This window comes from Pleurodeles waltl, chromosome 6 (assembly GCF_031143425.1).
Source record: "Pleurodeles waltl isolate 20211129_DDA chromosome 6, aPleWal1.hap1.20221129, whole genome shotgun sequence".
Lineage (NCBI taxonomy): Eukaryota > Metazoa > Chordata > Amphibia > Caudata > Salamandridae > Pleurodeles > Pleurodeles waltl.
In genome coordinates, this window is record NC_090445.1 from 1,394,424,513 (window position 1) to 1,394,496,601 (window position 72,089).

Consider the following 72,089-nt stretch of genomic DNA (forward strand, 5'->3'; position numbering starts at 1 on the left):
CTTTACACCACTTTTGATAACTCGCAGGGGTTATTTATCTTATACCTAGTATGAGAGTATCTCAATTCTATAATCTTTTGTATCTTTTTATATGGCTGTTTAATCTTGGAATGCACCACTTATATTTCCACTTACGAAAATCATATGTTTTGTCTATGTACACCGTTTGTGTTTTGTGTGAATCATCCAATATTTATATGCCATTTGGTGTTTGTAAAGAAATATCATTTTTTCCTTGTTACAGCCTTGAAAAAGTTTGGTTGGCCGAAACACGTGTTGGCTGTCTCTCAAAATTGATGTGCTTACTTGGCTGTCTCTGAAAATTGATGTGCTTACTTTTTTCAACCACAAGGAATTAAAACCTTTTGGATTCTTGCATATTCTGGACTCATCATTTGGAGTGCCCTGGTTCTTTCTGTTTTCATTTGTGTATACAGCACGACACAGAGGAGACCTTTCCCGTTCCCTCTTGGTCTGTGCACCATAATACCCTTGGTGGTTGGGTATTTACCAGGCTTGGCACCCTTCCCATGACTTTGTATTTTCCACCCGGACATTTCTGTTTTTTGTTTCAGATGTGCGATTTGCAAGCATCAACCACCTTTTCAATTACTTTTATCAAGATACAAATTGGGTTGAACAGAAGCTGAGACAGAGTAAAGACAAAATAGAAGACACTAGATTAAATCCAGCCATTTCAAATGAGAAAAATGAGCAGTCACAAAAATACAAAGAACCTAAAATAAAAAAAGATTAAAGGGGAACCTGAAATAAAAGCTGGACCAAAAACAGATTCTGAAACAGATTTGGGAGGTGAAAGTTCGGAAGGATTGTTAGCTGGGCACCCATCACCATATGTGGGATATGTGGGATGTGAAACAAGTGCTCATTCAACAGTAAATAATAATGTAATAGTAGCTACTGCTCATGTTAATCTAAATGCATATCAGATTGTTCCCCAAATTCATTAGCTCAAGGAGGTGTTGGAGGTGCACCAGTGAAAAGATATGTTCCAATTTCAAAAACTTCTCAGATTGTAGTGTGGGTGACTTTTCCCCCATAGTTTGAAGAAGCTGCAGGAATTGTAAGACAGTTGAAGATGCAGAAATACCAAATTTTAGTTCAGGTTCAAGTACTAGTTTGGGTACAGAAACAGACAGGCCACTCAAAGTTCCAAGTTTTAAAATAGAATTAAAATAAATAATTTAAGGATGTCTGGATGTTTATCATGTCAATCATTGCCAAGAACAAAAATTGATATCTTGAACCAACAGTTATGGGCTTGGTTTGAGACCTGAGATTAACCAGTATATACAGCAGAATGTAGCAGACAAAGGGCTTGTGGTGGTGGTCGACCCGCTGCAGCTTTACCGGTCCGACTGCCTAATTATGACTTTGATAGTTGAACCTTCAAAGGACAGTCGTCCCCCGCCATATAGTTCCCAATGCCATGACAGTGGTCAGGCTTGTAATCAGCCATGGCGGTGCAGATTACAACCAATCTTTTCACCAGCCTTTTCATGGTGGGGGCCCACTATGAAAAGGCTAGCGGAAACGTAGTGTAGGAGGCCACGTGCTATGTAGAAAGTGCGCATTCAGAGGATGCTGGTCGTCCCCCTCTGTACTATGAGATAGCACTCGGCTCCTTTAAGGGAGCCGAGTGCTATCTCTTAGCACTGTTCCCATTGGTCTGACAGCGGGAATGCTCTATTACAATGTGCCGGCCGGTCAGACTGGTGGGAACAAAGTAATAGGGTGGAGAGGATTCCACCGCCATGGTGGTGGCGTCCTCCCCATGAGTTTGGCTTTCCTGTGGTGGAACCGCCAAACACATAATGACCCTGCAAGTCTTGACATGTGGTACTAAAACATGGGAAATATTGCCATGATGAGCAGGAAATGAAAAAGAGGAATCTTAAAGAGAAGTTCATAGTAGCACAGATGAAGCTGGCACAGAGAGGTTTTAGAATCAGTCATGTTCAAGATGGTATACAAGCACTGGATTTCAAGCAGGAATGCAAATAGTTCAAGGAGGGATGCTTGTCATGCAAGGTAGAGGAGTTCCTATTGATCTAAATGCAGGTGTTCATGTTGTTACGGTAAAGAAAATGATTCCTTGTCATCTTTGTAACAGCGTGGGTCATTGGAAACATGAATGTAGGCTCAATCCAGATAGAATAAATGATAAATAAGTACACAAAGGAGACCAAGTGCAGATGGAAAATGTACATGTACAATAGGTGCAAATGCCAATGAAGAATCCGGTTCAAATGGTGCCAGTCCTTCAAGCCTCTGTAGTTCAACAGAATGTGGGTAACACTAGACTTAATCAAAATCAATTGTCCCGAGTAAATCGAAATGCAATGCAGTTAAAAACCCAAAATGAAATTCAGCAGTTTCCTATACTTAATGATGGACTCAGACATGTTACAACGATGGTGCCTGTGAGTGGAGGCAGATTGCGCGCTTGGTGCAGTCTTAGATGTAGACCAAAGTAGACCATTTGTAGAAGGGGAAGTAAATGGCCACCAAGTGTCCTTTCTGATTGATACTGGAGCTACCGGTTCCACTGTTAGAACAGTGGAAGTCCCAGACATACACCTCTCTGGTAAGGGGAATAAAGTTGCACGTGTTATAAATAAATAAAAAAATATAAAAATTGGTTAGCTAGACCTGGCACCCTTGACGTGGTTTCCCCTGATGTTTTTGCCTGCTGACCTCCTATAGGCTGATTTTGTTTCTGCTGGCATTAGGACTCTGGACACTTTACGAATGCTCACCAGTGCTGAAGTGCATGTGTTCTTTCCCTAAAATGTTTTACTTTTGGCTTATGCACAATTTGCATATTTCATGTACTTATAAGTCCCTAGTAAAGTGTACTACCTTTGCCCAGGGCCTGTAAATTGAATGCTACTAGTGGGCCTGCAGCACTGACTGTGTCGGCAATTTAAGTACCCCTTTAAACATGTCTCAGGCCTGCCATTGCAGAGCCTTTGTCTACAGTTTTAAACTGCCATTTCAACCTGGCAAGTTTTCCCTCTTGCCAAGCCCAAACCTTACTTTTTAAGACATATAAGTCACCCCTAAAGTAGGCCCTGGACAGCCCAAGGGGCAGAGTGTGATGTATTTAAAAGATTGGACATGTACTTTTAAGTTTTACATGTCCAGGTAGCGAAAAACTCATGCATTTGTTTTTTACTACTGCAAGGGCAATCTCGCCCATAGGTTAACATTGGGAATGCCATTTTGTAAGTGCAATTTCGAATTAGGAGGAAATGGGAACCCCAAGTGTGGTGTCTCTGGAATCATAATTTAAAATCACAGCTTATGATGAAGTTGGATTTTAAATTGTAATTCTGAAAATACTGCTTCTGCAAATTTGGCATTTCCTTACTTTAAATGATGTAGTGCCTTCTTCCTGTCTCTGAGTACATATCTGGGTGGGTGACAGCTGGGCTCTAATCCATTCGCTCCAGACAGTCACACCCTAATGGAGAGTAGGTGTGACTGTGTGGGCATGTGTATGTCAATGGCTCACACTGGGCAGGATGGGAGGGAGGAGATCACACTTATACCTGAATGGGTTGGGTCCTGAGTCCTCACAAAAAGGCTGCATAACCTCCTGTAGTGTGTCTGGAGTCATATCAGGAAGAGCAAGGACTTTGCGCACTTCAAAGTCCTCTCTCTGAAGCCTCCCCCACTTTAAAGTCACCACTAGGTATAAGAACTCAACTTCTGACCCTACCAAATTTGTGCTCTTCTGGGCCTGAGGACATTCTGCCAGAAAGAAGGACTGCTGTGTTCCTAAAGGGTGGCTACTCTGCTGGAACTCTGTTGGACTTTGCTGAACCTGCTATGCTTCCCTCCTTGCCTGGGAGTGAGAAGGACTGCTGGACCTATATCTCTAAATGTCCAGTACCAAAGTGACGCCAGGGGCTTGCTGGCTTGCTTCCTGTTCTGAAGCCTCAGGAACATTAAATACTTCACTCACCTCTCCTACAGATGCTTGACTCTGCCAACAATGAGTCCTGCCATGCCTGAGGTACCAATTCAGTCTTGGGTCTTTGGGAGTGGAATCTGCAGCGGCTCTGTACAGAAATCCATGCATCATTGTCACTGAGCCAATCCGAACAGCTGTATGGTCTTCACACCATCCCCCTCTCTTTGCATTCGATCCTCAACATCAATGTGACCCTCCACACAAGGTACTTCTTTCAGCAGGACAAGGATGGTCTGTGTAGCTAGACTGTGATTTACCTTGGTCCAGCGTGACCAGATATCCCTGGTTGGCGCTTTAAGCTTATAAACACTACAATTGCAGATATTCTCTAAAAATTCATATCCCAAATTGGATTTTTGTTGTTTTGGTTATGTTTTGTTCTTTAAATTAAGCATGATTCTTCTAATCTGGTGTGTATTATTTTTATGTGGTATTTTCACTGTTTTTCTGTTTTAGGTATTGTATAAATACTTTGGACATTACCTCCTATGTTAAACCTGCCTGCGCTCTGCCAAACTACCAGAGGGTGAGCACAGGTTACCCTGACTAGGATTGTGGTTCCTACTTGGATGGGGTGCATACCTCTGCCAACCAGAAACCCAATTTCTAACATTTGTGGCAGCTGTGGGGTTGGGTGTATTTTTGTGCAATGCCTTACAGTCATTTTGTGTACACTGCCATCCACATATTAGAGAAATCTGAATCAATTGTCTCTGATCCTAATTGGATTTTTCCCTTCTCTGTTTGATTTGTATGCTTAATTGTTCTATTCTCTCTGAGTGCCATTTTTGTTTTTCTCTAAAGTCATATCGCTGACTGTAGGTCCTACATCTGCACGTGCAAAAATGGACTGTGAGCTGGCCCAGCTGGAGAATTACAGTGTAGCCTAAATCAAGGATTTTTGAAAGGGGTTTGGGCTACCTACCCAGGGCTTCACTAGAAAGGTAGAGCTGCAAAAGGCACGCAGGGTCTGGTTAACAGCCCGGGATTCACAGGGGACCCCAGAAAAGGAGGATGACATAATAGAGAATGGTGTGGAGGTTGATCAGGATTCCCTGGAACTGCCTGTGGAGCAGAGAGCCAATGGAGTGGAGGTTCCCCCAGGGCAGAGAGCAGCATCTCATCTAGAGGCCTGTCCACATAGGAGCTGGAGGACAGGAGGGAGGAGAGGAAATTAAAATTGGAGCTGGCCACATTCAAACTGGAGAAAGAGAATGCAGAGAGAGCCTTGGAGGAGCAAATGTTGACTATGGAGGAGAGGAAAATGACGCTGGCTCAGGAGCTCAGTCTGAAAGAGCTGGACCTCTAGGCCAGGAGGCAGAGTCCAGCCAAGGTGATTGCAGCATTTCTTCAGTGCCCACTGACAGGAGGGTCCACATACCCAAGGGTCCCTTTCTCACTTTGTGTTGGTAAACGATATAGAAAGATGGTTTAAAGCCTATGAGATTGCTTTACAGGTGCACAAGGTCCCTGAGGAGGACTGGGGAGCTAGTCTTTCAAGGCACAATCCAGTGAGGGAAGGGATACTCTACTGGCCCTAGAAGGGAGAGACAGGTTGAGCTATCTCCACATGAAGGAGGCCCTAATCAGGAAGTCAGGAAGTTTGGTCTGTCCCCAGAGAAATAGAGCCAAAAGTTCAGGGACAGTCAGAAAATATCCCAAAAGACCTGGGTGGATTGTGTAAATTCCATTTGCAAGGCACTGAATGGCTGGGTGAAGGGCAGTGAGGTAAAGGATTACCAGGGGCTGTATAACTTGATTGAAAAAGATCACAGTTTTCCAGACCTGCACTAACACCTTGTTGACAGAAAGCTCTCTGACCCCAGTGAGCTTCCTACAGAGGTGGACTGCTGGGTCAGCACTAGGGTCCACAAGAAGGTATGTGGTGGATCACAACAAGAGTGGCAGGGTGTAGGAGGCTGGACTGGCTTGTAGTGAGTACCAAGGGGTACTTGCACCTTGCACCAGGCCCAGTTATCCCTTATTAGTGTATAGGGTGTCTAGCAGCTTAGGCTGATAGATAATGGTAGCTTAGCAGAGCAGCTTAGGCTGAACTAGGAGACGTGTGAAGCTACTACAGTACCACCTAGTGTCATATGCACAATATCATAAGAAAACACAATACACAGTTATACTAAAAATAAAGGTACTTTATTTTTATGACAATATGCCAAAGTATCTTAGAGTGTACCCTCAGTGAGAGGATAGGAAATATACACAAGATATATATACACAATAGCAAAAATATGCAGTATAGTCTTAGAAAACAGTGCAAACAATGTATAGTTACAATAGGATGCAATGGGGAAACATAGGGAAAGGGGCAACACAAACCATATACTCCAGAAGTGGAATGCGAACCACGAATGGACCCCAAACCTATGTGACCTTGTAGAGGGTCGCTGGGACTATTAGAAAATAGTGAGAGTTAGCAAAATAACCCACCCCAAGACCCTGAAAAGTGAGTGCAAAGTGCACCAAAGTTCCCCTAAGGACAAAATAGTCGTGTTAGAGGGAGAATGCAAGGAAAACACAAATCAGCAATGCAACAACGATGGATTCCTGACTGAGGGTACCTGTGGAACAAGGGGACCAAGTCCAAAAGTCACAAGCAGCTCGGAGATGGGCAGATGCCCAAGAAATGCCAGCGGTTGGTGCAAAGAAGCTCTTACTAGGCTGAAGAACTGTGAATACTGCAGGAACGACAAGGGCTAGAGACTTCCCCTTTGGAGGATGGATCTCCCACGCCTTGGAGAGTCGTGCAGAAGTGTTTTCCTGCCGGATGGACGCCAACAAGCCTTGCTACACGCAAATCGTGCGTTTGGCGTTTTTGGACGCTGCTGGGGCCCAGAAGGGACCAGGAGGTCGCAAATTGGACCTGCAGAGAGAGGGGACGTCGAGCAAGACAAAGAGCCCTCACTGAAGCAGGTAGCACCCGGAGAAGTGCCAGAAACAGGCACTACGAGGATGCGTGAAACGGTGCTCGCCGAAGTTGCACAAAGGAGTCCCACGTCGCCGGAGACCAACTTAGAAAGTCGTGCAATGCAGGTTAGAGTGCCGTGGACCCAGGCTTGGATGTGCACACAGGATTTCCACCGGAAGTGCACAGGGGCCGGAGAAGCTTGCAAAGTCGCGGCTCCCAGCAATGCAGCCCAGCGAGGTGAGGCAAGGACTTACCTCCACCAAACTTGGGCTGAAGAGTCACTGGACTGTGGGGGTCACTTGGACGGTGTCGCTGGATTCGAGGGACCTCGCTCGTCGTGCTGAGAGGAGACCCAAGGGACCGGAGATGCAGCTTTTTGGTGCCTGCGGTTGCAGGGGGAAGATTCCGTCGACCCACGGGAGATTTCTTCGGGGCTTCTGGTGCAGAGAGGAGGCAGACTACCCCCACAGCATGCACAAGCAGGAAAACAGTCGAGAAGGCGGCAGGATCAGCGTTACAGAGTTGCAGTAGTCGTCTTTGCTACTATGTTGCAGGTTTGCAGGCTTCCAGCGCGGTCAGCGGTCGATTCCTTATCAGAAGGTGAAGAGGGAGATGCAGAGGAACTCGGCTGAGCTCATGCATTCGTTATCTGAAGTTTCCCCAGAGACAGAGACCCTAAATAGCCAGAAAAGAGGGTTTGGCTACCTAGGAGAGAGGAAAGGCTACTAACACCTGAAGGAGCCTATCACAAGGAGTCTCTGACGTCACCTGGTGGCACTGGCCACTCAGAGCAGTCCAGTGTGCCAGCAGCACCTCTGTTTCCAAGATGGCAGAGGTCTGGAGCACACTGGAGGAGCTCTGGACACCTCCCAGGGGAGGTGCAGGTCAGGGGAGTGGTCACTCCCCTTTCCTTTGTCCAGTTTCGCGCCAGAGCAGGGGCTAAGGGGTCCCTGAACCGGTGTAGACTGGCTTATGCAGAATTGGGCACATCTGTGCCCAACAAAGCATTTCCAGAGGCTGGGGGAGGCTACTCCTCCCCTGCCTTCACACCATTTTCCAAAGGGAGAGGGTGTCACACCCTCTCTCAGAGGAAGTTCTTTGTTCTGCCATCCTGGGCCAGGCCTGGCTGGACCCCAGGAGGGCAGATGCCTGTCTGAGGGGTTGGCAGCAGCAGCAGCTGCAGAGAAACCCCGGGAAGGGCAGTCTGGCAGTACCAGGGTCTGTGCTACAGACCACTGGGATCATGGAATTGTACCAACAATGCCAGGATGGCATAGAGGGGGCAATTCCATGATCATAGACATGTTACATGGCCATATTCGGAGTTACCATGGTGAAGCTACATATAGGTAGTGACCTATATGTAGTGCACGCGTGGAATGGTGTCCCCGCACTCACAAAGTTCAGTGAATTGGCTCTGAACAATGTGGGGGCACCTTGGCTAGTGCCAGGGTGCCCTCACACTAAGTAACTTTGCACCTAACCTTTACCAGGTAAAGGTTAGACATATAGGTGACTTATAAGTTACTTAAGTGCAGTGTAAAATGGCTGTGAAATAACGTGGACGTTATTTCACTCAGGCTGCAGTGGCAGGCCTGTGTAAGATTTGTCAGAGCTCCCTATGGGTGGCAAAAGAAATGCTGCAGCCCATAGGGATCTCCTGGAACCCCAATACCCTGGGTACCTCAGTACCATATACTAGGGAATTATAAGGGTGTTCCAGTAAGCCAATGTAAATTGGTAAAAATGGTCACTAGCCTGTCAGTGACAATTTGGAAAGAAATGAGAGAGCATAACCACTGAGGTTCTGATTAGCAGAGCCTCAGTGAGACAGTTAGGCACCACACAGGGAACATATACATGCACACCTATGAGCACTGGGGCCCTGTGTGACAGGGTCCCAGTGACACATACCTATAGGCCACAAACCTATGAGCACTGGGGTCCTGACTAGCAGGATCCCAGTGACACATAACAACCATACTGAAAACATGGTGTTTTCACTATGAGCACTGAGGCCTGGCCATCAGGATCCCAGTGAGACAGTGAAAACAGTGACAAACACCCTGACATACATTCACAAACAGGCCAAAAGTGGGGGTAACAAGGCTAGAAAGAGGCTACCTTCTCACACAACCCCCCCCCCAAACGAAGGACAATAAGGCTAACCTTGGCCAGTTGAGACTTTATTGTCTAAGTGGTGATAAGTAGAGAGTAGCTCTGCAATAGACTGGTTACTCCCTTTATCATCCACTATATGGTTACTTCCCTGTGGGGATGTAAACCACCCTGTTTGAAGTTTTTTAGCTAAGCAACAATGTGAAGATGTATTTTCAGAGTTTCTATCAGTAAGTTTTAGTTTAGAGCAGTGGGAATTGTCCACTGAACCTATTTGTAGTGATGGAAATGCCAGACAGGGATGCTGTCTCAGAAAAGCCATAGCTGGGCAAAAACTTTGTCCATATGGCTGGAAGAGAGAACAGGGATGCTGTTTCTCTTGGGTTGGAGCAGGGCAGGGATGCTGTCCCATCAGCTCCACACTAGGGCAGGGATGCTGTCCTAAGTGTTGTGAGGCAGTGCAGAGTTTCTGCACTAAAGTTTCTCTGGGAGGGTTGGAGGGATGCTCCATGTTAACTAAAATGGTGCTCTTTTTCTCACCAATGTTAGTTATCCCACAGAGAGGTACTTCCACCTCAGGGAGTCCAGCTTTGCCAGCTGATGATTCCCTTGGAACAGGTGCCACCCCAGGAGAGGTTTCTCCCACCACAGGAATAGTATCCTGAATGGTAGGGTGGTTAGGGGATACTGTGATACCCTTTTTACCTGTTGATGGAGAGGGATCCTGAGTTTTCAGGCCTTCTCTCCTTTGCTTTTTCATTTCACTTGAAATGAGAGGGAACAATTCCTCAGGGATGCCCAGCATGGCTGCATGGGCATAAAACTCTACATCAGCCCAACCTGAGGCCTCTAGGTCATTACCTAAGAGACAGTCTACAGGCAAGCTAGGTGATACCACCACCTGCTTAGGGCCAGTAACTCCACCCCAACTAAACTGAATTATAGCTAAGGGAAGAAACTTAGTGGAGTTATGGACATCAATAATCTTATACTGTTGTCCAATGATGTGTTGTTCAGGAGGCACTAGGTTTTCAGTCACCAAAGTGAAACTGGCACCTGTGTCCCTGTAGGCCACGGCCTCAACACCATTTATTGAAACTGTCTGCCTGTACTTATCCATTGTAAGGGGACAAGCAGCCAGTGTGGCAAGGCCAATGCCACCAGGTGTGACAGAAACTGTCTTGGGACTGATTACATCAGTTTCCACTATGGACCCATAAGTGAACCCAACTACACCCTTTGCTTGACTGTTGCCAGCAGTCCCACCACTAGTACCACTACTGCTAGGGGCACTAGAGCTTGATGTATTAGTGGTGGTAGGCTCAGGGGGTTTACCTGGACAGGACTTATCCCCTGGCCTATGGCCTCTGTTTTTACACACAAAGCACCAAGGCTTTTTAATGTGTGCAGGTTGGGAAGAAGAGGAAGAATTTGTTTTATCCCCACCCTCTGAAGAGTGTTTAAGATTTGAAGTGGGATCTTTGGTTTTACCCTTATCCCCATGCTTATCTTGAGATTTTTCACCATCTTTCTTCTTATTGCCATCTTTGTCACCCCCTGTATGAACTTTTCTGTTCACCCTTGTTCTGACCCATTTGTCTGCCTTCTTTCCCAATTCTTGGGGAGAGGTCAGATCAGAGTCTACCAGGTACTGGTGCAACAAATCAGACACACAATTATTAAGTATATGCTCTCTCAGGATTGTGTTATACAGGCTTTCATAATCAGTAACTTTACTGCCATGTAACCACCCCTCCAAGGCCTTCACTGAATGGTCAATGAAATCAACCCAGTCTTGTGAAGACTCCTTTTTGGTCTCTCTGAACTTTATCCTGTACTGTTCAGTGGTTAAGCCATAACCATCCAGGAGTGCATTCTTAAGAACTGTAAAATTATTGGCATCATTTTCTTTCACAGTAAGGAGCCTATCCCTACCTTTTCCACTAAATGATAGCCATAGGATAGCAGCCCACTGCCTTTGAGGGACATCCTGTACAACACAGGCCCTCTCAAGTGCAGCAAACCACTTGTTAATGTCATCCCCCTCCTTATAAGGGGGAACTATCTTGTGCAGATTCCTGGAATCATGCTCTTTTGCAGGATGACTATGGGGAATACTGCTGCTGCCACCATGGGTATCTAAACCCATTTTCTGTCTTTCCCTCTCTATTTCTAAAGACTGTCTATCCAAATCCAGCTGTTGCTTCTTGAGCTTCAGTCTGGTTTGCTCCACTCTCAATCTATTGAGCTCCCTTTCCAACAATCTGTCATCAGGGTGGGTGGGAGGGACATTTCTAGATACAGAGGTATGATGGGAATGAACAGAAGGAGACCTGTCCCTTACAGAGGGCACCCTAACAGCTTGGCTACCAGTATAATGTGAGAGCACATCCTCAGTATGATGTGATTCAACCTCTGTACCAACTATGCTAGACTGTCTAGTAATGGGCAGGCTGAGAAGTTTCTTTCCTGAACCTTTCCCTGGGGGAGTCCCTGGATCAGATTGAGAACCATTAGCTACTTTTTCTACAGATTGGGCACTTATGGCCTTATCCTGTACTCTAAGCATATTAATTAACAGTTCTAAGGAAGGATTCTTCCCTACACTCAAACCTCTCTCTATGCAGAGACTCCTTGCTCCTTTCCAGCTAAGGTGATCATATGCAAGTTTGGACAGTTCAACTTTTTGGCCTGTGCCAGACATTTTTAGAGAGAGTTAAAGTGATAGACAAAAGAGAAAAAAAGTTTTCAGAACTTTTTTGGAAAGACAGAAAAAAACTTTTTAAACTTTTAAGAACTTTTTGAAAGTTTTTAGAAGTACTTTTCAGCACTTAGAAAAGAGTGAAAAGAGGAAATGCAAAACTTTTTGTCTATGTGTATATACACTGACCTTGTTTTGTATATTTTTCTCTTATGAAAAGTACAATGACAAGAGTGGTAAGTAGTCTCAAAGCACTTATCCCACCACTGCACAACCAATGTAGGAGGCTGGACTGGCTTGTAGTGAGTACCAAGGGGTACTTGCACCTTGCACCAGGCCCAGTTATCCCTTATTAGTGTATAGGGTGTCTAGCAGCTTAGGCTGATAGATAATGGTAGCTTAGCAGAGCAGCTTAGGCTGAACTAGGAGACGTGTGAAGCTACTACAGTACCACCTAGTGTCATATGCACAATATCATAAGAAAACACAATACACAGTTATACTAAAAATAAAGGTACTTTATTTTTATGACAATATGCCAAAGTATCTTAGAGTGTACCCTCAGTGAGAGGATAGGAAATATACACAAGATATATATACACAATAGCAAAAATATGCAGTATAGTCTTAGAAAACAGTGCAAACAATGTATAGTTACAATAGGATGCAATGGGGAAACATAGGGATAGGGGCAACACAAACCATATACTCCAGAAGTGGAATGCGAACCACGAATGGACCCCAAACCTATGTGACCTTGTAGAGGGTCGCTGGGACTATTAGAAAATAGTGAGAGTTAGCAAAATAACCCACCCCAAGACCCTGAAAAGTGAGTGCAAAGTGCACCAAAGTTCCCCTAAGGACAAAATAGTCGTGTTAGAGGGAGAATGCAAGGAAAACACAAATCAGCAATGCAACAACGATGGATTCCTGACTGAGGGTACCTGTGGAACAAGGGGACCAAGTCCAAAAGTCACAAGCAGCTCGGAGATGGGCAGATGCCCAAGAAATGCCAGCGGTTGGTGCAAAGAAGCTCTTACTAGGCTGAAGAACTGTGAATACTGCAGGAACGACAAGGGCTAGAGACTTCCCCTTTGGAGGATGGATCTCCCACGCCTTGGAGAGTCGTGCAGAAGTGTTTTCCTGCCGGATGGACGCCAACAAGCCTTGCTACACGCAAATCGTGCGTTTGGCGTTTTTGGACGCTGCTGGGGCCCAGAAGGGACCAGGAGGTCGCAAATTGGACCTGCAGAGAGAGGGGACGTCGAGCAAGACAAAGAGCCCTCACTGAAGCAGGTAGCACCCGGAGAAGTGCCAGAAACAGGCACTACGAGGATGCGTGAAACGGTGCTTGCCGAAGTTGCACAAAGGAGTCCCACGTCGCCGGAGACCAACTTAGAAAGTCGTGCAATGCAGGTTAGAGTGCCGTGGACCCAGGCTTGGCTGTGCACACAGGATTTCCACCGGAAGTGCACAGGGGCCGGAGAAGCTTGCAAAGTCGCGGCTCCCAGCAATGCAGCCCAGCGAGGTGAGGCAAGGACTTACCTCCACCAAACTTGGGCTGAAGAGTCACTGGACTGTGGGGGTCACTTGGACGGTGTCGCTGGATTCGAGGGACCTCGCTCGTCGTGCTGAGAGGAGACCCAAGGGACCGGAGATGCAGCTTTTTGGTGCCTGCGGTTGCAGGGGGAAGATTCCGTCGACCCACGGGAGATTTCTTCGGGGCTTCTGGTGCAGAGAGGAGGCAGACTACCCCCACAGCATGCACAAGCAGGAAAACAGTCGAGAAGGCGGCAGGATCAGCGTTACAGAGTTGCAGTAGTCGTCTTTGCTACTATGTTGCAGGTTTGCAGGCTTCCAGCGCGGTCAGCGGTCGATTCCTTATCAGAAGGTGAAGAGGGAGATGCAGAGGAACTCGGCTGAGCTCATGCATTCGTTATCTGAAGTTTCCCCAGAGACAGAGACCCTAAATAGCCAGAAAAGAGGGTTTGGCTACCTAGGAGAGAGGAAAGGCTACTAACACCTGAAGGAGCCTATCACAAGGAGTCTCTGACGTCACCTGGTGGCACTGGCCACTCAGAGCAGTCCAGTGTGCCAGCAGCACCTCTGTTTCCAAGATGGCAGAGGTCTGGAGCACACTGGAGGAGCTCTGGACACCTCCCAGGGGAGGTGCAGGTCAGGGGAGTGGTCACTCCCCTTTCCTTTGTCCAGTTTCGCGCCAGAGCAGGGGCTAAGGGGTCCCTGAACCGGTGTAGACTGGCTTATGCAGAATTGGGCACATCTGTGCCCAACAAAGCATTTCCAGAGGCTGGGGGAGGCTACTCCTCCCCTGCCTTCACACCATTTTCCAAAGGGAGAGGGTGTCACACCCTCTCTCAGAGGAAGTTCTTTGTTCTGCCATCCTGGGCCAGGCCTGGCTGGACCCCAGGAGGGCAGATGCCTGTCTGAGGGGTTGGCAGCAGCAGCAGCTGCAGAGAAACCCCGGGAAGGGCAGTCTGGCAGTACCAGGGTCTGTGCTACAGACCACTGGGATCATGGAATTGTACCAACAATGCCAGGATGGCATAGAGGGGGCAATTCCATGATCATAGACATGTTACATGGCCATATTCGGAGTTATCATGGTGAAGCTACATATAGGTAGTGACCTATATGTAGTGCACGCGTGGAATGGTGTCCCCGCACTCACAAAGTTCAGTGAATTGGCTCTGAACAATGTGGGGGCACCTTGGCTAGTGCCAGGGTGCCCTCACACTAAGTAACTTTGCACCTAACCTTTACCAGGTAAAGGTTAGACATATAGGTGACTTATAAGTTACTTAAGTGCAGTGTAAAATGGCTGTGAAATAACGTGGACGTTATTTCACTCAGGCTGCAGTGGCAGGCCTGTGTAAGATTTGTCAGAGCTCCCTATGGGTGGCAAAAGAAATGCTGCAGCCCATAGGGATCTCCTGGAACCCCAATACCCTGGGTACCTCAGTACCATATACTAGGGAATTATAAGGGTGTTCCAGTAAGCCAATGTAAATTGGTAAAAATGGTCACTAGCCTGTCAGTGACAATTTGGAAAGAAATGAGAGAGCATAACCACTGAGGTTCTGATTAGCAGAGCCTCAGTGAGACAGTTAGGCACCACACAGGGAACATATACATGCACACCTATGAGCACTGGGGCCCTGTGTGACAGGGTCCCAGTGACACATACCTATAGGCCACAAACCTATGAGCACTGGGGTCCTGACTAGCAGGATCCCAGTGACACATAACAACCATACTGAAAACATGGTGTTTTCACTATGAGCACTGAGGCCTGGCCATCAGGATCCCAGTGAGACAGTGAAAACAGTGACAAACACCCTGACATACATTCACAAACAGGCCAAAAGTGGGGGTAACAAGGCTAGAAAGAGGCTACCTTCTCACACAGGGCTTGCTACAGAAATCCACACATCGTCATCACTGTGCCAATCTGAACCACCGCATCACTCCTCGACACTGGTGCATTACCGCTGCCACTGAAGACAAAGACATTGCAGCACCAATTCTGTGGCTTGGAACCAATGCATCGTCTTCTCATGACCTGCTGTGCAGCATGATGACAACACATAACCTTCACAGAAAAGGGTTTGATGCTGCACTGATGCTCGAAAACATTCCATAAACTACTGTGCGGCTCAACGATGATGCACCCTGACTGCGCAGATCAGAACTGATGCATCGTCTTCACATTGTCTCCCTGCTCCTTACATGTGATCCTCGACTTTAATGCATCCCTCATCACAAGGTACTTTTTTGGCAGGAAAAGGTTGGTCATTATAGCCAGTCCACACTTCATTGCAGTTGGCCTGAGGTTTTGGACTTACCCCAGTCTAGCGTTACCAGATAGCCTGGTTGGAGCCTTAAGCTTTTAAGCACTATAACTGTAGATAGTGTTTAAATTTTCCTATCTCAACTTCTACTTTTTGCATTTTTGTCATTTTGGTCTTGTGTTGTTCCATAACCTAAGTTTTACTGTTTTAGGTGTTGCAGAAATACTATAAACATTGCCTACTTATTTAAGCCTGCCTCCTCTGTGCCAAACTACCAGAGGTTGAGCACAGGTTAATTTATGGTATGTAACTGACTTACCCTGACTAGGATTGTGGTTCCTGCTTGGTCTTGGTGCATACCTCTGCCAAACAGAATCCCAATTTCAAACAATCTTCATTTGAAGAAAATCATTGTTTTGTGGTGTGACTCAAGTCCTGTAAATTTATTATGAAGAGAACTGTTGTGCAAACTAAATTGTACAATTTACTGGTCCCCAAACGGGGTCGAATTTTAGAACCATGATAAGGATGTTGAGTTTAAATTAGCTCACCTAGAAATAGTGTGGCTGCTCCTAATGCTGACTGTAGAAAATGTATCACCAGATTTAAGAGTGACAGTAAATAGAGAAGTATGGGATTTTACAGGAAAAGATATCAGACTAGTAAAAGGTATAGAACTAGTCCGGATAAATGCAAAACTAAATACCATTTTTTCAAAGAACACCACCTTATCAAATGACTCCAGAGATAATAGAAGGGAAAACGTTAAAATTGAGGATATGCTACAGAAAGGCATCTTAATATGATTAAAAGTGTCAAAGGTTTAAAAGAGAGAGTGGGAGCCATTTTGCAAATAGGTCCTCCCAAGACGCAAAGAGAAGTCAAGATATTTTTGGGAATGGTTGGCTACACTAGACAGTGGATAACCAACCTTTCCTTGGTGGCAAAACCTTACTGAGGATGACACGCACAGAGATATGTCTGATCCAATTCCATGAGACAACAAATGATTGAAAGCTTTCCTAGAGATGAGAGAACATCTCTACTGTGCCCCAGCACTGGGAATGCCTGATTTTTCAACAAATTTTATATTATTTTGCTGTGAGAGCAGTGACAACAGATGTTCTCTGGCATACTTGATCCTGTAGTACCTCATTGCCTGGTTGTCTTAAAGCAGTAGCAGCTCAGTGCTAGCCACACGAGATGTGAAAGCATAGCGGTGGGACACCCTTTAACTGCTATGGTACTTCATTCTATGGAGGGTTTGTATACCAGAATTATAATACAGCATATGACCAGTACAAGATTGACAATGTATGAGCAGCAGATACTTGGTACTGATAATATTACTATGAGACGTTGCCAGGTTTGAAATCCAAGCACACTTATGTCTCTGCCTGAGGGTGAGGTGTCAGATCAATTTGAGCATGACTGTCTTGATGTCACGGATGGTTGCCCAAAGCCAAGGCCTGATATAAAGAATAAGTCATGATAAGTCCTGATTATGTCCTTTTTTGCTAGAACAAACAGAGGTTCCTTGAGAGCAGCATACTCTGTTTGTACAATTCAATAAATAATAGAAATTTCAAGGCTTCACGGAGTTTCCTCAACACAAGTTGGAGAGTTGATTGCTCTTATAGAGCTTGGAGCTTAGCTGCTTAAATGAGAGTGACTATGTTTACAGATCATCAGTATAGCCTTGGTGTGGTCTATGATTTTGGACAGTTATGGTCACAAAGGGGTTTTATGACCTTGTCAGGATCCCCAATAACAAACGGGGAACAGGTGAGGTGATTGTTAGACTCTTCACAGCTTCCTGTTGAAATTGCAGTTGTTAAGTGCACAGCACACAGGAGCTACAATGGTTATGTCACTGTCAGCAATAGATATACAGGCGAAGTGGCACACTCTTGTGCAGTTGTGCCCTATATATTTAATGGAACATTCACACATGGATTTCAAGAGGACACTGTCTATTCTGTGCTGCTGACAACAGCTGACACTTGGGAAGATTTGAAAGCCATGCAGGAAAATATATCTGAAGCAGAACAACAGAGTTGGATCCGAGCAAGATGTGGAAAGGATGAGAGTGACATTTGGATTTTGGAGGACGGAAGGCCTGTGTTACAAGACAGTTATTGCTTCCAGTGACAAGACATTTCAAAGGACCTACACATTTAAGAAAGGATGATATGGTCAGGTCATTTAGGCAGAATTGGTTTCATCCCAGATTCGGAGCCCATACAGAATAGTTGTGTAACGTGTCAACAAATGAATATTGGAAAAAGAACACCAGTCACAATGATGCATGTAGGGTGATAAGGAGGTCCTTTCAACAGAATGCAGATGGACTTTATTGAGATGCCTGTTTGTAACGGACTGAGATATGTTCTGGTAATGGTGTGCATTTTCTCTAGATTGGTGGAAGCATACCCAAAAAGGAGGAATTACAGTCTCACTATTGCCAAATTGTTGTTGAGGGAGTTCGTCCCTAGGTACAGTATGCCTGTTTCTTTGGAGTCAGATCGAGGGACTCACTTTAACAGTGTGATCATTGAAATGATGTGTGCAGCACTGCAAATTGAACAGAAGCTACCATGCAGTTATTGTCCTGAAGCATCTGGAATCGTTGATCAGAATAACTGAACCACTAAATATCCAGATTGGCAAAAGTGTGTGCTTTAACTTCATTGAAGTGGCCTGATGTTTTACCTCTAGTATTGATGAATAGATGAAGTATGCATGATAGAAAGACTGGTTTATCACAACATGAAATACTTATGTGGAGGGCAATGAGAATGCCTGTTATTCCTCCAAATGTACTTTTGAACATAACAGATGGCATGGTACTCGATTATTGCGAAGGACTAGCTGATGTGGTGCATTCTAACTCTTGACAGGTTGAAGCTGTTGCTGTAAATCCACATCAAGAACAATGCCATGAAATTAATCCAGGTGTCTGGGTCCCGATCAAGAAACTTGTAAGAAAGTCCTATATGGAGCCAAGCTGAAAAGTCCCCTATCAGGTAATTCTGATCACAAATACAGCTGTCAAGTGTGCCGGAGTACCAAAGTGGGTGCATGCTTCTCATACACAGAGAACAAGAGATCCTTATGAAGAAATAGTGTTGAATGAGCCAGAACTGGGAACTCTGGTGAATGTACCACCAAAGATTGTACAGACTCGAGTAGAGAAAAGATAAGCTTGTGATCAGAGCCAACAAGAGGAAAGGGGTTAATCTCTGCAGACAGATGAAGAAATCCAATTGTCGGATATCACACAGAGTGGCATGGGATCTCTGGTCATAGAAAGGAGAAAAACAGAAACTCAAGTTGAAATGATAGCCAAAATACCTGAAGAACAATAAGAAGATCCAGGAGAAGGAACAAGCTCTGGGTCAAGAACCACGAAAGCCTCCAACAGTGCTAAATGGCCAAAGACTTACAATTGAAATCAAATGAGTCAGTTGGATCCATAACACTGACAATTGATGAAGAAACACAATCAAATGGCATAAGTGATACAAAAAGGGATCATCAGGTACTCAGAAGATCCAAAATAACTAGAGTACCCTGATATTCAGCATCTCAATGGACATATTATGTGAGCCAAGTGCTAAACATCCCAATATCAGGTTTGAATCACTTGAATAGAGAGTTGCTTGAAACTCCTTGAAATCATTCAAATAAAGTCAGTTGTAAATAAATGCATTAAATGAGCTTCTAGAACAAATGATTTTGATAAAAGAAAATACTAAAAGAAGACAAGAAGAGTAATAGGACTGAGGTAGCAGAAGAAGAGTAGGGGATAACATTTTTGAAGACTGCAGAGTAGGGTTAATCAAGACTGTACGAAGACTGTTGTAGATAAGGCTGCAAGAAACTAATGAGGAAAAAATAATTAAGACATTTTCAGATTGAAATAAAGACATTAACCTTGCTGTTACACAACTTACTTTATAATATCTGAATTTAGAAAAACAGGCATGTCCTTAACTAAAAAGAGATGCAAGATTATTGTAAATATTATACTTTTAATAATAGTTTTGTTTACTAAGGACCTTTATCTTCCTTGAACCTATTACTGAAAGTCTCTACTGAAAATCTCAGTGAGATACCTGACTTGCAAATTATATGCTTTCACACCTGAAACCAGTTCTCTTCAATAGTTCTGTTGAATTATGTGTCAACTATTAACCTGTTTGTCCCACGGAGGCACAATGTTGACCAAGTTGCTTATTCCAAATTCCTCCTAGACGTTACATGCCTCCTACTTAAATGCACATGATCGGCATCGGACAACCCAGGGGAAAGGGGATGGAAGAAAGCAAGAGAGAGAGACACTTGAGCCACAGGTCCGGATCCGAATGACTGGTGATGGTCCTTGAAAAGTGGCGATTTCCTATGATAACTTATATATCATTCAAACAGCTCATAACTCGTAACCATGTATATACTAGCCTCTGACTACTATGGGCAAGCTAGGTGTACCTGTTAGGTTCCCCTTTCCTGCTTTACATGGCTCTCCCTTTCTCTAGGAATTTTCGGGAAATGATGTGGATTACCTGTAATTAAATAAAAACCTTGAACCTCCTATAATATCTATGACTACTCCCATTGTGACCCGAGATTAATCCTACTTCACCTTAATTAATGCCTACATAAATGTAGTTGAAGGTCCATGGATCTCTTGTTTGATTACCCTAATAGGTAATTAGATTTGCAGACATTCATGGGTTAATTTATGCACTGTGCTTAGAATTCCAAGGAACACACATTCAGTGTCTTTTGAGCACACTGAAAATTTAGGTTAATTTGAAAAGATTATGGTGCAAAGTTTGAACCACTCTGGTAAGATAGAGTTTAAAATCAAAAGATCACAGTACAATGTTGGTAACACTCTGGGAACATAGGGTTAATATCAAAAGATCACAGTGCAATGTTTGTAACATAGAGAACATAGGGCTAATATCAATAACGCAAGCAGCTGGTTTTAACACTGTTACATCACAGCGTAATTTGAGCATAGAAATGTACCTTTCAGGTCCTTCACAGAATGTTCCCTATCACCAACACCAATTATGCAAATGGTATATTAAACTTAGCAATAACAAACGTATTCATAATACATCGTTTTTATGATAATTACACAAAATAATTTTGTTTCTGAGATATATAGCAAGCAACAGCGATAAGTATTATTACAAGACTAGCAGCGAGCATCCCAGTGACACTAAAGATGTGACTTCTTAGATGCACTGCGCTCGAAACATCCGACTTTCGAATATCAAGTCAGCGAGTGTCAAGTTTTCACAAATAAATGTTTTTCGAGCACGCACATTGCTTTACCGCCTTTTTATTAGTCAAGTCTCTCGATCTCTTCAACTCCCCAGAAGTGGCATCCAGGATATGGGACTGAACACAAAGATCAAACATGGAGAAGCAGAGACTCCTTTCCTGCAGCGTGTGACCTTACAGCAAGCAATTCACAGGTATGATTTAAATATCTGCTGCATTCAGCCACACCCAGTCTGAGTCATAGGGAGCCACATCCAGTCTGAGTCATAGGGATGCTGGAGTCATGACCAACATGTGTCCTAAACAAGCAGCTGTTCCAACAAGCACTGGTCTTTGTAAACAAGCATTGGTATCTGTATAACATCCTTATGGCGTTACAACAAACATCGGTCCCTGCAAAAGCAGGTTATTGGCTTAAGAGTTCTTTACTGAAGCACATCCAAGTTTGCAGGCCTGACATTATGTTTTTCCTGAAGTAGATTAGAATAGGAATTTTATCTTTATTGGGACATGCTGCATGCATTGTCCTGTAATTTCTACTGAACTTAATTGATTTTGCAAATAAAGATATTGATGAATTAATGCTTTAATAAAAGGAAGTAAAATAGAATTCTAACTATCATCATTGACTCCTAAAAGAAAATGTAATTGAGGGTTTGAGAGTATTTAATGATTTTGACCTGCAGTTCCTTCCCTTCTTACTTACCTCATCGAATATTTATTCCAAGTCTCTGCTTCAACACATGTTTTGTTGTAAGTGAGTGAGGTAAAAGAGTCTAACTTTTTCTGTGGTGGGGGGAATTTACAGGGTGGGTAGAATTCTATCCACTGAGAAAATGCTAAAGGAATTGGGGTCTCTTTTTTACATTTGTGTTGATTTTATAAGGCATTAACACAAAGAGAGAGTGCATCAACAAATCCAATTCAGAAATACAGAAAAAACAATGACAGATAAAATAATGGACTCCCGCAGACACAACAAATAAATAAAGATATTTAAAGCGCAAAAAGTGCGAGCATATTATATCCTAATGGTCAACCCACCTCTGCTGAGGCAGGGAGCCGGTAAAGTGCCAATTATACAGTATAGAATCACATAAGTCCTTTTTTCCAGAGTACCGATCCCTGATTTCCCAAAGTACTTAAGCCTTTTACAAAGTGCTAAACATGCTAAAAATGTTCCCAGCCCAAAATGGGAGTCCATACCCACTCCCCCCTTCTCCAAGCCCTCCGACCCCTTGTCAGATATAATGACCTTTCTAGACTAAGAAAGAAGGCAGAAGTGGCAGCCATTGTGAAAAGGACGGAGGGAAAGGATCCTGCCAGGCCGAGGCAATACATATACGAAGCACTGCCATGCCCAAAAACATAAACAAATGTGATGGTCCAGGGACCGCCTCAGTCGGGACTCCATGTACAACTTGTTGTGGGATTAGCTCAAAATCAAAGACTGTCTTATAATTCTGGGCTTGGAGAGAGGCTGAAAGTAAAGTAATTGGGCCAAGTATGAGAGACTCCAGGAAAGAGCAATCACCTAGCCCAAGTCTCTCTTGCCACCTCCCAATCTGCTTCTCCAAATCATCATGATACAGCATTCACTATGCTGTAAATTTGACTGATTCAGCATTCTGCCCCATCCACCAACAACTCCATTACCTCTACTTTGGAAAAGCCACTGTGTCCACCCCCTTTCTTATTAAGAGAATCACAGATCTGGAGATATTTTAAAAAAACAGTAAGGGGCTCATTTACAAGAAACATGTGCATGAGCCCCCCTAACAACACCATGGTAGCTCTGTATTTACAATACAGCACACCATGGTGCTCGTTAGCACATCTGCGTTAGAATTTCTGACGCAATAGTGGTGCTTTGTTGGACTAGCATCAAAAATGTTGACGCTAGTCTGGCAAAGCGATCGGAGGCCAGTAGAACAAAGCACAGCATCACTTTAATGTCTGCCCTGAGCAGGCATTAAAAAAATTATTCCAGAATGATGCAGTGAAGTCTTGTAGAATTTAATGAACCATTCCTAGGAGGAATGCCTCCCTTGCATATATTATACCTGGTGCACGTATAATGTGGCGCAAGGGTTTACAAACTGGCGCAATGCTCCCATTGTGTCAGTTTGTAAACACGGCACAGAGTGAGGGACTGTTCTGCGCCACCGTAGCATCAGAAACAATGATGCTACAGTGTCATAAGGCGCTTGTAAATAAGCCCCTAAATTTCTTCCGCAATTCCTTAAAGGAAGCAAAGCCATCCCCATCATAAAAAACACCCAGCCTCTGTAGTTGCTGACTGTCACAAATTCGTACACAGGGGTCAATAAGTATTTCGGGAGCATAGGGTTTCAAAAAAGGAGAGTATAATGATTCAGCCGCCCCAACCCAAGTTTTTTATGCAGCGAGCCCACACCTTGCCTGCAGCGGAAAGAGTTTTAAACCAGACATTTTTAAAATAGCTGGGTTCAAACTGTCTCAAAAACTGATCCTGGACTTTCTCTCCAGTCAAAAGGGAATAAGCCGAGGGTATAGCATCACCTGTGCCTCTATCCTCTTCTGACCCCCTATCAGAGCACGGATATTCTGTAGTGTGGCAGCCCAGTAGTGTAGCTTGAAATTTTCAACTGCCCAGCCCCCCCGTCTCTATGAAGTGTCAATAATTTCAGGGCTCTCCAACGATTGGCATAGGACTAAATAAATCTGGAAGCTAATTCATCTGGTAGTTGAAGTTGGCAGGCCTCAAATTTGAGAGGGATGGCCTGGAGAAGTAATAAAACCTTAGGGAGAAAAAGCATCTTAACAAAATTACATCAGCCGACAATTGACAAATGTAAATTATCCAGTCTCCGAATTCACTTTTAGCCTTCCCAGTAACAGGATCTATAGTCTCCACTAAGATTAAATCAATACTAGCTGTGATAAAGACTCTCAAATAAATGTCCCTCTCTACTACCTGAATGTCCTCAAACTGTGTGTTGCTATTAATCATGATTTGGGGTTTTCCTACAATTCAGTAAATAGCCTAAAAATTCCCTAAACACAAGTTCTTCCCCCTCTATCTCCTTTATGGCCTCTCCTGGATCCAGTGTGACAATGGCCACATCATCTGCATAAGCTAACACCTTTGTGTCCCAGCTTTAATGACAGATAGGTAGAATTACATTAATACTCTTGATCTTCCAGTGTAAAGGTTCAATGTAGAGAGTGAAGAAAGAGAAGGGGAGATCAGGTACAACCCTGCCTGGTACCACGCTGAATCTGGATATGGCTTGAGCAGCTGCCCATCATCTGCAGCCTAGCTGTGGGTTCAGAATATACTGCCTGTACTGTCTGGATGTAGTTTGGCCCCATTCTGAACCAACCCATCACCTGCAACAGATAGCTCTAGGAGACCCTATCAAACACTTTTTCTGTGTCCAACAGTATCAAAGCCATTGGGTTCCCAGAGACAGAGGCAGCATCTAGCAGAACAATAACTCTACGAGTGTGATCAGTGGTCCTCCTTCCTGGAAGAAACCCAAGTTGCCACGGTGAGACAATGTTGCCAATAATTTGGCTGAGCGTTGATGACAGCATCTTATCATAAATATTCGAGCCACTATTTATCAGCGTTAAGGGTCTGTAAGACCCAGGTTCCTGAGCGGGTTTCCTCTTTTTAAGGAAAGCCACAATATTAGCTGAAGCCCACGATACTGGAACAAACTGTTTTCCTTGTATCCCCAAGAATAAGTCAATGAGAGTGGGGCCAATTATATTGGAAAAACATTTATAAAATTCAAGTGGGATTTGATCAGGACCGGTTGTTTTCCCAAGAGCCAGAATACTAAGGGCTTCTATAATTTCTTCTCCAGTAATGGGGGCATCCTAAATCTGCTTCTACTAGTTCGTTTACTGATAAATGTCCTAAGTATTGACTCTCTTTATCATTCACCTCTTGACTACTGTCAGTATAAAGCCCCTCATAGTATAATCTGAACACCACCCTTATTTCCTCATGTGTCGTCACTAAATTTCTCTGGTCATTCTTAATTCCAGTTATCTTGGCTCTAATTCTGTCCAGTTTGCAAGGCTAGCATATGGCCTCCCCTATTCACTATATTCATGAAATTCTTGCTTCCAGGGAGGAATTTTTCATCTGCTTTCTTAGCTGAGATATCACTGATTGCAGCCCTGGCCAGGGACCCCTTCTTCTGTGCATTATCCGTACTCACCCCCAGCTACAGCAGATACTAGGTGGGCCTCCGCATCTCCTAGTTTTTTGTGATTGCTTCTTTTGTTGATTGAGGCTAAAGCTTAGTGTCTCCTACCTGACTCCAAACTTGAGGGTGTCCCAGACTATGTTCGGTGAGGTGCTCCCTCTATTAAATTGAAAATATTCCTCTATATAGCTTCTCATGTGCTGGATATTTTCTTTATCTTTCAGTAGACCTCTATCGAAGGACCAATTGTAATGAGCCTTATCCCTCTCTGCCTGGCCCCCTACCTGGATCTCCATTACTAGCAGGTTATGATCAGACATGACGGGGATAATTTTCAATTTTGCAGCTCTGGATCACATGACAAGAGATCAGAAAGTTATCAAGTCGTGTTTTTTGTGAGGGGCAGAAAAATAGGTATAACCAGGGTCTGAAGACATTTACCTATACCATGCATCAGTCAGGCCATGATCCCACCCTAGACAGAATAAGGACTTAAATACTTTGGATTTCCTACCTCTATAATCCAAGCCCCTCCCCACCCCAAGAGACACCTGGCCAAGTTGGTATTACAATCCCCACAAACTATGATGGAGGTTGGCCATAGGGCAAGCTCCAAGGTCAGTGAATCAAAAATGTCAGAATCATCTAGAGCCAAATGCAGAGCAAAGAGTGAAGAAGTCATTCCCCCGCTTGATATACCACCATAGCCCATCACACTAGACTATTGGCCAAACAGTGGTTAAAACAGCCTGTATTATTGCCTGTTAAGATCACCACTTCCCATATCATGGTATTGAGAGGTGTACAGACTATTAGTGCAAATCACAGAGCTCTCAATAATTTTGGTCTAGACCTCTCGACGTGAGTTACCTGCAGACATAGAATGTCAGCATGTAGGAATTTCAGATTTAAAGTTACTTCCTGACTTTTGATGCCATCGTTCCGCCTTCAGATATTCACTGAAGCCAATCAGAGTTGAGCCATGTTAAATATTCAGACTAGTTAGCCCTGCAAGGCATAACAAACAAACCAGAGGCCCTAGAATTTGATAAAGTTTAAAGAAAGAACGGACCGCTTATGTATGTGACATAGGATCATTTACTGCCTTCTCCTCCTCTTGTTCTAGAGCCCAACAACACCCTCAGCGTTCACCCCACCCAATACCCATTCCCTTCCACCTCTTCCCCCACCACCCCTCCCCACCTCCCTCTCCCATCACCAGAAGTTAAGTCTGAACAATGGCTCCCGAGATTGCTCTCCCAGCCACACCAATCCATCTCCTGGGACAGCCGCCAGAGCAAATTACTGACTGAAGTGAACACAGTTGCCCCACATCCTACTCAGACAGATACAAGACTATCCCAAAATTGGGTGTGGAAAACTAATGCATACAACCACTGACCCTTGGCCCGGCCCAGAATGCAGGTCTCATCATACCTAATATTCTCAGAAAACGTGCCCCTCTATTAATAGCAAAAGGAAAAACATGAAAAATAATGATCTGGTGTCAGAAAAGAGTGATGAGGTGACCCTTACAGCCTCCTACAGTGTGCTCAAACTATAACCCACCCCCATGGCTACTACTACGGCTAGGACCCTCAAACTGTCTTTAATTCTTGCAGAAAATCTTTTGCCTTGATTTAGGAGGTGTCTTAGATGCTAACTCTTAGCTGAGATGGACTGAGTAAAACTGCATACCTCCCGGCGTCTTGAATGGGCTTTAGCAAATGTCTCAATCTCCATTTTCTCTCATGTAGCAAAGATACGGTTTCACAAAGACAGTTTGGCCTTTAAATGTTCTCCTAGCTTTTGGTCAGGGCTTTTAAAAATGTGCATGCCAGAGTAAATAATTCCCAAAGTAAATTAGTACAGCCCTCAGCCGACCAGCTGCTACATCATCACAGGTTGTCCCTTGCTTTTTCAACATCAATGAGAAGCGATGAACCCTTTGCACCTCTGTGTCCCAATTCCAGGAAGTGAGTTCAGGGAAGGCTCCCTTGAGCAGTGAATTCATGAAGGACCTTATATCGCCACCTTCAGCCACTTTAGTAATATCGATAAATGTCAAATTATTTCTTCTTTGGTGGTTCTCGAAGACCTTGATTTTCCACAAGAAATCTCTAAGTTTTGAGTCATGTGCCCCTGCTTGCCCCTTCAGCACCCCCAGATCGGATTCCAAGGCTGTAGTATGATCTTCACCCATAGAGATTTTCTCTCCTATCTCAAAGCAAGTTTTATAGATTTTCTGGATTGCCCCTTCTAATTTTTTCATAGCCAAGCCAGCCCTGCAATCTTCACTGCATGATTCCTTTTAGTGCTGCTGATTGTCTAATATATAAGATCCTCCCAAGCCCTCCCAGTTGCTAGGACTGGGTACACATCCTCCAGAGAAGGGTTAAACACTGCCTCTGATCCTCGGCAAGTGCCTGTTGTGTTTCAGAGTAATCCCCTTTTAGGGATCAAGAAGTCTTCACCCTCTCCGCCTGTCTATCACAGCTGGCAGTCTTTTAGGTTTTGTTATCCTCTTCACCTCATACTCACTCATACCAGAATGAATAGGGATCTCATAGTGCATTTTAACAATCATACTTTTTACATTAGTTTTCTAAAAAGACTTAGGCTCACTCATTTGCACTCGCTTGAACCCTGCCTCATTAATTAACACTCTCTTACTCATTCTTATTCTGACTCACTTATACTTTCATACTAACTCATTTACCCTCACACACAATCCCACATATAAACATAGATGTTCACACAAACTCGCTCACCCATATGCACGGACACAATATACATTTAAAAGCTTTTTAGTTTACTTTTTATGTTACTTATGTAGGATGCCAGGGATGGTCCCATTCCAGATGCTACTTCTCCACTTTTTACTACACTAGGAGTGAATGATAGACAATTATTTACTTGAAAGTTGGAGCCTGCCACTAATACTGAGAGACATCCTTGTTTTCTTGGTATTGATTTTGCCATCTCTGATGCCACAGGTCCCAAACGCAGTGCCAGGTGTTGCATTGATGAAGCCAGGGACTAGCAACTCCTAAATGATGTACATAGTGTAGGGAATGAGCATTAAGTACAAATGAGCTACACTGTATACCCGTTGTATACATGGAAAGCGAAGCCCCTTCAGGTCAAGAATGAAGTTGATTGGATTGGATCTTCAATATCTCGACCTGCTTAGGTCAAGGTATAGTTTTTTTTTAACACAAACTTTATTGCATTTATGAATATCACATTAATGTCACATCTTACAATTTGGCATAATAGGCAATGTCTACAGAAAAAAGGTCATGGTACATATGTTATAGAGCAGTGTCAAGTAGGGAGCCTCCATTCAAAAACACACATTTCCACAGATTAATCCAATTCCAGCTGCACCCCACCCACCCTCTGCAGCAACCAGACAACGTCATCAAACAATGAATCTCAGCACAGGGGAGTATGAAGCAACAACCAAGTGTGGAGGGAATGGAGTGTGCCCGAGTATCTACAGTGTTGTGAAGATGTAGTGGATTACAACTAGTGCCCCCAAAATACTGGATAATAAATATGGTGGGCAGCAAAGAGATCAAATCATAGTTGACGTGTCTGGGTCACATGCCAGAATGGGTACAAGATTGCCCATTTTTTGATGACTGCAATATGAAGGCTATCCCCCAATTCATCTTCATGGAACAGTAGATACATTGTATGTGACCCATAATTGAGTGCCACACTATTCATTTTCAAGTGGGACATTAAAGACATTTCCACATCTCTTTGGATTAAACTAACAAACCGTCCCCCTTTGCGCCACAGCAATTCTAATAGAATCAGAATCACTTGTGTCTGAGTGCCTATTGGCGCAACCTTGTTTCATAAAATAAAATTATTTTATCATTGTTTAGAGTTTCTGTGTGTGATTAAATAGCTGTGAGCAAAGTAAACTCTACGGTCTGTGCAGCTCTTATTTTATCAGCCATTCAAACTGCATGCATGGGCGATTCATGACACTACATGACAAGATGCATCACAGTGACTCACTTGGCAGATTTGTTAAATTGATGTCTCTGTAGAGAGAGAGAGAATCTCACTTCGTAGTAGATTCGCCGACGGCTAAGCTACCACCTGTCGACATGCAGCCTTCATGTTTTTTTCGGGAGTCTGCATTATGGGTAGAGAAACAAGTGTGCTGTCTGACATGTTGTGTAGCTTTTCTCATCACTGAATCACCATTTCGTGATTTAAGTTGCAACCACGTTGTTAGCCATTCACGTCTCATTTCCCAATGATTTATCTGACTAATGTTCTGACAGTATACAGGAAATTCACGACATTTCCTAACAACTTAAAATACTGCAACCCATTCTACGTAGGGACTGTTCTGTTACGACATCCTTTCACAATTCATTCAAAAGAAATATTTATGCACTAATCTGTTACTAAACGACTTAACCTGTATACTGCTTTATATCGAACTGAGCAACTCTTGGGGTTTGTCAACCCAACTCCTTTAGCACAACAGAAGTAAGGCACGACCATTGGATGCACAAAAATTGGCAGCCACCCGACTTGCCAAGCTAAGGTTCATCATGCAGATTAATTGAAAAGCAATTGTTATCTATTCAAAAGTAACATTTCTCATTTTAAATTACACCAATGTTGACATAAAAACAGAATTTCACTAATCAGAATCGATTCGATTTTTGCTTTGTGTAAAATTTCTCAGTAGAATTTGAGATAGTTGCCTTGGCACGGGCCTGGCTTTGAATTTTAGTTTTTTTGCTGATAAATTGTTATTACCATTTTAAGTTTGCTACATGAAAAGGGATGAAACAAATTTCACCAAACTTCTCTTGTCTGTAAAAACTTCACTGAGAATCATACACTAACTGGTTTGGTATAAATCTGTCCAGAGGTTATTTGGATACTTGGGTTACAAAAACAGCCCAGGCAAGATTCGGGCAGTTTTATTAAAGAGCTGTAAACCAAACACCACCAAAAACATCTTTGCTAAAGTGACAATTTTTTTTAATGCAGCGGTCTGCAGAACCTTCTTCAATTTTGTTTGGCTATAGGAGGTTCTGGGTAGCACAAACAGACTTCTTCGAGAAAGAATGGGATACCGCATGGCCAAATGTGGCCTCAAAATAAAACAAGCATTTGCAATGTAATAGGTCTCGCATATGTGAGAGTTAGAGCTATTGGTGTTGTAAATGTCTTTGTACCTATGTGCTTTGATTTGGAGTGTAGTGGCCAGATGCCAAAACAACCATCCCAGGCCTGTTGCTGCAGGAGAGAGAACACAACAAGGCTGCCATCTTGGGAGTGTTTTTGCCTCATTCCTACAGACTGACTTTGATACCCTAAAGATTCAACCCTTTCTAGTGTGTTTACCTAACCTTTTATAGCGCTACACAAGCCACAAGCACCTTTATAGCATTTAACCCAGAGAATGAGGGGGGTCAAAAGAGTTAGGAGCAAAGAAAAGGGGGCAGCCATATATTTCTGTGAGTTAAACTTTTAAAGGAATATTCCTCTACATTGGCAATACCAGCCTAACTTTTAAAATCATTGACTGTATACAAAGAGAATAGCAGAGGCGGCAGCCTAACTGCAAATTAACTATACTGATTTTGTTAAGAATTGCAACTTTTGCAGCGCTATGAATTGTCAGAACCTGTATTACCAAGTTCTATATTAAAAGAAAAACTAGTAATTCCCAGACTGCCCCAACACGCACCAGACAAAGAACTTTAGGGGAGAGGATGCACCCTAAGGGCCAGAGCTACAGACCTTGTAGCTGGGAACCACAGTTTGAGTCTCTGCGCCGGCTCAGCGTCCTGTGATTCTGGCCAAATCACTTAATCTTCCCTTGCTACCAAAAATGAATGCGTTCTTGTGTATGATAACCGGTGCTCATGTAAAGCGCTGTAATACCTTTGTCGAGTTTGTACTAACTGAACTTAAATGAAGAAGCCCAATTTACATCCAAAGGCTAGATGTTTTTTGCTCTCAAGCTTGAGGCTGTGAAGTGCTTGCGTCTGGAGTCACAACCCCTTTCGTCATCTTCTTGCCTAGAACTAACCTATGTGCTTGGTTGGTGAACCTACGGAGGTTATCAAGAGCACGTGTTATTGCGTAGTGTTAAGCTTTACTCAAGTCAGTTCATTAAAGCACCCACTGCAGAGGTCTTGACAGAACGAGAATGTCACAGATTACAATCCTGACATAGCTGTTCCACCTCTTCATCTCTGCAAGGTCGATGCAAATGAAATATAGCCATTTTGTTAAGAATGGCACCTGCTTTGCAGTGCTATGAAATGGCAGAACCTGCATTACCAAACGCTATATAAGAAAAAACGAGTTATTCTCAGACTGCCCCAACATGCACTAGACAATGAACCCTTGGGGAAAGGATGTTGCGTATGGGCCAAAGCTGCCGACTTTGGAGCTGGGGAACACTGTTCGAGTCTTGGCGCCGGTCAACATTCTGTGATTCTAGGCAAATCGGTTAATCTCCCCTTGCTACCAAAAATGAATATGTTCTTTTGTAATGTAACCAATGCTTGTGTAAAGTGCTGTAATACCTTTGCCCTGAGTTTGTGTTATATAAAACTGCAAAAGCAAATAAATAAACCCCTCCAATACCTTTGTGTCGAGTTCACGCTACATAAAACTGCAAAAAAAAAAAAAAAATAACAAAACCCTGAAGACATCACAAAGAAACAGCAAGATGTCCGAAACCAAGGAAGACGAAGAAACAACATACCGCCATGAGCGAAGCGGTGAGGCAAAAGAAAAAATAGTGTGCCACACAAAGGTACCTGCCCCATCGTGCAGTAATCCTTGTAACAGAGTCAGTCTCCAAGGCGGTAACAAAACAGCCTCATGACGTAACAAACATAACACATTTACCAACGACATCTAGGGATTTTTGAAAGGCAGGCCCAGTAATGAATGAAAGTGATGGGTGTGAGATGGGCATGGTTGAAACCCACAAACTAGATGACAACATGTTGAGAAGAGAGGCTTGCGTGCTGTTACGGTCAACCTAAAATTGCAGTGGCATTTGCAAAATAATCTACATTTGTCGGGCATTTTTTAATGCTATGACCTATTCCAGGATAGTGTCACTTGGTCTCAAACTTGAAATAATTGCTATTGCCAGGTCTTGGACATGGTATGGCCTACAGAAGCTTCCAAGAATTGGGCCACTTCACAGACATGCTTATGTCAAGAAGCTACTTCTCAATAGAAAATCTAGCAATGAAGTAAATTAAGGGCTACACAGAGGGCATGGCCTGAATTGTGGTAGGTGTGTTGAGTTCCATGCCTGGTCTGTCTGACCATAACGAATGTCGGGTGACTCATTTTGATACTTGAAAAGAGTCTGGCTATGGTTCAGTACCGATTCCAGGAGCTTCCCAGATATGATCAATATTTGAGACCAGTGGACTCCAGGGTGGATGGAAGTTTGAGCACTCTCAGCAATGTCATGGCTGATATAAATGGGATATCCCCTAAAATACTACTGTTTATCAGTGTCTGGGAAAAGTGACAGGTGGGGGGAATAAAAATAAAATAAAAATATATGTAAAAGAAGTGTCCACAGGCCACGATGCAGGCAGCGGTGGCGGTGTCATCAGGAGTGTCGTCATCGAGGATGCCCAGGTGGTGGTGTGAGCAGGGAATACCAGAGTGCGGGCCCATAGGTCGTGGTGCGAGCAGTGGCTCGGTGAAGTCATCCAATGACGGTGTTAGTGAGACCAGGGTCACAATGCAAAGTGGGGCAGTGCGGCTCTGTGCAGAGTCAGCAAGTCACGGTGCCGGCCAGCGGTGTTTTTGAAGGCGTCACAGTGTTTTTTCTCCTTGACCACCACAAAACACACAGTTCACAGTGCTGTAGGATGAGGAAACTGAAGTCTTTGATATCCCTGAGACTTCCAACAGGAGGCAAGCTCTACTCCAAGCCCTTGGAGAACTTTCTCAAGCAGAACACACAGCAAAGTTCACCCTTTGCACTCTTTTCAGGCTGAAGCAGCAACTTCATGGCAGTCCAGCAAAGCAGTGTTTGTGTTTGTGAGATCCCTCCTTGTCCAGGCCATGCACCAGGCACACACCAGGGGTTTGGTTACTACATTGGGTGAGGGCAGGCACAGACCACACCTCCCTCCCCTCTAGCTCAGATTGCTCATCAGGATATGCAGGCTACACCCAGCCCCCTTTGTGTCACCTTCTAGAAAGAGGTGCAAAACAGTCCAACTGACCCAGACAGACAATCCACAAACAGGCAGAGTCAAAGTGTAACCAAGAAAATGCCTACTTTCTAAACGTAGCAACGGTCAATTTAAAAACCAATTTCACTAAAAGATCTATTTTTAAATTGTGAGTTCAGAGACTGCAGGCTACACCCTGCCCCCTTTGTTCCACCTTCTAGAGAGAGGTGCAAAACAGTCTAACTGTCAAACTGACCCAGACAGACAATCCACAAACAGGCAGAGTCACAGAATGGTTTAAGCAAGAAAATGCCTACTTTCTAAAAGTAGCATCTTCAAACTTACAATTTAAAAACCAATTTCACTAAAAGATCTATTTTTAAATTGTGAGTTCAGAGACCCTAAACTCCACATTTTTATCTGCTCTCAAAGGGAATCTGAGCTTGAAGTATGTTTAAAGGCAGCCCCTTGTTAACCTATCAGAGAGATAGGCCTTACACAGTGAAAAACGAATTTGGCAGTATTTCACTGTTAGGACATGTAAAACGCACTAGTATATGTCATACCTTAAACATACACTGCGCCCTGTCCAGGGGGCTACCTAGTGCCTACCTTAGGGGTTCCTTACATGTAGTAAATGGAAGGTTTAGGCCTGGCAAGTGGGTACACTTGCCTAGTCGAATTGGTAGTTTAAAACTGCACACACAGACAGTGCAGTGGCAGGTCTGAGCCATGTTTACAGGGCTACTAATGTGGGTGGCACAACCAGAGCTGTAGGCCTACTAGTAGCATTTGATTTAGATGGCCTGGGCTCCTATAGTTCACTTTAGTAGGGACTTACCAGAAAATAAAATATATCAATCATGGATAAACCAATCAATAGTACAATTTACACAGAGAGCATATGCACTTTAGCCATGTTAAGCAGTGGTAAAGTGCCCAGAGTCCTAAAGCCAACAAAAACTGGTCAGAATATTTAGGAGGAAGGAGGCAAAAAGATTGGGGATGGCCCTGCAAAAGGGCCAGGTGCAACACACAGGCTTAACCAAATGAAGGCACAAGTATATTAAAGTTTTGTGCTGCTGCTCCTCCAACAAAGTGTTCCCAAGCATTGGCAAGCAATGCAAACAGCAGGGAGGTATCAACTTTCATGTGCAAAAACTAATTTGCACTGAAAGTTGAACTTCATGCTGAGCTCAAACCCCTTTCCACCTTCCCCTTGTTATTGTACACAAGGGGGCGCATGTCAAGGACCATCCAGAACAAAAGTCTTAGGTTTTGGAACGAAGCCACACGAACTAAATTAGAGTTATCTAGCTTTGCCTCAAAACATAACACCAAGTAAAAGCAAACGGAAACAGTCAGGCGGTAAATTGCCTAATACACCTATCTAAAGCACACCTGTTACATGTCTGACCTTGTGCAGTTGTCCACTTCTGGGAATATGTGCTGACGGGTATACCTTACATACAAATCCAAGGCTAACCACTGCTGTCTTGCCATTGCGCCGCTTCGTGGGACTTATCATTAGTGCTACTGATAAATTAATTGGCTGTTTTCTCTTCACAATCTGGTGCTATGCTACTTTCAGCCTTTTGCACAATATAGCGCTGTCATTTCTCATGTAGGGTAGGTAGTCTTCAATGGGACAGTACATCTTGGTAGAATTAAGGGCAAATGTGAAGATCACATGTAACATATAACACTTATGATTGAGGAACGAAGAATAAGTTGCTTCAAAAATAAAGAATTATGAATGACAATGCTATACTATAAATCAGTAATGAAGGTACATTCACAAATATCAAGTTCAGCATACATAGGAAACATCGTTGATGTAACAAACGCTCACACTTTTTTCGAGCCTTAATAAAACTGTATCTAAATTGCTGAAACACAAAGGGGCGCATGTCAAGGACCATCTTTACCAAAACTCCCACATCATTAGCAGAAAACAAGACTCCATAACAGGTACGTCTCTCCACTAAGCCCCCGAAGAAAGGCAGGCCATAGAACACCTGGAGGCAAACTGTGAAAACAGAAATGAAGCCCCTGCACAGTTGGGTCACCGTGCAGAAATGTGTCCAAGACAGAGAAAACTGGCGGTACTTCATTGCTGCTTTACATGCCAGTTGGCATAACAGGCAGTAAGCAAGTAAGTCTTGCACTCTACAGTTATTCGAGTACAGCTGTGGCATCTCAGTTGAACACCCGCTGACTATGTCGAGTGAAGGAGGACGTATGGTGTCTCATCTTCTGTTCTGACATTTTTATCATTAACACACCTTGATTCAAGGTGAGACCCATGTAAGCTGGCTGTAGTTTTCACCCAGCTTTCTCTAGTTGCCACTGTGAAGCCAACATTCGTAGTCTAGAAAGTTCAGTTTTGAGGCAGAATGACATCTTTTTGTAGCTGTAGTTTGTTTTTCAATAAGGACGTTCATTGGGTAATGTTCAACAGCTGTATATTCCCTTTGTCAATAAATTCCTTGCACATAAAACTCAGTTTGCAGGCACCTGTAGAAAAGACAGGAAGGTACACACCTTAGGTGTGCCGGTGAACCTTGGCTTTCATCACCTTTGTCCTCAGTATTATTTGATTCCGCAATAGTGGTTCAGTGATGGTTTTAATCTCCCCTTCTCCAGATTGTATTGGGTCTGATGCTTTTTCGTGGGCCATTTTTATTCCTGAAGGAGGAAGGTGTAATGCGTGGGTGTCATCGTTATCGTAAAAACTTATGGCATTCATCTGCAGCTCAAATCCTTAGAATTTAAATTTGCACTGAAAACGAGACATGATGCAGAACCTGTTGTGAGAAGAAATTGTAGTAGTAGAAAATTCACATCATAAGCGTCCAACCTATTACAGTCCATCATACCCTGGTTACAGGTTGAGGTGTCACAATGTTGCATAATGCTGAGCTACAAAACCTTGAAGCATTATTGGAAAAATACATTTTGAGTATGTAAGTCATATTGTACACCAATGGATGTCATAAATTCCTGTGGATGGATCTCAAAATGCCTAAAACGTTACCTATTGTATAATAAATAATTAATTTATTTTGTGGTGATGTTAATAAAATGTCAGCTGGTTTTGTGTTCGAGTGACGTGGTTTGAAAACTTTAGGCGCCTACATAACATATGTTCTGCGTAGCAATGAAGTAAGTAAATTCATTGAAATATCATACTGCGGGTTCGAAATTAATTTTCGTGACCACATTGAAAAACAATTTTTTAATAACATATTATTAGGGACATACATGTGAAGTCGATATCTGCCATAATATTTTGTATTTTTTCAGGTAACCTCTGCACCAAACCCAAAACATTGTAACACTCACAAGGTCATCCACTATCATATTTATTGAAGAGGGCATGAGCGTTATTGAACAAAGTGAGCAGGGGAATGTGCTTGAGAGATGATCAGCTAGTTCTGTGTTCAGTGTTTATTTTAATTAATAGCAAGACTTAATGGGCAAGGATTAGGGGCGACTGCAGATGGAATCCAAATAAACAGATGGCAGCAGCTGTGAGTCGACAAGTATCAGATTTGTAATCGTATCCAGGTAGTTTATAACACATGCGAGCACAGAGAAAGCTGTCAGTCCTAAGCATGAATGACGTTTCTTGTAGCAACGCTGCAGCTTGACATGAAGGTGAAGTAACCTCATCACGGCTGCTCTACTAGAACAAGGAAATGGTCAATGTTGGTCTCATTACAATTATCTCATCAGTTGACTTCATTAATTTAATTAATATTTTTGCTGTCAGCACTGGAACCCACAGCGACATTTATGGGTGAAGTATGGCTAACGTGTACTGGGGATGAGAAATTGGGTTAACAGACCCCATCCAATAACTGCACAGTTCTAGCTCTTGGTCAGTTTCCTCCTCTAACAGTTAAGGAGCATGACAAGTGATACCGAGCTGAAGCCCACACACTGAGCCCTAGTAGCTGTTGCAGCCAAAGCAACCTGTACATACCCGTTAGGCAATGAGGGCCTGACTGCAGGCATCTGGTATAAAGGTTTTTTATTTCAGCCATAGCATCATACTAATCTAGCGTTAGTGCAGCTACCTTGCCCTTCCTATTGATATGAGTAGGGTCCTGGACCAGTCCTGTGCCCTGGAGGGGCACACCAAGGATTCCCTTTTTCAGACACCATGGACATCTGTCACTCTTGTGGATTTAGCATGTAAACAGCTAGATGGCACACTGTGTATTCGAATCCATAGCAGTTACAAAATGTTTTGATCTGCATCACTAGAGTGGAGGCCCACTGGCCTACTGGCCCACTAATATAAAGTTATTAATTTATATGCTTACCCAAATTCAAGAGCTAACATTTCAAGTGCACGTTGCTTGTTTATGTAGCCTGTGTGGTACAAGCATAAGGTGTGAGTGATGGATGTATGTGGGATCCATTTTGATACCTCTTGGCTGGGCTGGCCATTTTGTATAAAAGAGGAGGGTAGGGGTTGTTTTCCAATACAGTGAAACTGCATTACTGACTTTCCTAAAGCTGTAGCGAGGAATCCCAGACACTAAAGTGAGGAAAGAGGAAACAAGGCTTCTTTAGATGGTCTACTAGGCATTTTGCAGAGCAACATGCTGCTGATTAGTCTTACTAAACCGACATTTGGTAGATGGGAGGGGTGAAGTGCGGGAGTGCATACTATGGTGCAAGATGTTGGGAACCCTTTAACGAGGCTCAGCCTTTTGACTTTTCTTAACTATACTTTCAGTTGGCGTGTGACAGCTAGGTGCAGGAACCTCAAACCTCGTTTGACCTCTGTTGGTGGGTGCACCAGGCTGTAGACAACCATGCTGTGAGCAGCAGTTCTTTATACCAATGCGGTGTCTGGAGAGCAGTCTGGAAAGGAGACTTAAAAGAACAACTATCCCACAACACTTCTTAAAGTGCAGACAGTGGATAAAAATCTCCTAACTACTCCAAACTACAAGCACCTTTTTCAGTTCCATGTCTTCCATTGCCAAAGAAAGGAGTGCTCTGTTGAGCACTCTGATAGCAACTGTGCAAACAGAGCTGGTATCTCATTGCTAGCTTTCCAGGGGGAAGGAGCATCACTGAGTCTGCCCAATGTGGGATGCGCTGTATACCTGTTCTGAAGTACCAAGCAGCCAGCCAGCCTGTTAAGAAAAAAGGAGTCTGCCATATTTGCAGGAGTGAATGTCCAGGAGGAGCAAGGTGCAGCAGGACTGTGGTGCCAGTGGAACTTCCAACAGAGCAGGGCCGTGGAGAGAGATGTATATCTTGGTGCCTTTGGGCTTTCAGTCTCTCCCTAAGTGGTTCCTAGTGAGAACCATGACCACTCTGTCTTGAATCTTGGAAGCCCAGTGAAAGCAGTAATCTGAGCCTGACTCGGTGTGTAAGGCCATATTATTCATAAGAGGATTTGTCTGTGTGTGGCCCTACTACCCAGAATAAGATTAGCCTGTGGGTGGCTGTATTGTCCAGAAGACTGAGAGAGCATAATCTTACTGTGCCATTATGTCTCTTAAAACATGAAATGAAGAGGAAGTTATTTTCCTGTATAGTGTTTTCCATTTAACAATGTTGCACTGAAATGCATACGAGAAAGTGCCCAAATGAATATAACATTTCATGTATGCCACTTTTAATCTTCATTTTAAAATGTTCATGTTATAGTATTTTAAGCACTATTATTCTTTATAATGATTTTATGTTCATCATAAGGTGTACAGAAACCATTTAATTTGAAAGTGTACCTATGCATATGTAGCTTGGCCAGAGAGAAGGTCACCAATTTTCCTGTGTTTTAATTTTCAATGTGTAGTTTGCTTTTTGCGTGTTTTTCTAAAGCTGCAGATGCTGAAACTAATAAGAAGCTTATTGTGCATGAGAGACAAGAGAGTCTGAGATAAGCGTTACAAGGATGGAAAGAGTATCCTGAATTGACATTTATCGTTTTGAAATTCCTGAGCACAAGCCTGCACCAAGACCACATAGAAGAAACTTAAAGGAGTTGTTGTTACCAATTATTTGTTTGATTTATGATTTTGTTTTTAAGAGGAAGAGTCCTGCAATTATGTCATTTTTGAAGGATTGAGATTTTTAAGCGTGATTTGGTTAGTGAAAGGATCAGACTTCTATATTCCTTTTAGCAGAATGGTCCTCTTTGAGGTATAGACGTCAAATTCTGAAAGATTCAGCAGCTTTATACTGCATTCACCTCTCCTGAAGGAATCTTCCGCAGAAGTTCTGTTATGCTGACCTTTTCTCTGAAACCGTTCTAAATATTAGAATAGTTAAGAATCTAGATTCAATGGTAAGGCAGGAGAATTTGATTTTGGAATTTAAACACTAAACACCTTCCTTGATTTTCTGCATTGTTGCTATTGAGATATTGGTATTGCATATGTTAATCCAATTCAATATTGTGCGACGTTTGAACTCTCCTTTAGTGATTTTGTATATCTGCACTATGGTTTTGGGACTTATTTATGTAAGTTTGACTTTGAGTCTGTAAGAAAGTCTTTTGAAACTTTAAGTTGTTTTCTGGGATTGAATGTGTGCCCATTTGGTTGTTCTGTAATTGATCTTAAATAATTTGATGTGTCTCTTCACCCCTCAGAATAGAGAAGGAAAGATTCTTCAGAATTGAAAATTGGAGATATAGGCCCTCATTACAACCCTGGCGGTCGGTGTTAAAGCTGCGGTAAGACCGCAAACAGGCCAGCGGACAAAAAAAGGGAATTATGACCGTGGCGGAAACCGCCAACATAGACAGCCACTTTAACACTCCAACCGCCACGGCGGTACAGACAAGCAGCGCGGCAGTCCCCGCCAACAGACAGGCGGGAGACAATGTACCGCCCACAGTATTACAACAGGCCAATCCGCCACCTTTTCCGGGGCGGATTCACCGTGGATAAAAACACGGCGGAAACAGCTTTTGCAATGGGAAAACGCTCACCTGAACAAACTCCACGAGGAAGGAGGGCATCATGGAGCCGGAATTACAAATCCTACCTGCCCTTGTCTTCCTGCTCATTTACGAACACCAGCAACGGCGGCAGCGACGACAACGGTGAGTACTGCACCTACGACATAGGGGAGGGGGGAGGCAAAAGTCAGGGGGGCACACACGCAACACCCTCATCCTCGCACATTACAACACACACACCAATGCATGTCAAGACATCACAGTAACAACCCACAACCCCCCAGGAAGAATGCAAAGACCAAATGAAATCAGTTAAAAAATTGTAATGTATCAAAATACAGGTACCAAATATATACAGGTATATATACACATTCAAAAGCATATACATTACGAGAAGCAGTGCAGGTATGCACATATCAATGTCCGTGCACCACTGGTCAAAAAATGCATGGGCGAGGCCCACAATAGATATCTGTCCACAAACGGAGAGAACACTGCTGGGGCATCAGATCGAAATACAACAGGCATCTCAGGGGGGAGGGAAGGGAGGGGCACCTCAGTCGGATTACAGCACCATGCCAGATCCACAACGGTGTTCCATGCCCATTGATGTATCCTGGGGAGTGCAAAGCCACAGTCTCTCAAGTCCCTACAGTGGGTGGGTTGCCCACTGTTCAATCCTGGGGAGTGCAAAGCCACAGTCTCTCAAGTCTCTACAGTGGGTGGGTTGCCCACTGTTCAATCCTGGGGAGTGCAAAGCCACAATCTCTCAAGTCTCTACAGTGGGTGGGTTGCCAACTGTTCAATCCTGGGGAGTGCAAAGTCACAGTCTCTCAAGTCTCTACAGTGGGTGGGTTGCCCACTGTTCAATCCTGGGGAGTGCAAAGCCACAGTCTCTCAAGTGGATAACAGTCTCCACTGCTTCTGGAGGGGGAATGGTGCCCACACTGCATTAGGCTCCCCGTGACGGTTCCTGTTCCATCACAGTCCCAGCTGTACATGTGATAACGATGCTTGATGTGGTGGTGTTCCCTTGTTCAGCGGTGCTTTGCCATAGCGGACTCTGATCTGTTCAGTAGTTCTCTGCCCTGTGCAGCGGTGCTTGGCCCTTTTCAGCAGTCTTCACCATGGCGGTGATTGCCTTGTTCAGCGGTGCTTTGCCATGGCGGTCTCTGATGTGTTCAGTGGTTCTCTGCCCTGTGCAGCGGTGCTTTGCCCTGTTCAGCGGTCTTCACCATGGCGGTGATTCCCTTGTTCAGCGGTGCTTTGCCATGGCGGACTCTGATCTGTTCAGCGGTTCTCTGCCCTGTGCAGCGGTGCTTTGCCCTGTTCAGCGGTCTTCACCATGGCGGTGATTCCCTTGTTCAGCGGTGCTTTGCCATGGCGGACTCTGATCTGTTCAGCGGTTCTCTGCCCTGTGCAGTGGTGCTTTGCCCTGTTCAGCGGTCTTCACCATGGCGGTGATTCCCTTGTTCAGCGGTGCTTTGCCATGGTGGTCTCTGACCTGTGCATTGGTGTGTGGCATGACGGTCCCTCATTGCCCAGTGGGGCTGTGGCAGCCGGGGCCCTGCTGGGCACTGACTCCGGCGGTGGTCCCCTGACCAGTGACGATACTCGTGCTCTCCTGGGCACTGATTCCGGCGGTGGTCTCCTGACCAGTGACGATACTCCTGCCCTCCCGACACTCCTGCCCTCCTGGGCAATGACTCTGGCGGTGGTCTCCTGACCAGTGACGATACTCCTGCCCTCCTGGGCACTGACTCCGGCGGTGGTCTCCTGACCAGTGACAATACTCCTGCCCTCCTGGGCACTGACTCCGGCGGTGGTCTCCTGACCAGTGACGATACTCCTGCCCTCCTGGGCAATGACTCCTGCCCTCCTGGGCAATGACTCCGGCGGTGGTCTCCTGACCAGTGACGATACTCCTGCCCTCCTGGGCAATGACTCCGGCGGTGGTCTCCTGACCATTGACGACGGTGCTGGCGGTGGCGTCCCGGCCACCGGGGAGGATGGCGCCCTTCTCCGCCGTGCTGCTCTCACCAGACTGTGCAGACTTCTGGCCCTTCACCACCTTTGGAGGAGTCACAGCTGACTCTGCAATCCCCCTGGGACCCTTGTGAGCAGTTTTGCCGCCAGGAGTCTTCACCCTGTCCCGTCGGCCACTTTCCAATTTGAGATGCTTTACAGGGTGTGGACTGGCAGTGCTTTGGCTCCGTGTCACACTGCCTGCCCTGGTGGCCGGTGCACGCCACACACCTTGAACACGCACCACTGGTACTGGAGTCTTTTTGGCTGAGGTGCTACTACGGGACTTATGAATTGGAGGGATGGGGATGGGGCAAAGAGGTCAACGTTGCTGAGGGAGAGTTTATGACGAACACAGGGATGGGTAGCTGGAGGGGGTCTGGGAGTGGAGGAAGAGGAGGTGGTTGTAGGAGGTGTCACTTTAGGTGTTTTGGGTGCAGGTGCAGGTACTGGAGGCTGTCATGAGGTGGATGGATGTTGGGTGTGTGGGTGCCCGCGTTTGTGTACTTTGGGAGGGGGCATCACAGACACACTGGGAGAGGACACAGGGGACGTGTAAATGGGAGTGGGGGTGGTGAGTGCAGGTGAGCGTGGTGTGGTGCTGGGTGTTCTGGTGCGAGTCCTAGTGGCTGTAGATGTAGTGCATGCAGGTGAGAGTGTAGACGACACTGGGAGGGAGGAGGGAGACGGTGAGGAGGGGGACATCGTGGAGGCAGTGGATGTTGCTGTGTCTGTATGTGGGTGATGCTTGTGTGAGTGCCTGTGGGATGTGTGGTGCCAATGTTTGCCTGAGCTACTTTTGTGTGTTGAGGTGTGTGCATTCTTGTCTGATGGTTTACTTGGGATGGGCTGGGGTCCAGGGGATAGGGTCTGGGTGGAGGAAGTTGGAGGGGGAGGCTAGATACAGGTACAATGGCTGCCATCAGTGCTGAGGCCAGAGATTGCAGGGTTTGATGAAGGGCTGCCTGACCAGAATGAATGCCCTCCAGGAATGCATTACCGTGTTGCAACTCCCTTTCTATACCCTGGATGGCATTCACAATGGGAGACTGCCCAACAGTGAGTGACCTGAGGAGGTCAATGGCCTCCTCACTGAGGGCAGCAGGGGTGACAGGGGCAGGGGCTGAGGTGCCTGGGGCGAAGGTGATGCCCACCCTCCTGGGTGAGTGGGCACGGGCGAACGCTGAGGGGCTGCTGGGAGGGCGGTGCTGGTAGGGGAGGTGGCGGCTGTACCTGTAGAAGTGTGGGGCACAGATGGTGCCACCACCACAAGGGAGCTCCCATCGGCGGACGAGTCCGTGTCGCTGGTTGGTGATCCGCTGACCGACGTGAAGCTCCCCTCGCCCTCCGTCCCACTGGTGCATTCTGAGTCCATGGTGTGGCCCTCCATGGCCATGTGGGAAGCAGCTTCCTCGTGCTCCGGTGCCACTGTACCTCCGACTGATGATGCTGATGCACAAAAGAACAGGGAGAGCACAAAAAGGGGGGGGGGAACAGAAGAAAGACAGGTTGAGTGCATGGCTTACCGCTACCATTGGCGGACAATACAGACACAGCAGCCCCCTACACTACGCCGTGCTCCTGGCCTCTACAGATGCAATTTCTGGAATATGGCCTACATCGCTATGGTGGACATCTGCACACATGGATGCCACAGGGGCATGTATACCTGTACTTGTCACTCTACCGCACTGGGGTGGAGTGCCACATGGCCTGCATTATGGAGGGGCCTAGCCTATGGAAGTCGCCCTGGCCTAGGGAAACCCACAGTCCTCCTCCCAGACCCCTCAACTGCACACAAAGTCACCAGAATGAGGGTGTACTCACCCCCTTGTGTCTGCTGTGATGCCCTCAAGCGCCCATCCAACTCAGGGTAGGCCACTGCCAGGATCCGGAACATCAGGGGGGTCACGGGGCGACGGGCACCCCTCCCACGTTGGGAGGCCATCCCCAGCTGAGCCTCTGCCGTCTTCTTGCTCCAGCGGCGAATGTCCTCCCATCTTTTCCGGAAGTGGGTGCCCTGTCTCTGGTGGACCCCCAGGGTCCGGACGTCTTTGGCGATGGCGCGCCAAATGTCCTTCTTCTGGTGGGCGCTGACCTACATGACATGCACAGGGGAAGAAGAGAAATCCTTAGCAAGAGCACCGTCGAAGTGCGTGGCCTACATCCCTGCCCTTGCCATGTGGCACATGCATTCACAGTCCTTCATGTTCACTGCACTCTGCCCCCTTCCCTCTTACAACCAGCACTCTCCACCCAGGCATAGCCCATACAACGTGCTCCCTGTGTACTTACCTGTTGGTCTGGAGGACCGTAGAGTAGCGTGTACTGGGGGAGGACCCCGTCCATGAGCTTCTCCAACTCCTGAGCAGTGAAGGCAGGGGCCCTTTCCCCAGACGCAGCAGCCATTGTCTCTTCCAGACCGAGGTCACAGCAGCACTTGCTCTCGAAGATCAGGTATCAAGTGATTGAACAGAGAGAAAATGGCGGTCACGTCCGCGGCGGTGCGTATCATCACCGCCGGCGCACTTCGGCATTGGCTCCTGGACCCATAGGGTTCAATGTTAACCAATGCAGCATTGCGCCGCGGTCTTCGACCGCCTACCGCGACGGTGTACAACGCCAGCGCAGTTACCTCACATCCCATTGTCCCAGTTTAGAGGTCAGGCAGCCGCCATTTCAGGGGCCCACATGGCTTCATTTGCAACTGCGTCACACATACCTAGGCCTACACTCGACACACATACAGGAAGATAATTGTCTTTGCTGTCGTGCTCTGTGTATCTGTGGGTACATACCTGGGATTTTGTTGACTCTGTGGTCGCTGTTGTCCTTTCTAGGCACCGACAGCTTGGACATTTGAGAAGATGGCGAAATCCTCCGGTGTACCGACCGCTGGTGGACCTGTTGACAATGGAGGAGCAACATTTACTCATCACCTAGAGGTTTGACCGTGCCACTATCCAGGAACTTTGTACCCAGTTGGAGCCAGACCTGATTTCAGCAATCCGCCATCCCACAGGAATCCCCCTTCAAGTGCAGGTGCTGTCAGTGCTCCATTTTCTTGCAAGCGGATCGTTTCAGACAACAGTGGCCATGGCATCAGGGATGTCCCAGCCTATGTTTTCCAACGTGTTATCCAGTGTGTTGTCTGCCTTGGTGAAACATGTAAGAAGATACATCGCTTTCCCTAAGGTGGAGGATTTGGCTACAGTTAAAGGTGACTGCTATGCCCTTGGACATAGCCCTATTGATGGCACCCATGTAGCTCTGGTCCCCCCCCACAGGAGTGAACAGGTGTACAGGAACCGGAAGAGTTATCATTCGATGAATGTACAGATGGTATGTTTGGCAGACCAGTACATCTCCCAGGTAAATGCTATGTTCCCTGGCTCTGTGCATGACGTCTACATCCTGTGCAATAGCAGCATCCCTTATGTGATGGGTCAACTCAAGAGGCACCAGGTGTGGCTATTGGGGGAGTCTGGTTACCCCAACCTGTCATGGCTACTGACCCCAGTGAGGAATCCCAGGACCAAGGCAGAGGAACGCTACAATGAGGCCCATGGGCGGACTAGGAGGGTGATCGAACGCACCTTCGGCCTCCTGAAGGCCAGGTTCAGGTGTCTGAATATGACAGGTGGTTCCCTATTGTACTCACCGAAGAAGGTGTGCCAGATCATCATCGCCTGCTCGATGCTTCACAATCTTGCTTTGCGACGCCAGGTGCCTTTTCTGCAGGAGGATGGTCCAGATGGCGGTGTGGCAGCTGTGGAGCCTGTGGAGCCTGTGGACAGTGATGAGGATGACGCTGAGGAAGAAGACATAGACAACAGGGAGTCAGTCATACAGCAATATTTCCAGTGACACACAGGTGAGAACAGTTTTCTTTTTACCATGACATTCACTTTCACACTGCTAACTCCATCCTGTCTGTCAGTTCATAGCATTATTTGGTCACTGAGTTGTACCTGTCCATTACGGTTTCACAGGTGTGGTTAGCAACGTGTGTCATCTGCTTGCATCCTTCAAGGACTTGTGATGTGTGACATAGGTATGTTGGCTTTACAATTTGAAACGCATGTTGACACTGTCATTGATTATACATATATACCAAATCACAGACTGACTCCAGATTGTTTTGTGGTTCAAGGGTGTTTATTTCAGTGCTCAAAAATGGAGGGGGGTAGTAATATGGTGATGGCGGACGGTGGAGGAATGTCCATGGCAGAGTACAGTCCATCAGTCACACAGGTGCACTGCCCATATGGGCATAGGAAGTGGAGCTGGGGCAGTTAAAGTATGGACAGGGTAACAAAGTGGGACAGTGGGAGGACAATCAGGGTGGTCTCATTTCCTGGCGGGGGTCTTGCCATCGTGCTCTGTCCTATTCCTGGATCTCAGGGACCACTTGCGGGGTGGTTGTCCGCCTGCAGGGGGTGGGGTGCTGGTGTGGTGGTCCTGTGGCGGGGCGTCCTGTCCATTAGCGCCGGCAGAGGTGGTGGGCAGTTCATCGTCCATGCTAGTGTCAGGGGCCCCTTGGAGTGCCACGGTGTCCCTCATGGTCTTTTGTATGTCCTTCAGCACCCCTACGATGGTGCCCAGGGCAGAGCTGATGGTTCTGAGCTCCTCCCTGAACCCCAAATACTGCTCCTCCTGCAGGCGCTGAGTCTCCTGAAACTTGGCCAGGACTGTCGCCATCGTCTCCTGGGAGTGGTGGTATGCCCCCATAATGGAGGAGAGGGCCTCGTGGAGAGTGGGTTCCCTTGGCCTGTCCGCCCCCTGTCGCACAGCAGCCCTCCCAGTTCCCCTGTGTTCCTGTGCCTCCGTCCCCTGGACCGTGTGCCCACCACCACTGCCCCCAGGTCCCTGTTGTTGTTGGGGTGGTGGGTTATCCTGAGTTCCCTGTAGTGGTGGACACACCACTGATTGACGTGTCCTGGGTACGGAGGTATGGGCCCGCTGGGTGGGTGCTGTGCTGGTGTTACCAGAGGGTGGAAGGTCAGTGTTGGGCTGTGCCTGTGCAAGGGGAACCGACTGTCCCGAGGCCCACAATGGTCCGGCTGGTCATCAGGATCCAGTAGGGCAGAGTTGCTGTCGTCACTGTGGGCCTCTTCTGTGGGTGGAGTGGAGTGTTCTGGACCCTCAGGTGTGGTGACGTTCCATAGTGGTCCTGCAGGGGTATAAGAGCATGATTATTGCATGTGTGTGTCTCATGGTGTGCAATGGGTGGGTGAGCGTGTACCCCAGTGCTAGCATTCCTGTGTGGGGGCTTGTGTGAAGATGGTTAGGGGTGTTATGAGTATGTGCAGTGGGCATGCTTTAGTGAGGGGTGTTTATACTTTGTTGTGTCATGCAGGACTTGGTGTTGGGATGAGTGGTTTGTGTTATTAGTACATTAGTGAGGATTTGGGGTGATAGGGGAGGGGGTGAGGGTGGGGGTGTTTGATAGCATGCAGGTAGGGTGGGGGATATGATAGTTAAGATTTGACTTACCAGTGTCCTTTTCTCCACCGACTCCTCTGAGGCCCTCTGGATGCATGATGGCCAAGACTTGCTCCTCCCATGTTGTTAGTTGTGGGGGAGGAGGTGGGGGTCCGCCACCAGTCCGCTGTACCGCGATGTTGTACCTGGTGACCACAGAACGCACTTCCCCCCGTAGGTTGTTCCACCTCTTCCTGATGTCCTCCCGATTTCTTGGATGCTGACCCACAGCGTTGACCCTGTCCACGATTCTTTGCTATAGCTCCATCTTCCTGGCTATGGAGGTGTGCTGCACCTGTGAGCCAAATAGCTGTGGCTCTACCCGTAGGATTTCCTCCACCATGACCCTGAGCTCCTCCTCGGAAAACCGGGGGTGTCTTTGGCGTGACATGAGGTGGTGTGGGTGATGTGTTGGGTGGTGTAAGTGTTGATGTGTGGGGTGATGTGTAGTGGTGTGTGGTGTTTTGTGCGTGTAATGTTGTATGGGTGATGGTGTTGTGTGCCTCTGTGTGGTGAGGTTCTCAGTTGCTGTGCTCTCTGTCTATCTGGCCTTCGTTCGTGAATTATGGTCGTAGGGGTTTGTGGGTGATGTGGGTGTGTGTTTTATATTGTGTTTGGTGTGTGGGAGTGGTATTTTTATGTGTGTCAGGTGTGTGTATTTTGAATTGTCCAATGTGGCGGTGTTTTGGAGATGTGTGTGTATTTTGAGCACGGAGGTGTGTACCGCCAATGGAATACAGCGGTCGAAAGACCGCCACGTGGATTCGTGGGTCGTGATAGCATGGGCGTGTTTCTGTTGGCGTGACGGTGGAGGATTTGTTTTCGCCAGTTTATCACTGACCTTTGGTGTGGCGGTATTGTGTGGGTGTCTGAATTTCGGCGTATTCCGAAATGTGTGTCATAATAGCTGTGGCGGAATTCCGCGGCGGTGTTTTGGCGGTCTTCTGCACGGCGGTAAGCGCCTTTTACCGCCAATGTTGTAATGAGGGCCATAGTCCAAGCTGTGGCCATATTTCCCATTTGAATATTGTCCTGTGCATGGCTGTGATGTTTAGAAGGGATCAGCCTGTATGGGCCCATACCATCAGAAGGAAATCAGTCTGCGCTTGGTACACTGAAAAAAGGAGATTAGCATGTGTGTGGCTGCACCAAACCTGGATAACATTCTTGTGTGGGAACAACCAGTTAAGCACCAGGATCAGGTCTTCCATGGAGATCATTGTCCCTGCCAACTTGAGTGCCCCCAGGTGCCAATGGTCAGGTGCAGAAGAAGGACTGCTGAATCTGTGTTCACAAGGCAGGCACCCACAACCAGAGAGGAGATACCGAATGAGGCTGCCGGCAAGTGTGTCTCCTCACACAAGCTGGAAGAAATGGGTGCACAGAGGCAATGCCAACTAGATACTCAAAAAGACTTTTCCACCATGGAAGGTAAGCACCTAGGACCTCAACTGTATACAAAATATATTGAACTATGAGAGACTAAGCATAAACACCTAAGGGGAGAAACAAGTAATACGCTATAGCCCCATCTCCAGGAGGAACCATCTTGATCACAGAGGAGAAAATTGGGGATAGATAGTGGACAGAGGTGCATTCCTGGTTAACACCACCCACAACAATAAATTGGGCTTTGACCATGTTGTGTGAATATTCTGTTCTAGTATGTATTAAGGTAGTTTTCTATCTTGAAACTACTGTGTGTTTGTTGAGACCGGAGCTTGGGCACCTCCATATTACCTCGCTGAGAAGCCTGTGACTGCTCACCACTGCTACCAATAAGAGTCAAGTGCAGAAGGGGTTGTACTTAGCCCAGTTTGCATAGTCTTATTTGGATGTACCTTGGGACATTAGATGCAAACAACCTCAACCCCTCACGGTTAAGGCTCTTTACTCCATACGCCACCCACAACGGACGATGTCTTACACTATGCCTCAAGAGTCTTCCTACCTTGGAACATCACAGACAGCTTTCACAGTAAATCCCTCACTTGGCCAATGCATCCAGCCGAGGGTGTTCACTGCAAGCTATGCAACGGTGGCCATATCGATTAAAATGGACTGGGCAGTGGAATCTGATTGATGTAAATCAGAATGAGGCACACGTGGAGCTGCTAAGTGAGTATGTAGATAAAAATTAGTTGATGCTGGTATTTTCAATACTCTCTGCTACTTTGGCCATTCCCTGGGGCTGAACGGGCCAGGGCACTTCAAACCGGATAAAGGCCATCCTAAGGTTTAGATGCTGGCACATATGATCATGAATGGTATTCTGGGTTGTTGTTGCACCTATGCCAGCTGGGGCAGAATTAATGCAGCAGGGAGGACAGAGGTTCAGCATACTGAGCCTGAATTTGTGTCTGGCATATATTGCTTATCTGTCATAATTTAGGGTTTGTAAGTGCTGTAGTCATTAAAGGTCCCTTACAGTTCATGGACTGCAATCATGCAACCCGACAGCAGTAGCAGTGTAGCATCCAAATATCAGATCGAAAAACATCAGCCATGGGACCTGGGAAGCGACGACCTCAGAGTCTGTCACTGTAGCCTGGTCTGTAGGCCAGATCCAAAGCTGCATCCAAATCTGAGGAAACAAAGGAAGAGGACAGCTAAAACAACAGAGGCCTGACTCATTTCCTCAAGACGGAGTAGCACCCTAAACACACATTTACTAAAAAAAAATAAAAAAAAAAAGAACTCGCCCAGATTTATGGAAAAGTGGCGCAGCGTGGTGCTGCACCAAAATTAGCAGTGCCGCGCTGCGTCACTTTAGAAACACAGGGATGCGCCGTATTTAAGTAAATACGGCACACCCCTGTGTTGTCTCCTGCGCTAAATTTAGCTGCCAGCACCAACGCAGGCATCCTTGCACCATCACGCAAGGATGTCTGCGTGGAGGGGTGTGATTGTTTATGTGCAGGAAGGTGTCCCTTCCTGCACATAAACAATCATTGATGCTGCTTTGGCACTCCTGTGTGTGCTGCACAATGCAGCACACACAGAAGTGCCAAAGCGTCATTTTCAAATGATTGGTTATGTGCAGGAAGGAACACCTTCCTGCACATAAACAATTGTTTCTGGCATCTTGCTCTTTCTATGCATGCTGCAACGAGCAAAAAACGAAGAGGAATAAAAGTATTCCTTCTCGTTGCGCCCTGTAAATGCCACCCCTGAGGGTGGCATCAGATTTTTGCGCAACCTCAGGTTTACGAAATCTCATAAATCTGAGGCAGCGTCAAAATGCAATGGGTGTTGCTGTGGCTTGACTACAGCAAAACCCATTGCACGTCCCTTTCAGTGCTGCGTGGGAAGGTGCCGTATTCACAAGGTGTCGTTAAGCCACGTTTGCATCCTGCTGCCAGTAAGAAGACTTAGGGCCATATTTATACTTTTTGATGCAAAACTGCATCGATGTAGTTTTGCGTAAAAAAGTTTAACACTGGCTAACGCCATTTCTTTGCACCAGCCGGGCGTTAAATTTATACTTTGACGCTCCGCACCACGTCGTAAAGAAAAACGACGTTAATGCGTCGAAAATGACTTTAATCCGGTTTACGACGTCGGTAACCGGATACGTGGTCTTTTTTGCCACAAAAGCGTCAAAAAGCAGTGCAAACCAAGCAATATGTGCAAAGGAGCCCCAAAATGGACTCCAGAAGCCAGGAGACACCCCAGGAAGACTACAACTGACCAGGAACCAGCCAGGAGGACCCAGAGAAGACCCAGGAGAGGGAGAAGAAGAAAAGGAAGTGCCAGTTCAGTGCAGAGGAGCATGAAATACTGGTGAAAGAGGTGACGGAACACCAGCATCAACTTTTTGTCACCTCTAAATTGCCAATTGGAAGGAGAGAGGCAATTTGGCAACAAATTGTCGATAAGATCAACAGTGTGACAGAAGTACGGAGAACAGTCACAGAGTGCAAGAAACACTGGCATGACTGCAAGTGCAGGACCAAGGAAAAGATGGCCAGGAACAGGAAGGCAGCACTGTAGACTGGAGGTGGGAGCCCAGCACCACAGGAGGCCCTGTACCACATGGAGGAGATGGTGGCAGCTGTCATCCCTGAGGAGATCGTCACAGGGACTCAAGGACAGGACAGCGCAGACTACCAGGATACAATATAGATGCAGGGTAAGTGGCATGGGGAACAAAAATGCCTAATTGTTAACTGCAAGCAGGGGGGGGGGACATACCTACTACACAATGCATGTAAGCCATGATAATCAGGTATTGGAAAGGGCAAAGGGGCACGGCATGGGTGCATGGGCTGTGCAGGGGAAACAAGGGGCACAGCACAACACTACACCAACAACCTTTGCATGGGGGTACTCTGCCATGCCAAGGATTTGGAAAGGCAAAGCCAGTCCAGGAGGGTAGGGTACAACGTAAAACTGGCCTGCTGTCACACGTCAGCTGGTATTGTCACTACATGAACTAGGGCCCAATTGCCAGTCTCAGGCCACATCCGCAAGTGGTATTTACCATTAACAACAGTTGCCACTACCATCTCTGCTGTGTGTGCAGGTCAAGTAGCCAATGGCAGTTATGTGCCCATGGATCAAACACACCCAAAATAGAGGGTTCAGGATGACAACGTTATCAATCCCCTGAAATCACTAAAAATGTGCATATCTTGACAAATGCTCATGCCTATAGGTGCTATGAACTTCAGGTATTGTAATTAACATTATGAGGTACACAGCAGTAATGTCATACCCATGCTGCACATGTCAAGGTCTTCCCTGTGCCTGTGTTTGCAATAGCTGCAATGCCACCATGCAACATCTCAAGTGTCATAGTGCTAAGACAACAGCATTGAGGGGGAGGACATATTTGTCTAGCTAGTGAAACACACCTGAACAGTCATAAGAGGAAATGGAACACTGCTAGGAGCATCAGTGCAATCCAATGTTGCACACATTCCCCAAAATCAGCAGTACACACTACCAATGCTGACACCTGTATCGTGCCAGTAGCTGTGGTGTAGCTGCCAGTGTGTCTGCACATTAGGAATTGTGAATAACCATGCCAATAATGGGATTTAGTTGCAGGGTGGTACACAAATGTAAATACTAAAATACACTGTTCACCCATGCCAAGGCCCTGATCCCCAAGCATATGACACACACTGTAAAGGAGTACCTAAATATTTATTTAACAGTAAAAAAGGATAATAAAACTAGGAGACACACCTTAACTAACCTAACCAATCCTTACTTCACATTACCCAGAACTAGCCCTAACTACCCTAATCTAAACTTACTTATCACATTTAACGAAACACTCTAAACATCAACCCCCCCATCCCTCCTTATATGACGGGACACAAGTAGGACAACATATACTAACCTAAACACATACTATCTTAACCTAAACAAATATATGTTTATGGGGTATTTTTTTAAAATATTTCTTTTTAATACACATAAACCCCAACATCATCCCCCACCCACCCACCCACAAAAAAACACATGTAATAATATAACGCCCTCCGCCTCAAACCACTTATACTAACTAAACTAACAGCCTTCTCTAACCTAACACTAAGCCCCCTAAACCCATAAAATATAAGAACCAGGAAACAGGAGGGAGGGGAGGGAATCATGGCTGAGGGTCCCAAAGTCACAAATGTTCCCTCTGCAGGATCTTCTTTATACCCTGCAGTCTCCTGCTATTGCGAGACACCTCCTGCTGCAGCCTGTCCATCCTGCGCAACATCCGTTGCATGTCACGTCTCATTGCTTGGAATTCGGCATTGTCTATCACTGCAGCTGGGGTTGTCTATGTGCCAGTAGTGGATGGTGCTGCTGGTGCCGGTGCCATGCTTGGAGGGAGAGGTGCAGGAGCTGCTGTCTGTGGGCCTGGAGCTGATGAGGTAGAAAGATCTTCAACAGTGGCTGTCATCCTGCGACTGTGGTCTGACCAGTTGTGCTGGTGGTGGTGGCTGTTATGGACAAGGATGGCCCCCTTGGGCAAATGCCCTCCAGACCCCTGTGGCTCTCTCATGGCGATAACGCCGTGCCATATTGCGGAACCCAGACTCCACATCTAGTATGAGGTGGTAACGCATCACCCGCCCCTGGAATTCCCTGATCTCATGGGCATTCACGTTGGCAGCTGTAGAAATAGAGAAAGCCAAACATTAGTGACATTATTGTGTGATACATCTACAGATGATTTTCTAACTCTTCCTCAAAATTAGCTTAAACAGTCCAAATCACAGTACAGATCATAGAATGTCCCTGAGGAATGACAGGTCAACACAGCCTACACATCTAATATCTAACAGCACAGCAATGCTCAAAAAGGTGTTTACCAACTTAATGATCTGTGCATCATTGTACGGCAATATTCACATAACGAATGTTGCAAGTACTCCACATGTGACAGGCCAACAAATTACTATCTTCTGGATGACAATCAAGACCCACAAGAGCCGTGATTTGTAAATGAAATTTCCTGGATGGTATACAGTTGTTAATCATGAGGGGGTATCCTAGGTTGGAAAAAATGAATGTTGGAATTACATGTCTGTCTTCTACACTGGGATCCTCACACCTAGGTACACATATTTCCTAACCCTGTGCCTCAGGGGGTGATGGACATACAATACATACTTTCAAACATCAAGGACAGCCAGGAAGCTTTTGACAGCTGTCCATGGGTTTAGTCTATCCACCACAGGTATGGAGGGCTGCCAACTAGGATTGACTCAAACATTGGACAATCACATCCACATTTATGTTCCTAATTGCGGACAATTGTCAACATAATTTGATCTCGCTAATACCTTTCCAAAAACAAGCACATAGATGCAAGCACCCATCTGGGCTTGAGCAGCATGCCCACCTGTGACATTCTACTCAAGTGCCACATAAACGTAGCATGACATGTGGAGCTAGATGCTGCTAGGAAGTCAAGCAAACAGTCCTACATGTACATTAGTTAACAGGGAGGCTCAAGTCTGTGGGCGATATTTCGGCATCACTGGTCTATGTGAATCAGGGTATGACGTGCTGACTAAATCATGAAAATGGCCACCTCGAAATTTATCATTGGCATAAATGTAGCAACAAATATCACCCTGTTCACCTGCCCATGCCTATAGCGCAGCACTACAATCCCAAAATATGACTTTCCACCACTGATTGTCCAACTCAATCATGGAACAAAATGTCAAACTCCAGGCAAGTCACATATCAGATCATGTGCCAGCACTTCATACCTTGCAATGTGTCCAACACACAGGAGTCAATCACACAACAGCTGCAAACACAACACAGAACTAACATATCAACACTTACTGGACATGTCTGGGTCCGCAAATCGAGCCACTTCTCCAATTGTGTAGGGGGCTGGTCTACCTGTAAAACATGGAAGGGTGAAATGTGCTCAATGTCTGCTCACTGTATGAAACTTTGAACAACAAATCACTGTATGTGACATTTTATATGATAGAGCAGCACCCCAGGCATGTAGGCACCCCAACAGACATACTACTGCAAACATGTATTGACCCTGTCACTCCAGTGAGTGATACACACACATATGCACACATGCACTGGCCCTAACAATCATGTGGTGCCAAACATGATTACTCAATTTTGTGCATAATTCTTTCGATAGGGTACTCCATGTCTTCATTTGTTGTTATGAGAGACATGCAAAGCCACATTCCAGGTGCACTGCAATACCAGTCACTCAGGTATTGTGGCTTGTACATCAAGGGACAATGAGTTACTGTGTGATGCTCATGTGGGTTGAGTTTAGTTCAGGAATTATTGTGCTTTCTACGGTCCATTATATGTGGGCCTGTGTTGTCTGTAGGTTATATGCTGACAGTGTCTAATTTGATCATCCGTGACAGAATGCATGGGCACAGGTGTAGTCATTGCACCTGAAATGTGCTACTCAGGGCCCTGTGTACTATATGTATTGTAGATTACAGTTAGCCACATTCATCATCATACATTTGCCAAGTTGGGTGATCTATGGTTATACAACGAACTGACACTGTCCCCTAATTGAAACATGGTTTAGCAAATGTCCTACTGTGGCAGTCTTGATGAGGTAGGTCTCAATTTATATGCACCTTGGGAATGGCAGCAGACACAGGAATGCTGGTCTGCTGATCTTAGCATACACCCATGTATGTGATAGCCTTCATACTGAGAAGTTAACAATTGTAAATATGCTGCACTAGATCAGCAGGGGTGTACCAAACGTAAACTAGCAAACTATTTTGTCACTTTAAGTGTGTGATGGAAGCAGTCAGAGGTCCCCTGCACAACATCATGTAAGTAAATAATTTGAGACCATGCATTCACAACGTTCAGGGATCTCTTGATGACCTATTACCTTATGAAAATAGCTTGGTTATAAAGTGACACAGATGGCAAATGAATCAGCTCTGTACCAGCAATTGTGTCCAAGACAAAATAAAACAAACAGGAACAATGAATATAGGGCCAGATCAATTTTTGTTTTTTATGTGTAGCATTTGCTTCATGTTTTTACGCTACAGCTATGGAAAGTAGCACCAAACATTTAGATATTATCAAGGGTGAATTACTGCAGCATCCATAATAATTTAAATGCTGCACAAACCAAGTCAAAATATCAGCCTAAGAAATTACCAGAGGTTAGGAAGATCTTTGTACGTATGGCCATGAATACAGTTCAGACATGTATTCAAAATAATTGGGGACTACATTCATTCCTTGCATTAGCAATGTGAAATACATCTCATTCCTGGTACAATCACAGGCCATGAATAAAACATTTGTTTGTGCCACATTACCATCATCTATTGACGCAAAAGCAGCACTAATTTACAAGATCCAGTTGTGTTTTGGAAGTTTGTGCAGCTTTTGCGTCAACAAATGAAAGTAATGCTTAGCAAATATTGTATACATCATGGACACTGTGGGGGTCATTCTGACCCTGGCGGTAAATACCGCCATGGCGGAGGTTGGCGGTAGCACCGCCAACAGGCTGGCGGTGCTCCGCCGGGCATTCTGACCGCAGCGGTACAGCCGCGGCCAGAAGCGGAAAGCCGGCGGTGTACCGCCGACTTTCCGCTGCCCATGGGAATCCGCCATGGCGGCGCAGCTTGCTGCGCCGCCATGGGGATTCTGACACCCCATGTTCGCCCGCCAGGAACAGGATGGCGGTATGGGGTGTCGTGGGGCCCCTGGGGGCCGCTGCAGTGCCCATGCCAATTGCATGGGCACTGCAGGGGCCCCCGTAAGAGGGCCCCACAAAGAATTTCAGTGTCTGCAAAGCAACTGCACCAGTCGCACCTTCCCACTCCGCCGGCTCCATTCTGAGCCGGCTTCCTCGTGGGAAGGGTGTTTCCCGCTGGGCTGGCGGGCGGACTTTCGGCGGTCGCCCGCCAGCCCAGTGGGAAACCCAGAATGACCGCCGCGGTCTTTTGACCGCGGTACGGTCTTCTAGCGGTTCCCACTTGGCGGGCGGCTGTATTCCACATGTCCACAAACATTGCATGCAGCATGTCACCAAATCTGCTACTCTCACTACAGTGCATTTTACTCTACACATTAGTCTGATTTGTTCTCACCAACAGGGCCACCAATCACCACATCCAGGTGGTCCAGCAGGTCTTGATCTCTGGCCACAAGGTCAGCCTAGTGATGTTTGAGTTGGTGGTCGTTGCGCTGGCTGTTGAACACTCTCTTTAGGTGGAACAGCACCTTGGACCACCTGAGCCTGAGGAGGTATGAAAATGAAACTTAAATAACCCACAAACAGCCCAACAATACCCTAACAATACCCACTACACACTCCCAACAGTACAAAGACAAAATTAGAGACAAAAAATGACAAAAACACACTTACACTGAATTACTGAGACAATTACAAAAACAACAGATGACAATTGAAATGGCACACAGGAGACACAAGCACAATTTGGACAGACACAACTCTCAACACAGCCACACAGTCTAGAAGAATCACAGACTGCAAAGTGAAAGTGAAAGTACACCTACTGTACCATTTCTGTAAACAGGATATCCTATTACATCACTTCCTGTCTCAAATGCAGTGCATTTTTATTATAATGCGTGAAATTTTTTGACGCTTATAGGCTTCGCATCAATATTTGTTTACGCATATGCTTAAAAATTACCCTGCATTCAAAGATCAATATATTTTTCATGGATAACCTATTTCATGGGGTGCAGTGTTGGAATTACTGCTAGGGTCCAATCGATGTATAATGGCTGTGAGCGTCATTTTTTAACGCATATGCAGCACATTTTGACACATATGCGTCTTTTTCGACAAGTTTACATCAAAATATCTGTCTTTGACTGTGTGTGTCTCATTTTTCTCATTTTTAACATACATTAAAGCTATAACTATACAAAGATAGGCTGTTAGGGCCTGCTGTGTGTGTTCTTGTGTTTGGGCACATGTGACAGACCACACTACTGCGGACCATAATACTCATGTTGTTGTGCTGGATTAGCACTCTTAACTGACGCAACAGCAACCCAAACATTTGGAATTCAAATTGGTATTCCCTAGTTTGAGCAGGTGGTGCGTCAATAGAGGATAGCAAGGCTACGCAACTTTAAAAAATCACTCATGGCCTGTGTGTTTATGTCTGTGAATTGGCTATTTCAATTGTTGTTGCGCCTCTCTGTGAACGTCACAAGACATGTTTTGGATAATGCCCTTGTATGCATGTGTTGTAATTGTGGATAACCATCAGATGCCATTCATTGAGGTACATCAGTCAGAATATGTGTTTGCCTTACCCATAGCGTCTAATGCTGTGTGAACTTCCCTGACTTTGGGGACAAAACATCTCCCATGACAAACTATACACAGGATAGATAGAGGATGGTTGATAATGGCAATGTTACAAAGGTAAGCCATCAAATGTAATGGAATGTTGGATACCACTTCATGGTCACTTGTGTGTATAGTACTCATGAGTCAGGCATTTGAACATGCTAGGTAGGTACAGTGTTTGTGAAAACAGAGTCCCAACTCCAATCCAAAAAAGTTATGGTACACCACAGTTTGACTCATGTAAATGACCTATGTTTCTCCTGTGGCTGTGGAGGACCAGCAGACCATGCTGCATGTGTTCACATATGTGTCCAATTCAAGTGTGTGGCCATGTGTACCCTGTGTCAGTATTGGCCTCCATGTTGATGCAGGTACATGCAGGTCTGTCTAGTCATGAGTCTGTGGAGCCATTCCATGAATTAACAGAGAATCCTTCAAAGCAGATTTGACCTAAAGACAAAGAACAACTAACGACACACATGGGGATGGTCCAGCTATGGCACTGCAGAAGTTTTATAAGGCAGACGACAGGGCAACCTTGGTGTGCTTAAAAACCTTTTGGATCAGTATTAGGAAACAGGCAGGTTTCATCACAACATTTGTACACAGGGTGGCCTCTAAAATTCCCACTGCAACAGGGAACATCAGTGCCTCCGTGCTGATTAATGTCACAGCTAGTCATCACGCAAGCCCCATCAAAAGGTGGCGGCAGAAGTGAATATGTGTGTGGACCGTCAGGGCACAAACATGTTTTGTCCTTACATACACATTGGCAACCCTTGTTTGTTGTGCTGGGGGCACCGTACCAAATCCATGCATACAGCCATAGCACACTGTCACTGTTTGGCATTAATGAATACATGCAAAACCAGACAAGGGATGGGGCTGGATTAGGCAATTTGAATACATGTCCTAGAACAGAATACAATAAGGAAACTGACTAAACTATACTATATATTTGAGGGTTCATCATAGACCTACCAGACACAATACCCCATGAGGAGAGAGAGGGCATGGAAAGCAATTATGAGGCAAATGTAGCCACAGGGAACCTCTATGGTTACCGCAAAGACAGGAACCAGTCAGGCTACCTGGATGCAGGCTCTGCAAACAGGAACAAGGCAAATACACAGTGAGCAGACTCTGATTGGAAAAAGATGGAACAACACTATGGGAACTAAAAACTGTATTTTTGCTGTGGTCTGCAACGTTACACAATTCCCCAAGGGATCTTTTACACAAGTGATTTGTACACCAATGCACAACAAGGAGATTCAGAAAATGGCAGATTCTAAGCAGTTCCAGGCAGCAGCAATGGCAGGACAGGTACAAATGGCTGGTCTGCATGGAAGTGCTCACAGGTGTGTGCAGCTTCAGTCTCTCACAAGTCCTGGAGTTGAGAATCAAGTTCAAAGGCCAACGGGACCTTTCAGATGGGAAGCAATGGACAGCTGATTACAGGTCCTACCGACTACCAGGCAGTGCATTATCGGACCTGAAGTCCATGCAGACTAATGAACTCTGACTATGGCATGCCATACTGAAGAGGAAAGCACATAGGAGTCAGAATGGGAGTCTGGGAGTGTGTAGACGAAGGTTATCAGGGTTCAGATAGCCCTTTAACAGGGCCCCCTAGAGACTGGTGTGCAGAGAATGAAAACATGGCAGTGGCAGGACTTATTACCTGGGATGGACTGCGCAGGGCATATCTTGTGAGCAATGCTTGTCATACCTGGGGCGCCTGTGCTCTCCATTTTCTGCTTAGATGGACTCCTTGTCACACATGCTCCTTAAAAAGATAGCTGATGTCACACTTACTGCTGTCAAGGGTCTTTGTCATACATTGCTGTTACCAATGCAATAGCACATCCACTGCCTCATGTATGAAACACTTTTTTACTTTATGATTGATGGTGTCTTAGTTGTGTGTCATGTGCTGCAATGAACCATGTTGGAAACATGGATGTGTGTAATAGCTGTGGTCCTCTGATATTGCCCTTCAAATGTGAAATAGACAGGACATGTGTCATTTACACTGTGTGTGATGTTGGCTGTACATTCATAATCATCAAATGTGATGTGGCTTTTTCAGTATCCTAATCTGTATTTCTGCAATGCTCCATGAGGCTAAACTCTGATTATGATTCCTAGGGATCATGTGATGCATAAAAATAACCCAGAGCATGTTTGAGTGATGAAGGTAGGTGTTTAATGACATCTGATTACATAGTGGTGATGGTGACTATAGTTAGAAGAAGTTTTGTACAATGTGTTGTCTCCGACGTAATCCTGCTGCAGTGTTTGGATGGTCCCCCTTATGTTCACGAACAGCATCCTCCTCTTCCTCATCATCAGGCATTTATGGGTCTGGTTCATAGAGGGGAATGTTCCTCCTTACAAAATGTTGGGCAGGATGGCACAGGTCAGAATGAGCTTGCAGACCATTTCAGGTGAATATAGGAGGCTGCCTCCGCTGATGTCCAGGCACCGGAATCTGGACTTCAGGATGCCAAAAGTCCTCTCTACTATGGTGCGTGTCGTCCGATGTGCCTCATTATAGGCACGCTCTGATGCTGTGTTTGGGTTGGCAAATGGGGTCATGATCCATGGCTGGATCCCATAACCCTGATCAGCTTAAAGAGAAAATTAGTGTAAATATTTGGTTGTTGGTTGCACCTGATTATCACTTTGCATGGCAGTTGTGTTATTGTGTGGGATTCTAGGCTTCTAGGATTTTCTTTCTGCATTGGGTTGTTCAATTATCAAAACTGGTGTTTGTCTGATTGACCTGATATCAGCAGTATATGTGTAAACTTGCAGCTCATTGTGTATCTCTCATGCATTATGTTATGTGACAGAAGTGTCCATGTGCCTTCACTGGAAGTGACATGATTCTTCCCCGCACACAATTGATTCCACTGTAGTGGTAACACGGTTGCACTATATGGCCCGCACATCCCATCCAATTCAACATATGTAATAGCATGTGAAAAACAACAGTGAGGCTCTTTGATTTGGCTAGGTGACAATGTACAACACATCTCCATGAGTTGGCAGCACTGAAGTGTTCACAATTGACAATGCACAAATATCCCATGTGTGACAAGTTCTATGCAAACCTATGTTTGTGCCCTCACCGAGGTGACTCATGTGCAAGCGTGTACCTACACTACTTAACCTGGTCCAGGTAAGCTGGCTAACTTGGTTGTGGGGGTGAATGTTTAAGTGTCAGAAGGTCCATGTGCCTGTACATCTGTTATGTATATGTGTAATTGTCTCAATCTGTATGTGTAGCAGTGTGCAATTTGCAATATTGTCACATCAATATGTGCTCCTAGCACAGTCCACTTCCTTATTGGTAGCGGGCAATGTCACCCCAGGAGTGATGTGAGATGTTGGTACAGCCTCAATGATTCCATGTCACCTTCATTAGAGTCAGCATCATCATGCTATGTGTCTCATGGTGTTTGACCTGCAGCAAAACACTTTACACACCACTTAAACAGTACGTATTGCTTGGAATGGTGTGTGATTGAGTGATATTGATGTGATATTGGAAGATTCATCTTACATGTTATACTGCCAGTTAAGGCCATGTCATTGTCACTGTGTGGTTTTAAATTGGTCCTGTGTGGCTCTAGAGTGGCATCTGTTGTTACTTGCATCTGTCATTTGTCCATAGGTGTGTATCCCATTGGGTCAGGATATCAAACATGACTAGCAGTGTCACCACCTCAGTGTCTTTCTGGCCATGTGTCAATGTGGTGGGGTATGTGTTGTGTGTCCTACAGAGTTGCTGTGCTGTGTGTATATAACTAGGTTTCTGTACTTACCAACAAATAGGCCATTGACATATCGCCCATCCTGGAAGTGTTGATTGATGGTGCTGTGGCGGAAGATGAATGAATCATGTATAGTCCCAGGATATTTTGCCACGATGTTGGTGATCAATCTCGGTGATCCATAATGGCCTGCTCATTGGTGGAGTGTGTGTGCTTCCTGTCGCGTTATAGATGCTCGGTTGCAGAAGGTGGCACAATCCATACATGTGTGCAGTCAATGGCACCAAGCACGTGTGGGAAGCTATTGATTTGATAGAAGCCCTGTTTGGTCTCTTACTGCTTCTGCTGTGTGTTGGGGAAGCTGATGTGGTGGGGTGCAAGGGAGATGATGGCATCTGGTACCTTGGGAAGGAAGGCGGAGAATGAGGGCTGTGAGATCCAGGCAATCAGGGCATCAGTGGTATGAAAAGAGCCACTTGCCAACATGTGCAGGACAGCTAGCAACTTGGTCTAGGGTGGAATGATGTGGGGTGTCTGTAAGCTGGGTGCCAACAGTGGCTCAATGTAGCGCAGCAGCTGCTGTATGGCTTGCTGGTTTAGTCTGTACCTCTGGATGATGTCATGTTCCCTGAGGCCCTGAAGGGTTGTCCTGGTCAGGAATATCCTCTCCTGCCTTCGGCATTACCTTTGGGGTCCCTGTTGGTGTGGTGGAAGCTGCTGCTGTTGCTCCTGCGCTCTGCGTCTTCGTGCATGCTGGATGAATAGCACCTCCATGTCTTCCTTTTGGAGCTCTGGTGTTGCTTCTGTGGGTTTTCCTTAAGTACTGGTGTGTTCACCCCATTTTAACGCCTGCCCTGACCCAGGCATTAATTTTTTACACAAATCGGGATGTGCGCCATTTCCGACTCCGCCTCCCAGCCGTGCTGCATTTTTGCACGGTTGGATAAATATGGTGCACAGGTGTTTAAGTCATTTTTTGGACAGGAACGCCCACCTTGCATGTAATTAATGCAAGGCGGTTTCACACATCCAGAAAATGACGCACACTGAGATATTTTGGCGTTAGCGGGGTCTACCGTCAAAGAATAAATATGGTCTTAGTTTTGTGCCATATTTGCATTAAAAAAAATGACGCAAATCCGGCGCAAGAAGAGTATAAATATGGGTCTTAGTGGGTTAAATACTTGCCAGCTCTTCTATGAGTAGTTTGAAGGACTAAGGCTTGGGACAGAGCAGTTGTTCAATGGCATGGTAGCTCATTGAGTTAAACGGTCGCTACTAATAAATGCAGTGATCCAAAAGTCACAGGTTTAAATCACAGCAAAACAGGGTCAACATTCCATCCTTCCTAGGGTCATGCAATTTAGGGCCGTAAATTGTATAAAAGTAACGTCTGTTTTGTACACTGCTTAGAAGCAGCAAACGTGCAGTATAAAGAGGTAGAAAACCTTTGTATTATTTATCCTTATTAAAGCCAATAAAATAAGCACAATTTAGTTTGCCTGATAACACCTATTGTTTAGAAACAGCGACAGTTCAGTTGATGATAACGTTATAAATGGCAGAAATTATTAGTATATCAATGAGATTTTCTTTGGATGAGTTGATGCATATAATGTGTAAGTGTATGGCACAAACTCGTCCAAGATGCCGATCTTTAAGTTAGAAGAGTAATAATGATGCAGGGACGCATAACAAAACATATTTGACTGACACTATCAGATGTCCTTGATAGTGGGTTAAGCAGTGCTTCTTTGAAACACCTTTCACCACTTTAATATGAAATCAGATTTTTCGCGGCTGTAATGGGCAACAAGAATAGGTGTACATATTTCTGTTCATCGAGCGAAGCACCATATACCAACAACATACTACAATAGCAGCAGTAAAATTCAATATGCCTACAGAACAACAGAGACTGACAGTAAAAACACACTTCGAAAATAGAGTAACATAGATACCCACAAAATTATAGTCCTTACAAATTAGCACAACAGTATACATTTGCAGTTAAGTTATGTTAGGCCTTGCAGTGGTTTTGTGTTTTGCTGTTGTAGTGTTATTGTGCTGTTTTGTCGTCTTGGTTTTGCTCTATTTTGTTGTGCCATGTTATGTTTTTTGTTGTGTATTTATGTTTGTGTTGTATTATTGCTTAGGGTGGCATTCTGCCCCGTAGTTAGATTAGATGTGTTAACAATTGCTGCCACATTTCCAATCAAAATTAGCAGATTCCTTCAGCGTTCTAGTGAAACACCTCACTGAGCACTGTCTAAGGTGATAATACCACTCACTACTCCAGCACTTCAACTATTTAGGATACCAGTCTGCTCAAAACTGTGGCAGTGACCATGCCATAAATTAGCATGTCTAGAGTTAACTTTATGTGACATTCCCCTAGGAGCTTTATCAAAAAGCCTCTGAGTTTGCCTATTCTTGAAATGGTCCAGAGTACATAGATCAATGATTACTAGGGTAAGTCTCAACTCTTGTACTGATTGTTTCAGTGCTATTTTATCACTACTACTCGGAAGAGATCTTTCACGTTCGAGTTTGGACCCAGTAGGTAGGCACTTGTAGTCATAGGAGCTCACACTGATCCATATCCCAAACAAATTGCAGGATGACATCTCAAGTGGAACGTGTAGCAATGGGAGACATATGGTCGATATGTTTAAGTTACCTGAATATTTCAGAATTAACTCGGTAAACAATAGCAAAAAGCAAAGAAATCAGGACAGTTTCTAGTAGGTATTCCTAATCTATTTATTTATCGTACATGTTGAAGATTACTGGAAATGTGTGATTGTGCTCAAACATTGCCATGACTACACAAGCAAATCTATTGAAATGATCATCTTCACCCATTCGTCCATTTCCTTTGCACTGATCTTGAGAATTTCAGTAGAACTGTTCATTTGCATATTGCATTTTTTATTTTCTTTCTTCCATGTTGGCTGGGAGAAATGCATTCGTCTAGACTCCCAGAAAACTGCATTTATCTGGGAAAAATGTTCCCCTTACTTAAACAAGAAGTCCAACTTCCTGTATTTTTGGATCAGGTTTCTGTATGTTAATGGATTAGAAAATGCATTGCAAATAGTTGTGTGCACTTGCAACATGCCCACTTTGTGGATGTACACTAGTGTTGTATCGAAACTTGAGAGACCACCCCCTGCAAGGCAAATGGAGGGCCCCCCCTCTGGACTCAATCAGGAGCTCTCAGGGCAGGTTAATGTTGGGCCACTGGAGCATGGTCCCCACCCCTGCAATGCAGAGCCTATGTTGGCCTATGTTAAACCGCTGATGTACACAGTCTTGCCAATAACTGGAAACACCAAAATTCATACTACTGCTATCTCTGTACAGATGGATTTTCCTTGATATTGAATTTCATTTACAGATCCTGATTCTGTGAATCTTTTGCATTACATCCCATAGATGGTTTAATACACCAAAAAAAAGAAAAATATCATTGTCTTTTGTCCTTATTTATGCCCTGACCTCATCTATACATCTTAAGGCCCAAACTATTCCCTATCCATCTGTCCTCTTAAAATGACGAGTGTGCCACAAATGTTTCTTATAATGGAGACCAGCTCCACTTCTTCAATGTTATTGGGGCTCTTCAGTGGAAGGAGGCAGTGTGTGATGTCAAATTCAACTCACAAAAAGCCTTTTAATATTTTAATCAAGAACACGACCGCTCTTTAAGACGCATTTGCTGGAGTTTTAGTTTTAGAAGTCACTTGTATAAAACTGCATTATCTAGCGCTGAATCAAAATTCATGTTGTATATCACAGTAAGACCTGTAGGTTTTGAAACATTTCATATTGAAGATTCAATTAACCAAAATTTGCATAATATGCTACCAACTATTAACCACACAGACTTCATCAGGTGACAATAATCAAACTGTGACAGTAAGAATTCACTAAACAAAGGGGGGAGAAGAAGGGTTAAAGGGCCACGGCGAAATGAGGAGTAGGTTTTAAGGTGGGAGTGTTGCTTTAAGGAACGTGTGACTATAAGCACACCCCTCTCCCGGAGGACCTATGATGCAATTAGTATAAGCACTGAAAATGTGCCCAGAAGAGCATTGACACTAATGGGTAGTATTTATTTAATTTAATTGGTATATATCACCTTACCACAGTAAATAGTAAAAGTACTTCTACTAGTGTAAGGCGCACAAGGAGTGATACTAGGGAGATCACTTTGGTCCTGAAGAGGAGTTTAGGGGTAAACTCTGAAACATGTAGACCACTAAGGAGGACAGGTATATAATATACCCACCCTCCTGACACCCCTTTTTAATCATACCACCCTTGTGAGACATATTAAACTAGTAATATAATTCAGAGGGGGGGGATTTTTAATTTACCAAGAACTCACCACTCCTAGCCTTTATTAGCATCTGCATCGCTGATACCAATAGTGCTCACACGTATTCTGTTGGTCGCAGCACGCCTCGTTCTGCAGCAGAACAGGAAGAAACCCAATGATGAAGCATGCCACCAAGGGGTAACCCTGGTGGGTGAGGCTTTTTCTAACAAAAAAACTTTTTTTCTGTATGAGTTTTCCCCTCTGGGTTGGGTCTCCAAATACGTTTACAGTGAGAATTCACACTATTTTCAAAATATGAAAATCAATAAATACAGTTTTTGTCCAGTGCAAAGTTCACTACAGGGAGGGCACTTCCACTAAACAAACAAATCCATTTAGCTGCCAATCTCTCTACTATCGACAATCTTCACTCTGACCACTGCATCGTTCAAAGGAATAAACTACCTGAAGAAACTACAAAAATGCATGTTACTAAAACCTCTAGTTTATATATGCATAGATCTGGAAACTCCTTTTCAGAAATAGTCCACAGCTTCCTGTTTTGCATACTACTTATAGTGTCGAGAAAAAAGTGGGGTCCCAAAACACATTTTCCTCATTCATTTTTCCATAGGGATTTTGAACAGTGACAGTGCAAAAACTACTGAAGGGAATTACACTAAATTTGGTCGGAAGGTAGGTCCTGGTCCAGAAAGGGTGCTTTTTTTTGTTTTGGTGAAATTTAGTTCAGTACTGTTTGAGAAATAAAGGAGAAAACAAATTTGTATATCTAGAGATGTGAATGATTTGCGACCCCTAACGATCTCGTGCTAAGATCTGATTGGCTGATAACACTTCAACAGGAGAAGCTGTTGAAGTGTTGTTGGCCATCTAGGGACTCAGCTTCAGTTGAGATCCAAAAAAAAGTAAAAAAAGAAAATGAACACCTTGACCCCTTAGCTCTGGCACTGGATTTCCAAAGGGACTGACCAAATGCTAAAAAGATTTTTTTTTGTTGATTTTACGAGCGGAGATGTGGTGGATCAGCAAATACACTCGTAAAATCACAAAAAATGAAGTGCTGGCTCCCTCGCTTCATTAGCCTAATGCCCCCAGATGGGCCAAGTCCTGGGGGCTTTTTTTTAAAAAAAAGCAGGGGGGAGCCTCCTGGTCCCCTCCTGCTGCCCTGGGAAACATTTCCTCCCTGAGGAAATTATTTATTTAAAGTGGGGGCCCTGTTACCCCCACGCTGCCCCAGGGATCACCACCCCCAGGGCACATGTTTTAAAAATAAAGGGGGTCCCTATGGGACCCCGCGCCCAGGGGACCACCACACCCCAGGGTTAAGATTTAGTTGGAGGGGGGCCACGTGGCCCCCCTCACTGAGGAGCCTCTGATGGCCCTATAGACTGCAACCCCCAAGGGTCAGCTCCTGCTATATCCCAGGGGTGCCAACCCCCGAGACATAGCTGTTTGCTGTGGCTTGGCTGCAGTGCTGCAGCCAAGCCTCAGCAAACACTTCGGGTTTTGACAGCGGGACTTTTAAAGCAGGTCCTGCTGTCAAAATCCAAAGTTTCATCTCTGTCCACGGCTCGCTTCCAGGAGACAGAGATGAAATGTTTCAGCAAGCAGGGAACTGCTGTCAAAGCAGCTCCCTGCTTGCTGAAGCATTGCCACTTTGGGAGAAGATTCATGCCCCCCCCCCTGCAGTGCCAGGTAGCCCCTAAGGGCATCGTTTAAAAAAAAAAAATGTAGCCTGTAATGGGCTTTATAATAAAATTCAAACACATTTTTGTAAAATTACAACAAAAAAAAGAGGGGCCACGGGAGAGCCCGTAGAGGGTCCACCCGCGTCCCTACTTTTTTAATCTATTATTTTCACTACAAAGCCCACAAAAAGTTAAGAAAAAAAGTAAAGAACCCCCGATAGCTCAGTGTGAAGATTGTAGACCTTCACACTGAGCAATTGGGGCTTGAGGCCGGCTGGACCTGTTTTCCCATATTTTTTAAATTAAAACTTTTTTACTTTTTTAAATATATTAAATACACTTTTTATGTGAAATCTAATAAAAATATATAAAGAAAATAAAACCTAAAAAAAAATCCTTCTTTCTCTCACTTTCTTTCTCTCTTTCAATCAATTTCTCACACAGCCACTTAGGCATTTACACACCCACTCACAGACCCACTCAGATATCCACGCACCCATTCACAAACCAAGTGACATCCTCATGCAGCCATTCAGAGACCCCCGTGCAGACTGACGCACCCACTAAAACACTGATGTACGCACTGTCACACCCAGACTGACAATTTGGCAGCCATTCTCATCCCCAGATACAGCCTATCACATCTATTCTCACGCCCAGAGAAGTTGTGGCTAACTCCTGCCATGCACGGTGAAAGGGCTGTGCACAACGTGGGCTTGGGTAGTTGGAGATTATTGGCCGCAGGTTCTGGCTGGCCAGGTCCTGCTGGCAACCTCCTCTGCGCATGGGTAAAGGACGTGCACAGTTGGGTGCTTATAGGGGATTGGCCTCAGGGCCAGGCCTTGTGGTCAACCGCCTCCACACACGGCCAAAGGCCATGCGCTGCGGTGGTTGAATTAACGTATAGTAAATAAAATTACTATTCATAAAAAAAAACATAGAAATTCACTGAAAAAAACAAAGGTTACAGGGACGTTATAGTCAGGAAATAGAATTTTAAAAACCTTAGAAATTCACTGAAAAAACAAAAGTTACAGGGACATTATAGTTAGGAAATAGAATTGAAAAAACCTTAGAAATTCACTGAAAAAAACAAAGGTTACATGGACATTATAGTTAGGTTCTGAATTTACTCGTACACAACCGTACAAATTCAGAAGTTATAGGTACCTCAGCTAACTATAACTAGTGCTCCCGTAATGCACTGCTTATCACCTCACATATTACATCACTCATGACATGGTCAGTGACATCACTGATGTCATCTCATATGACATCACTGATTACATCATTCTGTGAGTGCAAGTGTTGTATTGATGTGTGAGTGTGTCTATGGGTGAATGAGTGGTTGAATAATTTGCTGTATGGGAGAATGAATGGATGTGTAAGTTGCTGTTTAGGTGAGCAAGTGACTGCGTAAGCAGTTGCATTATATTTAGTGAGTGGGTCTATGGGTGGCTTCATTTGTGAGTTAGTGGGTGTCAGAATGGTTGTCTGGGTAAGTGAATGGGTGTCATTGTATTGATGAGTGACTTGATGAATCACTTACTGTATTGCTGTAAGTATAACTGAGTGGCTGTGTCAGTAACTGCATGTAAGAGCCAGTGGGTGTATGAGTAGCTGTATCATAAACTGAGTGGGTGATTCAGTTTTTATATAGGATAGTGAGTGGATGTGTGAGAACTTGTGTTGGTCAGAGAGTGGCTGTGTGAATGGCTGTATGGGTGACTGAGTGGGTTTTGTTACGTTATTGAAGGACCAAATACTTATGTTATCTATTATTTGTATTCTCTTATTGTCATTACTTATAATAAATGTACATCTAGAATACCTACCTAGAAGGGGAAACATCCTTTATGCCGACTTTTTTATAACGAAGTCCTGGTTAACGAAAGCGGAACAACGCTTTCTTTAACCACGACTTTGTTATTTTGTGCCTTAACCACGCATGTCCTGAACAACGAACATGCATGGTTAAGGTACAAACAAGGGAGTCGGTTGAGGAGGACGACGCAGATGACGAGGCGACGACTCAGGTAAGTGGGGTTTTTAGGTTTTGGGGAGGGGGTGGGGGGTCGAGGGTTTTAGGTTTTGGGGTGGGGTTGGGGCGTTTTTGGTTTTGGGGAGGGGGTGGGGGGTCGGGGGTTTTAGATTTTGGGGTGGGGTTGGGGGGGTGGGGCGTTTTTGGTTTTGGGGAGGGGGTCGGGGTTTTAGGTTTTGGGGTGGGGTGGGGTTGGGGGGGTGGGGCGTTTTTGGTTTTGGGGAGGGGGTGGGGGGTTTTAGGTTTTGGGGTGGGGTTGGGGGTGGGGTGTTTTTGGTTTTGGGGAGGGGGTGGGGGGTCGGGGTTTTAGGTTTTGGGGTGGGGTTGGGGGGGTGGGGCGTTTTTGGTTTTGGGGAGGGGGTGGGGGGTCGGGGGTTTTAGGTTTTGGGGTGGGGTTGGGGGGGTGGGGTGAGGCATGCAGGATCAATGGGTGCCTGTTACTAATGACTTTACCAGGAATGCCTTTACAACGAAATATCGTTGTTAAGGCATTCGTGGTAAAGGCATTAGTAGTAACAACGAGGTCAGTGTTCCGACCTCGTTGTTTAGGCACCCGTTGTTTTGTCAGTCGGCATTCCGTCGTACAACCACCTAGAAGTACTTTGGAAATTGTCCTTATAACAACTACACATAAAATCATTACAATTGGGTGATTTTGCAAGGATGAGTGCCTCTTATAGTCAATGGTATTTGTAAGTGCTTAGCACAAGTTAAGACCCAGGGGTGGGGTTTTTAAGGGTGCACCATCAGAAGTGTTTAATAAAAGTCATTAATACTTCCTTCTTACTCAGAGCGCAAAAACTTCTGACTAAGTACACCCCCACTTTCTTATATTGAGGACAAACAGGGAGGGGCTGCCAGGGTGGGACATATATAATGGATAGGGTAAAGATTGCAGAGGACCTATTCAGCAGTCTGGCATGAGGTAACACAACACCTAACATGAGTACAAGTTCGGCCACCCTCGGAAGGAGGGATTGAGAAGTAAATTTATTAGATTAGAAAAACTAAAAAAGAATGAACTTTCTAAATGGTGGGATGGAGCTACGTTGAAACAATATGTTAAACTCAATCGTATCCCACGATGATTACGATCCCAAATCTTTCCAACATATGATGATCTGGATCCAGATCTACTAACACTCTGGGATAAGGAACTTACCTTCAGCTCCTTAAAATTAATGGACATTCTAATCACCAATTCCGAGAGAAAGGTCTCTAAGTTACAAGAGGAAATAGCCATACTTGAAAAATAAATTAAAGAGCTCGATCTTACGGAGGCCACTGAGAAGAATTATAAAATTCTAGAAGAGGTTCTCTCCCAATTTCAACAAGAAATTACTCAACGGAAGGCACGTAAACTAAAATGTGACGAAAGGGATTATGAATCAGGGAGGGTCTTCACGTTTGCCAGAAAATATGATCATCTTATACAATCTAATCTGAGCAGGCAAGAATCACAATCGTCCATCACCTCAGGTTCTACATCAACAAGTGCATTAATATCAACTGACAGTGATAATGAATGTGGGGGGGAAGTACATCGCGAAACACACAAAACGAAGGAGGTGGTTTTTTACAGGAACTTATGAGAATCAATCAAAGCAACTGCGATCAGAACAAAAAAAGACAAAATATTGTGGAACCAGAAGGGGCAGGCGGGGGGAAAACACAAGAGAAATGACAGGCATGAAGACAAGGTCCTGG